At 60.0% G+C, this 60,948-nt stretch overlaps 2 protein-coding genes across 12 annotated transcripts; both read right to left on the reverse strand.

Annotated features, from left to right (window-relative positions):
* Positions 1–18,596: 18,596 nt before the first annotated feature.
* On the reverse strand, positions 18,597–47,114 carry JAG2 (jagged canonical Notch ligand 2). Of its 6 annotated transcripts, none has more exons than XR_012416191.1 (26): positions 46,705–46,866; positions 46,107–46,457; positions 34,697–34,754; positions 32,679–32,930; positions 32,503–32,563; positions 29,104–29,234; positions 28,881–29,000; positions 28,571–28,684; positions 28,228–28,341; positions 27,963–28,076; positions 27,837–27,883; positions 27,576–27,749; positions 25,788–25,938; positions 25,556–25,708; positions 25,364–25,477; positions 24,948–25,027; positions 24,753–24,866; positions 24,423–24,539; positions 24,170–24,197; positions 23,998–24,083; positions 23,241–23,354; positions 23,015–23,130; positions 22,384–22,626; positions 21,577–21,708; positions 20,350–20,506; positions 18,597–20,047 (listed from the first exon to the last, which is right to left on the reverse strand). XR_012416191.1 is itself a non-coding variant. In XM_045397673.3 (26 exons), the coding sequence occupies exons 1-26, from the start codon at positions 46,768–46,770 to the stop codon at positions 19,551–19,553; spliced, it is 3,738 nt and encodes a 1,245-aa protein (XP_045253608.2). In that variant the 5' UTR covers positions 46,771–47,114; the 3' UTR covers positions 18,597–19,550. The 6 variants fall into 6 exon arrangements, 2 of the variants coding, with proteins under 2 accessions (XP_045253608.2, XP_045253609.2); XR_012416190.1 differs by having other exon boundaries at positions 21,577–21,778; positions 24,948–25,061; XM_045397673.3 differs by having other exon boundaries at positions 24,948–25,061; positions 46,705–47,114.
* A 4,942-nt stretch (positions 47,115–52,056) lies between these two features.
* On the reverse strand, positions 52,057–60,470 carry NUDT14 (nudix hydrolase 14). Of its 6 annotated transcripts, none has more exons than XR_006699917.3 (6): positions 60,303–60,470; positions 56,950–56,993; positions 56,221–56,285; positions 55,792–56,029; positions 52,521–52,744; positions 52,057–52,377 (listed from the first exon to the last, which is right to left on the reverse strand). XR_006699917.3 is itself a non-coding variant. In XM_045397675.1 (6 exons), exons 1-6 carry the CDS (start codon positions 60,381–60,383, stop codon positions 52,137–52,139), a joined length of 957 nt encoding a protein of 318 aa, XP_045253610.1. In that variant the 5' UTR covers positions 60,384–60,470; the 3' UTR covers positions 52,057–52,136. The 6 variants fall into 6 exon arrangements, 3 of the variants coding, with proteins under 3 accessions (XP_045253610.1, XP_005562437.1, XP_073854491.1); XR_012416195.1 differs by lacking the exon at positions 52,521–52,744 and adding an exon at positions 54,983–55,233; XR_012416194.1 differs by having other exon boundaries at positions 52,521–55,270.
* Positions 60,471–60,948: the final 478 nt, after the last annotated feature.

The following is a 60,948-nucleotide window of genomic DNA, read 5'->3' on the forward strand; positions in this document are numbered from 1 at the left end:
AACCGCAGCTGAGCCAGAACCTCCCAAGCAACAGTAAGTGCCCAATTAACGTCTTCAGCCATGGAGGTGCACGGCTGTGACACAGCTCTGGCTAACTGATGCGCCACCCCAGCAGCCTATCGCAGCATTTCGTCGCAGACAGCTCCAGGTGGTAATCTGGATAAAGGTTCGCAGGGATGATACAGGCTATCACGTTCCATTTTCCGTTAGAATGAGGCCGTCACCACGTCCGAGCCTGGTCACATGAACCAAGCCCAGATTATCATACAGTCTGACTCTGCTTTTGCTCTTTGACTGCTGAAAACTTTCAGGTAAGCCCCTCCCCCGCAACCCTTTGCCCTGCATCTGAGCAAGCCAATAAGAAAGCCCGTGTTCAGGAAGTTCAACCCACGCAAACTCCAGCCCCGCCCCGGCTCCAGTAAACACCAAAGCAACGCACGCCGTCTTTGCTCAGCCCTTCGGGACCAGGTTGTGACTGCCCTGCCTCCTCAGAAAGTTCATTATCTGAGCAACACAACTTCCCATACGCTCTAGGGGTGTGATCCTTCTTCCGTGTCAACATCTGGACCCCTGCGTGAAGCAACCGCAGAATGCAAGTCGGGGTTCTCCACAGAGCACAGATTGGGGTCTTTCTCTTGGATGCACTCCTGATGCTCAGTGTGGATCAGCAGACAGGAAACAGAAACCACTCTGTGCATTTTTAATACAGAGAACCTGTACAGAATACAACGGGATGGAGGTGTTGCCCAAAGATCCTGACCCGTGGGAAGTAGCTACAACGCCTGTAGGAGCCTGAGCTAGACATCCTGCCTGCTGCACAGCCATGACCAGGGATGGGCCTTGGTGGCCTCCACCCTGCAAAACCTCCATCATCTGAGCCTGAGTTCCTTTGCCACGATGTCACTTTGAGACAGCTGCTGCTGCTGCCAAGGTCAAAAGCAGAGTGGTCCTTCCTAGCCCCTGCATTCTAACCCCACACAAGTGCCTCCAAGTACAGAACCCCATGGAAATCCATTTGGCAGTGGGTCTGGAGAATGTAGTTTTCAGACGTCTAGCCCCAGTGCTGTGGAGGAGAGTGAGAAGAGCTGGTAAGGGCTGAGTAGCCAGAAACAAAATCTGCTATAAATCCTACAGCCACACAGGCAGAAAAATCAACTTACCACAAGGAAAGAAAAAACAGCTGACCCCAAGCTTCTCCACAGCAATATGCAATGCTGAAGGACAGCAGTGATCAAAGCATTTTATACCACTCTTTTCAAACATGTCAGAATCCAGGTGTTAGGGCACCTGTGAGTTCCTATTTCTCACACACACACCTGGAAACTGGGCATGGTGGTGCACACCTGTGGTCCCAGCTACTCAGGAGGCTGAGGCAGGAGGATCACTTGAGCCCAGGAGTTCACAGCTGCAGTGAGCCATGATCATGCCACTGTACTGCAGCCTGGGTGACAGAGCAAAACCCCATCTCTAAAAAAAAAAAAAAAAAAAAAAAAAATTGGTATTGAAATGTAAGAGCAATATTGAAGTGAAGCGGGTGTAAGAAATCCTGAATTGCCCCAGTGTCCTACACACACCCTTAGGCACAAGCAGAACAGGGACAAGAAAAGGAATTTTTTGTTTTGTTTTGAGACGAAGTTTTGCTCTTGTTGCCCAGGCTGGAGCACAATGGCATGATCTCGGCCCACTGCAACCTCTGCTGCATGGTTCAAGCGATTCTCCTGCCTCAGCCTTATGAGTAGCTGGGATTACAGGCAACCCCCACCATGCCTGGCTAATTTTTGTATTTTTAGTAGAGACAGGGTTTCACTGTGTTGACTAGGCTGGTCTTGAATTTTCGACCTCAGATAATCCACCTGCCTTGGCCTCCCAACGTGCTGGGATTACAGGCGTGAGCCACCACTCCCAGCCAAAAAGGGAACTTTTATCAAGGGTATTTTGACATGGATATTCATCCATTCATGCATGCAGTATCTGCTGGGTGTCTGCGACATACCAGGTCACACCTGGGGACAGGACAGGGGAAACCCAGTCTAAGTCTCTGCCCTACTGGACCTTGGCTTCTGGGGGCAAACAGACAGTAAACAGCTCCAGCAGTGAGAGGCACCGTGGGGCCGTGACTCACAGAGACGCTTCCGGACCAGAGAGGGTGCTGGACGACAGGCAGAGGCTTTAAGATGCAAGGGAGGGACAAGTGCACACGCCTGGGAGGCCAGCATGGGAGGCCGCCCAAGGAGCCAGGGCAGGGTGGAGGGTGGGGGGCTGGACCGTGGGGCGACCTTTAAGGACTTGAGCTTTTTCTCTGAATAAGGTGGAAAGCCACTGGAGGGTTCTGCTATTTCCAGAGGAGAGGAAGAAGGATGAGGAAGGTGAGATCTCCCTGCCCCTCTAGCTGCTCAGGTTAGGATGCACTTGGTCAGGAAAGGCCACTGTGAGGACGACCCCTCTGTTTCCCATGCTCTGGACCCTGAGGGGCTGCTTGGCCTGGGGAACCGGGGGATTCTTATGCTGAGAAAATTGGTGCTGAGCATCAGCTGCACTTAAATAATTTGGTTGAACTACACGAAATTGCTGATAGGTGGCTGTTTTGACTAAAAAGAGGCAATTTCATACCATTCAATGAAGTAGGATGAAAGGCCACCGGCTGCGGAGGTTAGGTGGGCGAGCAGAATGTGATGGACTGGGCCTGGCCGGCAAAGACTGACAGGAGGGCGAGAACCAGGTAGGGAAAGTCGCCTCCTGGTCCCTCACTATGGAGCTGCTTGACTCTGCCCAAAGTCCGTTAGTTCAATGCCCCCAGCCGCTCATATTTAGACAACAGCACAAAAAGTGTCCTTTAAAATGACACTCCATGCTATACGGACAGGAACTCACACAGAGCCCTCTTTTCATTTGCTGACACTCAGATAAATCGCCCATAGGATGCCTGGAAAAGCCGTGAGGATGACGCTTGTCGGTCAGAGCCAGGTGCAGGACCGGGAACCATTTCACAGACAACCCCATGGCTCTGCCCCAGATCCCACAGCCTGCCAGCTGGGTGGGGAAGACAGGAATGCCCCCGCTGTAGTAGAAGTCAGCAGCTCTTTTGGGAAGTAGTTTGGCAGCACTCATCCAAAATGCTTCATTGTCCTGCAACCCGGCAATTTCATGTCTAGGAATGGAAATAGCAAGCTGGCTTGGATGACTCAGTCGATGTCTCCATCATTAGCAGAGCTCATGTCAGTTTTCTAAAAGACAGAAGCCAGAACAAGTAAGGGAATTTAGCAAGGTTGTGGGATATAAGAGCATTAAACAAAAATCAACCGTATTTTTTTTTTTTTTTGAGACGGAGTTTCGCTCTTGTCATGCAGGCTGGAGTGTGCAATGGAACGATTTCAGCTCACTATAACCTCCGCCTCCCAGGTTCAAGGGATTCTCCTGCCTCAGCCTCCCAAGTAGCTGGGATTACAGGTGCCTGCCATCACGTCCGGATAATTTTTGTATTTTTAGTAGAGACAGGGGTTTCACCATGTTGGCCAGGCTGGTCTTGAACTCCTGACCTCAGGTCCATCTGCCTCAGTCTCCCAAACTGCTGGGATTATAGGCATGAGCCACCACGCCCAGCTAAATCAATTGTATTTTTATGTATTTACAAGAAACAATTGGAAATTGAGAAATTTTAAAACACCACCCACAAAGGCATCACCTAGTATGAAATACTAAGAATAAATTTGGCAAAAGAGATGTCAGGTGTATAAACTGAAAACTACGAATCATGAACTGCACACCTAAAGATGGTTTGGATGGTACATTTTATAGTGTGTGATTTTACCACAATAAAAATTAAATAGAATAAAAGGTCAGAAAACAAAACAAAAATCCCAAAATATTAACTGTGGTTGTTTCTGAGTAGTGGGATGATGGATTTTTCCCCCTTAGTTTCTGTATTTTTGTCCTTTTCAAATCCTCTCTAATGCACAAGTGTTACTTTTGCAAAACAAAGTAGCAAATGTAAGAAGCTTTCTACTTGCAGTATAATTTCTCAAAGCCCTGACTCTTCCACAATGTGTAGCTCTCCAGAAAGATGCTTTGAAGACAAAGCAGGACAGAGTGCACGGCCCCCACATCTCTTGCCTGAGTCATTACATTCCTTCAAAAATAAATGACCCCTGCCAGGCTCAGTGGAGGCCCATGTGGGATGATCATCTGAGGCCAAGAGTTTGAGACCAGCCTGGGCAACATGGCAAGACCCTGTCTCTATTTTTATTTTTATTTTTGAGACAGAGTCTAGCTCTGTCACCCAGGCTGGAGTGCAGTGGCAGGATCTTGGCTCACTGCAACCTCCGCAGTTGAGGTTCAAGCGATTCTCCTGCCTCAGTCTCCTGAGTAGCTGGGATTACAGGCATGCGCCATCACGCCCAGCTAATTTTTATATTTTTAGTAGAGATGGGGTTTCATCATGTTGGCCAGGATGATCTCCAACTCCTGACCTCAAGTGATCCACCTGCTGCAGCCTCCCAAAGTGCTGGGATTACAGGCATGAGCCACCGTGCTTGGCCTTAAAATTTTTTTTAAGTAGCTGGGCATGGTGGCGCATGTCTAGCTGCTTGGGAGGCTGAGGCAGGAGCTCCTCACTTGAGCTTAGGAGTTTGAGGTTACACTGTGAGCTATGATCAGACAACCCTGAACAGTCGGCTCTGAGTCCCTTCCTGGTGGCCATGATTGCTGATTAAATTTTTAAAAATCAGTCACTGCACTCCAGCCTGGATGACAGAGCAAGACCCTGACTCAAAAAAAAAAAAAAAAAAAAAAAAAAAAAGTATTGGCCGGGCACCGTGTCTCATGCCTATAATTCCTGCACTTTGGGAGGCCGAGGTGGGTGGATCACGAGGTCAGGAGTTCAAGACCAGCCTGGCCAAGATGGTGAAACCCCGTCTCTACTAAAAATACAAAAAAATTAGCCGGGCGTGGTGGCACGCACCTGTAATCCCAGCTACTCCGGAGGCTGAGGCAGAGAATTGCTTAAACCTGGAGGGGCAGAGGTTGCAGTGAGCTGAGATCGCGCCACTGCCCTCCAGCCTGGGCGACAGAGCGAGACTCTGTCTCAAAAAAAAAAAAAAAAAAAATTATTGCCTTTTCCTACACATAAGATAACATGTGATGGGGTTCTTGATGATGCCTCTGTCATCTATAAGCAGATGTACGCTACCACCGAACCTCGATGTGACTCTGCTTCAGTGTCACATCCGAGCACGTTGATGTGCTCTTGCACATATTAACCCCCACTCCGTACACAAGCAGTGAGCTGAAACACTGTGTTGGAGGAGCCTGACAGAGCCGCTCCCAGGCTGTTGGCCTTAATCTGCAGTCCTCTGTCAGACTTCAGAATAAAACTAACTTTAGTTATTTGAAAGCTTGATTTTTTCTCCTTTGGTCAACAGTCATGACTACCATGAGGGAACTCCAAGCCCAACTGCCCAGAGTTGTCTGAAACATCACCAGGACCCGGTGCCTTGGTACCGGCCTGGGCCCTTTGAGTCCCTCTGGCTCCCCAGTGGTTACAGACAACTGAGTGAGTCTCTCGTCCCACACGGCTGGTGGTCTTGAGATTTATTCACACGCAGTTGCTATGACTCCTTGATGAAGGGGTAAGTTATTCCTGGCGACTTTTATTTCTTGAGAAGGGGATTTCTCCTCGCTGAAAGATACTAGGAAGAAATGATCGTGTGAGGTGTCTGATTGGCTGGGTTGTGGCAGTGCTCTCTCTCCCTTTCCGTTTGACTCTGTAAGCGAGGCTCAGCAGGACAGAAGCTATGAAAATCTATGAGAGTTTGACCTGAGTCAACTCCAAAGACCAGGAATATTTGCTCCTTCCAACTAGATTCTGATTTGGCATCCCTCGGTGATTAGAGGGCTCACGGAAGTGTTGGAGATGCAATCCTTTCAACACACAGAGGTCCCACAGGAAATTCCTTGTCACAAGCAATGGACAATTGGCTCTTCTGGGGACACACACATGAGGGTTGGTCACACAGTACTCTGAGGCCCCATAAGTTTTTAGATAGCCAGAGGGAGAAACAGAGACAATGATTTAACACTGAAATGACCAAACATTGGATTTTCAAACATTAAGACATGCCAGGTTTTCTGGGACTACAGTCAGCTACATATTATTACCCATTCTTGTCCACATGTTTAAACTGATGGACAAATAACATCAAGAAAACTTCAGAGTTCGAGCAACCAATCTGCAACTACAGAGTTAACATGTAGAGTCTTCTAAGTTCTCTCTCTTTTTTTCTTTTCTTTCTGACTATATTGAATCTGCTGACTTTTCTTTTTTTTTTTTTTTTTTTTTGAGACAGAATCTCGTTCAGTTGCCCAGGCTGGAGTGCAGTGGTGCGATCTTGGCTCACTGCAAGTTCTGCCTCCCGGATTCATGCCATTCTCCTGCCTCAGCCTCCTGAGCAGCTGAGACTACAGGCACCCGCCACCACGCCCAGCTAATTTTTTCTATTTTTTTAGTAGAGACCAGGTTTCACCATGTTAGCCAGGATGGTCTCAATCTCCTGACCTTGTGATCTGTCCGCCTCAGCCTCCCAAAGTGCTGGAATTACAGGCATGAGCCACTGCGTCCAGCCTGAATCTGCTGAATTTTCTAGTGCTTTCTAGATAAAACTCATTGTTTATGATATTACTAGTTCAAGATTACTTGGAGATTTTGTTTTTCTTACAGAATTCAGCCAGTTCTAACTAAAATGTATACACTGAATTTTTAACCCTAAACTCATGTAAAACTTAAAAAAAAAAAAAAAGGTAAAAAGGGTTTTAAAAATCTAAGCAAATAAAGTTTAGCCATGTGAACATGTCCCAGTGTTCCAGAAATGTAACTTGGGGCCAGGCATGGTGGCTCACACCTGTAATCCCAGCGCTTTGGAAGGCCAAGGTGGGCAGATCACTTGAGGTAAGGAGTTCGAGACCAGCCTGACCAACATAATGAAACCCCATCTCTACTAAAAATACAAATTATAGCTGGGCTGGTGGTGGATGTCTGTAATCCCAGCTACTCAGGAGGCTGAGAACCAAGATTCGCTTGAACCTGGGAGGTGGAGGTTGCAACAAGCCAAGATTATGCCACTGCACTCCAGCCTGGGCAACAAGAGTGAGATTCTGCCTCAAAAAAAAAAAAAAAAAAAAAAAATGTAACTTGGATCCAAACATCTTTTATAAACCAGTGAGTTTCTTATTAGTATCTCATGACTAAAATTCTAAAATGAAAGCTGTAAGACATTTGTGTGTGTGTATGTGTGTTTGATGTGTTTACAAATATGTATGTTTATGTTATATGTTGTGTCTACATGGTACCAAATGACTTATAAATAAGTGCTCATAAATTAGTAAGCCCAAATATTTTTGAAGTTCATCTAACTTAAGTAAATCTCTAAGAAATAAGATGACTTTGAAATTAGTGGTAAAATAAGAAATAGAAATGTCTTCAGAATTGTCAGCATACATTTGCCTGGGTTGAGTGGTCAGACAGGTTTATATGAGCTGATAAATATTTTAAGGTGTCAGGGTTTAGCATGAAGACTATAAAACTGTAAACCCAGCCAGAAACAGAATGACCTTTGTGTAATTTTTTTATAAGAAAAATTATTTCATTTTGTTGGTTTAATAAAAAGAGCTAAATCTTCTGAGTTATCAGAAAAATAGCCATATATATTTAACTTTAATATTCTTACTTAGGTGAACACCTAATATTCACAGGCTGTAAAAATGGTTAGCAGGAAAATAACTTAAAAATGATGATTCACTTTGTCTAATATCTCAGTTTTTATAATTAATCTAGGCAAAGACCTTATCTTGAAGGTCTAGAAAAGCAATTTACTAAATAAGTAAATGTCAATGGGATAAATGCCTATAAATAAACTTTTCATGTTTGAAATCTTAAATTAAATGTCTCCATTTCCAACTAAGAAAAATTATGTTACATGTTTCTACAAATTATAATATGAGCCGGGCCTGGTGACTCATGCCTGAAATCTCAGTACTTTGGGAGGCTGAGGCAGGCAGATCATCCAAGGTCAGGAGTTCAATACCAGCCTGGTTAACATGGCAAAACCCCATCACTACAAAAATGCAAAAATTAGCCGGGTGTAGTGGCATGCACCTGTAGTCCCAGCTACTTGGGAGGCTGAAGTGAGAGAATCACTTGAATCTGGGAGAAGGAGGTTGCATTGAGCTGAGATCATGCCATTGCACTCCAGCCTGGGTGATAGAGCAAGACTCCATCTCAAAAAAATTATAATATGGTTCTCATCAATAAAATTCTAATATGTGACAGATAATTCAAGATTTCTGGCTTCCTAGGTTTTCACTAAATTTAAGTTTATTTACTAAGAGTTAAAAATTGTGTTTTTAATTTAAAAATTATTTAAAAGGCATAAAAATGTGTTCTTTATTGAGAAAAAAAAAATTTTGTCTAGTTTTCAGTTTTTTTAAAAATATGAAACAAAATTAAAAGAAGCCAGCAAGTAGGAGGGAGAGATGTAAAGAAGCTTATGGATATAAAGTTGTATTTTTGGTAAGAAAAGTTTAAAAAAGAGAGAGAGAATAATTTTGTATGAGAAAGAATCTTGTATGGTGAAGTTTTTGTCCTAAAGTAAAATGACTGATTATAGGACAAAGCAAAAAGTCCAAGCATAACTTAAATGGCCTGTGTAAGTTGTGATAAATTTCATGAAAAGAAAATTTTATAAAAGGAATTTTGTATGTGATTAAGTTAGCTATAATTTTAAATAATTATTTATAAGAATCTTTCTAAGGTTTGAGTTTGATATTAAAAATACACTACTATGGCTGGGCGTGGTGGCTCATGCCTGTAATCCCAGCACTTTGGGAGGCTGAGGCGGGTGGATCATGAGGTCAGGAGATCAAGACCATCCTAGTTAACAACATGAAACCCCATCTCTACTAAAAATACAAAAAATTAGCCAGGTGTGGTGGCAAGCGCCTGTAGTCCCAGAACTTTGGGAGGCCAAGGCGGGCGGATCACGAGGTCAGGAGATTGAGACCATCCTAGTTAACAATGTGAAACCCTGTCTCTACTAAAAGTACAAAAAATTAGCCAGGTGTGTGGCAGGTGCCTGTAATCCCAGCACTTTGGGAGGCCGAGGCGGGTGGATCACGAGGTCAGGAGATTGAGACCATCCTAGTTAACAATGTGAAACCCCATCTCTACTAAAAATACAAAAAATTAGCCGGGCGTGGTGGCAAGCACCTGTAGTCCCAGCTACTCGGAAGGCTGAGACAGGAGAATGGCGTGAACCCAGAAGGCAGAGCTTGCGGTGAGCCAAGATCGCGCCACTGCACTCCAGCCTGAGTGATAGAGCGAGACTCCATCTCAAAAAAAAAAAAAAAAAAAATACACTACTACAAAACTAAAAATTGGTTCCCTATATTAGAACAAAGTTTTCTTAAAGTCTTGATTTGCTCTTAATAAAATTATAAGAGGTTTGGATTCTTATCTGTTTCTTTTTTTAAACTTCTCAAATTTACATCTCAGAAGTTCAACTTTTGCCATGTAATGTGCAGTCATTATATCATTGCCTTCTGTTCCCTCTCCCCTTGAAAAGGCATATCTTTTTGTTTGGCTGGGATTGTAACTCTCTCTTTCAATCTTTTCATCAACTCCTGTTCTAGCTTTGCTGTTGTGGTCTGATGCTTAAATGTTTATCTTCACAGTTTAGAAAAGCAATGTTTTCCTCCAGTATAATTTTATTCTGTGCTGTTGGCTTTTCTTTTTGTTTCCTTTCTTTTTCAGACAGGGTCTCACTTTGTCACCAGGCTGGAGTGCAGCGGCTTGATCACATTTGGCTTTCCTTTCTTTTTCTTTTTTTTTTTTTTTTTTTTTGAGACAAAGTCTTATTCTGTTGCCCAGGCTGGAGTGCAGTGGCCGGATCTCAGCTCACTGCAAGCTCCACCTCCTGGGTTTACGCCATTCTCCTGCCTCAGCCTCCCAAGTAGCTGGGACTACAGGTGCCCGCCACTTCGCCTGGCTAGTTTTTTGTATTTTTTAGTAGAGACGAGGTTTCACCGTGTTAGCCAGGATGGTCTCGATCTCCTGACCTCGTGATCCGCCCGCCTCGGCCTCCCAGAGTGCTGGGATTACAGGCTTGAGCCACTGCGCCTGGCCTCTTTTTCTTTGTCTGTGTGTATGTGTGTGCAGACAGGGTCTTGCTATATTGATCAGACTGGTTTCAAACTCCTGGCCTCAAGGGATCCTCCTACCTTAGCTTCCCAAAGTGTTAGAATTACAGCGTGAGCCACTGTGCCTGGTTGGCTTTTCTTAACATGTCTGAATTGTTCAATGTAACCAGGATACTTCCCATGCCGTTACTAAGAGTCATGTATTCCCCCGTTCAAGGTACTAGTGTTCTTGTTTACACTCCCCTATAATGTAGTGTACACTCATTACCCTGGACACACTCTCCTGTGTCTGATTAAGTACAAACACCCTTTCTTAATGAAGTTTGATTTCCAGGTTACCTAAACCTAGAAATCAACCTAGAAGCCACCTATTGCTTCCCATAAGGAGAAGCAATCAGACATTACAAGAGGTTTTTCTTTACCTTTTTAGTAACTGGCCTAAAACACACACACACAAGAGTTTACATTTTGTCAAGGTAATTCCTGTGCTGTCTTTATTAGTTTTTTGATAACTTAGAAGAACTGAGCTTTGAAAAGGTTAAGGCTTTTACATCCATGTAACTTTTGTATTGCCTTTGAGGTCTTTTAATTATCACTCTGGTTAAACAAATAACTATTATTTTTCAATGACTTGCGATTCTGTTTTGATCAAGTGCTTTAAACCTTTTGACATTTCTTACGGGTTTCTCCAGGACCAAAATCCTAAATTAAGCCTTTTTGAATTACATGATTAGACTTATTTGGTAAACTGTATGGAAACATTGTCAAATGGTAAGTGATGCTAGACCTTCTTTCAATTACATTTATGGGTATATTATTGCTATAAATGTTCCAAAATTATATAAATTTAAAAAAAAACAAATATCAGTCATAACTTTGTTGTATTAAAACCTGTTCTAAACCTATGTTTACAAGGATATGTTATTAATGTGAGTATTTTAAAGATTGCATAAAATTTATAAAAGCCTGATAGCCCTTATGTGACACTGTCAGTCATGGTTCTTATTGTTATCTTAAAATGCTACAGGTAACAAAAATAGCTACATTTCCTTGTACTGTGGGAATTTTATCAAATTTTAACCAAGACTAGTCTAAGTTTTGTCATTCAAAGTTATTGTTCTAAATTCTTCTCTGCAAACATTTACAATCAGCTCAGTCCAAAATTTCTTTTCCTAAAAAATACTCTAATAAGTATGGCTACAGAACAAGGGGAAAAATAGTACAATTAATATAAAAATAGGTCATCTCAAAAAATTAAAAAAAGAACACAGATCATCTCAACATCATTAATCATTAGAGAAATGCAAATCAAAACCACAGTGAGATACCACCTCCCACCCAATAGGATGGCTGTTATTAAAACAGAACGAAACAAAACAAAACATAACAAGTTAAGGCTGTGGATAAGTTGGAATCTTTGTGTGCTGCTGGTGGGAACGTTGTCTTGGAAAGAGGGATGGCAGTTTCTCAAAAAATTAAAAGCAGAATGACCCCAGAGTGGATCCCACAGTTTTGCTTCTGGGTGTACTCCCAGCAAAACCAAAAGGAGGGTCTCAAAGGGATGTTTGCACAGTCATGCTCACAGCAGCATTAGACACAGTAGCCAGGGGCCATCAACAGATGACTGAATAAGCAAAGTGTGGTCTGCGCATCCCAGGAACTATGATTCTGCCTTAAAAAGGAAGGAAATTTGCCATATGCAACAGCGTGGATGAACCTTGAGAACATGAAGTCAAGCAAAATAAGCCAAGCACAGAAAGACAAACACTGCTTGACTCCACTTACACGAGGCATCCAAAGTAGTCAAACTCATAGAGACAGGCAGTAGAATGGTGGACACAAAGGGGTGTGTGGAGAAGGGAATGGGGAGTTGGTGTTTAATGGGGACAGAGTTTCAGATTTGCAAGATGAAAAACTTCTGGAGACCCAGTGTGATCAGCAATGTGAATGGACTTAGCGCTGTGGAATTACACACTTAACAATGGTTAAGAGAGATATTTTATGTGTATTTACCACAACTGACATTTTGTTAGGCCAGGCGCAGTGGCTTATGCCTGTAATTCCAACACTTTGGGAGGCCAAGGTAGGAGAATCACTTGAGGCCAGGAGTTCAAGACCAGCCTGGGCAACATAGCAAGACCCCCATCTGTACAAAAAATTAAAAATCAGCCAGGTGTGGTGGCGCACACCTGTGGTCTCAGCTAGTTGGGAGGTTGAGGCTGGGGCAGGAGGATCCCTTGAGCCCAGGAGGTAGAGGCTGCAGTGAGCCATGATCACACCACTGCACTCCAGCCTGGGCAAGAGTGAGACCTTGTCTCAAAAAAAAAAAAAAGAAGAAAAGAAAAGAAAGAAATTTTTAAAGGTAAACCATGATGATTGCACAATTGACTGTACTTAATGCCACTAAACTGTACACGTAAGGATGTTTAAAATGAGGCTGGAGGCAGCGGTTCACTCCGATAATTCCAGAACTTTGGGAGGCTTCAGGACAGGAATTCGAGACCAGCCTGGGCAACATAGGGAGAACTCATCTCTACAAAAAAGTTTTTAAAAAATTAGCTGGGCCTGATGGTGCGTGCCTGTAGTCCCAGCTACTCCAGAGACTGAGGTGGGAGGATCCCTTGATCTCAGGAGGATGAGGCTGAAGTGGGCTATGATCGTGCCACTGCCCTCAAGCCTGGGTGACAGAGTGAGACCTTGTCTCAAAACAAAACAAAACAAAACAAAACAGAACAAAAAAAAAAACAAGCACAGATCATATCATACGGTGGCTTGTTTCTGAATTCCTCCTTTCCAGCTATCTGCCGCAGTGTGCTTGCTCCATGAACCTGCGCACTGCCCTGCGAGGCCCCGCAGCCAGGTGGCCTCCCCAGTGGCCTCTCCCGTGGTGGCCTTGTCTGGTGCCTGGTCCATGCCACACGTGGCTGTGCAGTTGCAGCCCTCCTAGGCCTGGGACCCTCGCGGCTGGCGCTGTAGGTTGCTGCACCGAAGGGCACCTGCATTGGAAACTAGTGGCTTTGCCAGGCGCCTTCCCAAGGGACTGGTGCAGGTGCCTTCCTTCTGTAGGGTCTGCACACCCGCCCCCAGCCCGCCGACCACAGCCGGGCAGGGGGCCTCGTTCTGCGGGGCTCGCTGCTGTAGCTCACCACACAGTCCATTCTCTTTCCCCGTTGGCGGGGTGTCTGCCTGTGGCTTCGGAAGGTTTCCTTTTCCCCAGGCCTTGCTGTGGCACCAGGTTCCCAGCCTGAAGCCGGTGGGCCCCTCGGTCTGCGGGCTGGGGTCTCCACTTAGCTCAGAGAAATGCACTCTTTCATGTGATGTTCTCACCTCCGTCCGTCCCTCCCTCTCCCTCTGCAGCTCCTGGGACTCAGAGGCTGTGCCCCGAGTTTCCTTTCCCCGTCTCCGGCTCCAGGCCTCGTGTGAGTCTCGGCACCAGCTCCCCGCCGCCCCGTTCTTCTGCTTTGCTGCCCGATTGCTCATTGGGACCTCAGGGCTCTAAGCTCCGGAAAGCCATTTTGTGCCGCACTTTGATCACGTCAAATGAGCATCTTTGATGATGAGGCGCCTGGCCCCTCCTCTGCGGCTCCGCGCTGTGCGTCCAGGCAGGGCCTATCTCTGGCTACCGAGCCCCTCAGGGCTGTTGCGGTCTGGCGGGGTGGCGGGGCGGTCCTGGAGTCCAGAGGCCTGCAGGAGTGGAAGGAAAGGCAGGGGCGGGACGGGGTGCTGAGTGGGGGGACTGGATCCAGCTGTGGAAATGGCAACATGTGGGATGAGGGCTGAGGGGCCCGGGGGTGATCCTGGCCACCGTGGGGAAGGCTGTCTTCAGGACCCTGGGCTGCCCAGCCCTGCCCGGTGAGAGGCCTCCTGCCTGAGTGGACGCGTCCCATGGCCTGGGCGCTCTCCCAGGACCTGTCTCCTGCCCACGGTTGATGAGTGTGTCCTTGCCAGCCCTTGGGGTCAGACCCCCTTCCCCTTGGGCCACCCCAAACCTGTGATGCACAAGGAAGCCACCTGGCCAATCCACCAGAGCAAGGACACTGCAGCCCCGGAGGCCTCTCAGCAGCCTTTTCCAGCCTCCTCCGTGCTTCTAGAATCCTCCTTACAGTTTGGGCTTCCTTCCTCCACAGAAGGTTTTCAAGCAGACACTTCCTGGTTCCCAGATCAACAGCAGGATAACAATATTGCAGCTGAACAGGTGACCCCACAGGCCACACCTTCTAGCCTAGAGTGAGCTTCCTAGGGCCCCTGCCTCTGCCCCTACAGATGCTCCACAGCGCCTCTCTACCCAGAGGAGAAGCCCCTGGTGCCGCCCAGCTGCCACCCCAGCCCCCTGGCCCAGAGCCGCACTGACACCACTGTCCCCAGCAAGCCCTCCCGTGGCTCCGTGCCTCCTGCTGGCTGCCCTCCTCTCAGAATGCCACCCCAAGACTCAAATCCTAGCCCCTGAATCCACCAGGGCTGGGGAGCCATGAAGAATGTCACAGGGCAGGTCCCTTCCTCCCGGGCCTCAGTTTCCCCTTTTGTATAAAGGTCTTCAAGCCCTGGCATCCAGATGCTCTCCATCTGAGACCTAACAGGTCCCTGTTGACCTCAGGGGCTCCTTGGAAGACCCTGGGTCTGATGGGGAAGGGGTGAGCCCTGCTGGGTCTTGGGACAGTTGGAGTTGGGCCTGTGGCCGCCATGAGGCCCATACCAGCTGGCTGCTGCTGCCTGGCCTGCAGGGGTTAATGGGTCTGGCCACCGCAGGGACCAGGCTCCTGTGTGGAACCTCCTCTCTGCACCCTGGGGCCCGGTTTCTTCGGAGACGCAGCAGTCAGAGCTGTTGCCAAGCAGAACCAGCAGGCGCAGTCCCGGCAGCCGAACACCAAGGACGCAGCAGGCGGCCCTGGCAGCAGTGGGTGCGGGAGGTGCTGCTTCACCACCTGAGAGGGGCTCTGCACCCACAGCAGGCCCCTGCCATGACTTGGTCCCAGGCTGGGTCAGATGGCGCAGTCAGGACGCACCTCTCGAGCCAGGCTAGGCAGGGCCGACTCATTGCTCCCTGCTCTGACGGTGTGGGAATGAGAAGAAGTGGGAGAGGATGGCCCAGGGAGGCGGGAGTCTCGAAGGCATGTGCGCATGGGGCCCCGCACACACCATCTAGCCTGCAGGTTGGCCTCTGTGCACAGGTCGCTCTGCCTGGAAAGTGGTGGCAGGGATGGTGGTGTGGCTCCCTGTATCCTCTGCCTGAGTGAGCGCCTGCTGCCCAGGGCCTCCTCAGCCAGGCACCCTCCTGGGGCCGCAGTGGCCACCTCAGAGTTCCCTCTGCATCCAGACCCTTCCCATCCGAGCCACACAGCCAACAGCCATGTAGCCTCTGGGTCCAGCTGGGAGCAGCTCCAAAGTGTGGGGAACAGGCCCTGTGCCCAGCCCATCCCCACTGTCCCTGGCACATGCCTCAGAGCCTGGTGTCCCCCAAGCTCACTGCCCACCAGGCTTGGGGAGGCCCAGGTGCTCATTTTGGTGACATGTGCCCCAGTGACAGAGGAGCTCTCCCTCCGCACAGCGGGTCAGAACCCCAGACTTGTCAACAGGAAGAGCAAAAAGAGTGGAGGCAGCGGGAGACTCGCCGTCGGGGGTCCCCGCTTCATGGCAGGGCAGGACACAACGGGCTCCAGGAACTCGGCAGCCAGGATGGGTGGCAGGGCACGCCTGCGTGTCCTGAGGGGCAAACAGGAGTGGCACAGGTCCCAAGCCCAGCGGCCAGAGCGGGGGTGGCCGCCAGGGTTCCTGCAGCCAGGGGCCCCAGGAGCCTGGCACCAGCCTGGGGGTGCCAGAGAGCCTGCCTTCCTTCGCTAGATTTGCAGACCACACAGCACCCTCTCTGGAGGCAGCCACTCCTCCACCCACCCACAAGGGAACAAGGCTTTGGTGGTAGCAGGATGGACCCTGGGGCCTACCCCTCACTTGTGGACCCTGGCCTTTGCATAGTGGACTCTGTGAGGCAGGTGAGTGGCATTCAGGAGGCGTGGAGGTGGCCTAGGGTCCGAAGGAGGGGACTGCCAGGCTCACCCCAGGGGGTTGGGCCAGAACCCAGCCTGGCTTATGACCACACCATGAGGGTGGTAGCACTGAGATGAAGAAGAGCCCCATCATCCACCCTGGCATGGCGTGAGACAGCGAGCAGTAAGCCTGCTGGCCGGGCCTGGACCTCTTAGTGCTGCCATCCACATGGGCTGGCTATGGCCAGGCACCAGCCAGGCCTGAAAAGGTGCAAGGTCACCTAAGTGGTGGTTTATGACTGAGTATCAGGTGGAGGGAGGCCATGAACTCCCAATGGGCTCAGGACACTGGACAACAAGCTTGGGGTTGGGGTGGCAGGCCTGCCCACCATGGACAAATGCAGGCAACGGCAGAGGCTCTCAGCTCAACCCATGCACACTTGGTGCATGCTGACCCGAGTGCCACCCCTCCAACAGCCGCACACCCTTACACAGGCACGGAGGCCAGTCTACGTCCTGTGAGACTCCAAGCCAGATGCATCTCCCCGAGGTTACAGGGGCTTCCCCAGAATTGGGGGAACACATTGGCACAGCCAGGGAGGTGCAGGTCTGTGGGACACTTCCTGCAGAAGTAACTAGGCAACCCAGCCCCACCCATGACACCTGCTATACCTGCCGCACCTACTCACTGCTCACTCCATGCCTGATGGGCTCCTATGGGTCTCAGGACAGCCCCTGCCAGGCCCTTGCCTGGGGCCCCCTCCTCAGCTGCTGATGCTATTTTCTATCTCTTGTCCTGGCGGGTAGCCTGGATCATTTCTTCTCACCTATCTTCTAGTTCACAAATTCTCTCTTTAGCAGTGTCTAAGAGTGGCTGCCAAACTACTTCTGGAGTGTTTAGTTTGAAGATTGTATTTTTTTTTTTTCATTTCCAGAAGTTCTACTTGGTGCTAGGTTGAAGTTTGTTTGGCCTATCAGCTTTTCCAAGCTGTCTTTGAGCACAGCAAGCTTTTTACAATCCATGTCTGAGAATTCCAGTATACTCAGATGCCTCTGCACGCATTTCAATCATGGTGCCAGGTTCCCCTGTGTGCTTGATTTGATTGTGGTCTACTCACTGACCTTGAAAAATAATTCATGAGGCATACAGAGGTCTATGACAAAGGTGATTTGCATTTGGTTCCACCAGGAACCTAGGGAACTGCAGGTTAGGTAAACGCCGTTTAAAAGGAAACTCAAAGCCTGCCGTCTTTTTGGCCAACCTGGTGGTGGGAACATGGGCTTCATGTCCACACGAGTCATGGTGTACATGACTCCTCAGGGGCTGGCCTTCTGCCTGAACTGCCTGGCCAACTCCTTGGGGCCAAGGCAGGAGGTGGGTTTAACCCCTGCCCCCACCCTGAGGGCACAAGCCTTGGGCTTGTGAGCAGCCGATGGCAAGCAGGATCTCCTACCAGCTCCTCTGTGTGTCCCTGCAGACCTGGCTCAATACGGTGGAGGAGCTCATGGGAGGACTCCAGCTGGAGAGAGAGAGACCGCCCCTGGAGTGCACACCGTAGCTCATTTGCACAGCTTCTTGGAGTCCACAGCAGCAGTGCTCACTGGAGTCCCTAGCAGCAGTGCTCAACAGACATCCAGAGTAACTTCTGCAGCAACCAGCAGGTCTTAAGGAATTACCAGGTCAAAATTTTTATTCATTCATTCATTTATTCATTTGTTCTGCCTGTGCAAGGCAGCCTCACTCCCAGGCTGTCAGCAGGACTTTTTTCTTTTTTGTACAGATCTGGTTCTTGGCTTTGCTCCTTGACTCAGTTGACCTCCTGCCCCTCACAGCAGGTTAAAGACTTGCACGTCACTGACAGACGGCTCGGAGTCAGCCTTGGAGTCGGCCTTCCATGCCCAGCCCTGAGGCCACCATGCCATGTTCCAGTTGGCTCAAGCAGTGAGAGGCAAAACCAGCTCCAGGGCCAGGTGGAAGGGCTGCTTCTCTCCTGCCTCCAGCCTCTCAAATGCTGACCTTGCCTCTGAATGAACAAGCAAAACAAAGGAATAAATGAATGAATAAAAATTTTGAACTGTTAATTCCTTAAGACCTTGATAGGTATTCGTGGGTAAGCAATTTTATACTATTTTATAAAACTGTTTTCAGCTGTTTGTAGTCAGGGTCAGGTGCCAGGCACCTAGACACCCCCCTCCCCATTCCCAGGAAGGTTTTGGCCAAACCTGCATCCACCAACTTGGCAATGCGTTCGAGGCCCTGGCAGGCCCTGACTTAGCAGGACCGTCTCACCCTCCACAGCCACCACAGCCATGTGGGCCAACACCCAGCACGTGCCCCCTGCCTCACGCCTCTCTGCCGGCACGGTTCTCTCCCAGTCTGACTCTAAATGCAAAAGGAACAGCACCCAAAGAACAAGGGAGGCCGGAATGTTGACGTTATTAAATCAAATATACAGAGTGCTTCCTTTAATATGTACACATTTACAAAAATGCACTTTCACGAGGAGGGGCGGCCGGGGCCGGCAGGTGGGCAGTGCCTGGTGCCACGGCACGCGTGGACAGTTGCGAGGGGTCTGTGTGAAGGCACTTGTCGCAAGCTTCGATACTGCCGCCGTCCCAGGAGGGGAGAACTGCGCAGCAGGAAGGGCACTTCTGAAAGCACAGTGGAGAGATCGCTGGAGCGGGCGTTCTGGGCAGGAGGAAGCACAGACGGCAGGCGGGGCGGACTGGCCAGCAAGCGCGAGGTCGACCTGCCGGCCTCAGGCCACGCCGATGACCTCAGGCCCCACTAACAACCACAGGTGCGCCAACAGCCACGGGCCGTGCCGGCGGCCGGGGCCGCATCAATAACCAGGGTCCCACCGACCACCGTAGGTCCCACCGACAGCCACGGGTCCCACTGACAGCCACGAGTCCCACCGACAGCCACAGGCCACACCATCAGCCACGGGTCCCACCGACAGCCATGGGCCACACCAACACAGCCATGGGTCTCACCGGCACTTTGGCCTGGAGCCACAGAGAAACCCGAGTGAGGAATAAAAGGAAGATTCTGTAAACAGTGCACAACCTCTGGTAACAAACGCTACGATTTGGTGAGGACGCAGACACCCTTTGCTCTCTCCTGCCGCACAGCGAGTGCCACGCACGGAAACTTTACAAAAATAGCAACTATCCGAGAATACGCCATTGTTTTCGGCCTGACAGTTACTGAATAATTTATACAAGGTTAAAGAAACGTAGAAAATAAACATTTGTTTTTTGTTTTTGGTGGTTTTTTTACACAAAATAAAGAAACTATGCACATGGCCTTGGCCTCCAGGTCCGGCAGACGGCATGGCTCCCACCGAGGGCCCTGGGTCCCGGCCCAGCTGGCGGCCGCCCCTACTCCTTGCCAGTGTAGCGGGCCTCATTGATGCTCCTGACCGCGCGGTTGTCCACTTTGGGGCCCGAGGCCCAGCGGGCCGGCCTCCCCGGCGAGCGGCCAGGATCTTTGGTGAATTTGTGCGAGAGGAACTTCTCCGCCTCCAGGGAGTCCTCCTCACCGCGGCCTAGATCCTCGTCCTCCTCGTCCTCCCTGACGCCCGTGTGGCCGGCCGGCCCGGGCAGCGCCTCGTCTGCCCTGCGCGGCGGCGGCGTGAAGTTCTTGCACTGGTAGAGCACGTCCTTGTGGCCCCCGCCGCCCCACGGGCCGCCCCCCGGCCGTTCGATGGGGTTGCGGATGGGGTTGAGCGGGGCCCACTGGTTGTTGGTGCTCTCCTCCCGCGGCAGCCGGCTCCTCTCCCGCTCTTTCCTGCGCTTGCGTGTCCACCACACGCACAGGACCACGCACGCCAGCCACAGCACGCTGAAGGCACCACACAGCACGGGCACCAGCAGACCTGGGGACCGGGGAGAAGAGCCGGTAGGCACTGAGGCCTGGGTGCCTGCAGGGCACTAGCCACACACATCCAGGCCTGGGAGGGCCCTGCTGGCCAGGCGGCCAGGCCCCACCCTCTGGTTCCTGGCTTGTGGGAGGGTCCCAGGACGGGGGCTGGGAAGGTCGGGTTGTGGGGCTGGGCGGCTGGGGCAGCAGGTGCCAGGGACTTCTGTGTTCCTGGTGGCTGGCAGGATCGGCCGGCTCTGTGCCAATGCCTGAGTTGCCCACCTGGCACCTTCCCAGGGGCCCACCTCCCGTGCTTACCTGTGGAAGAGCTGCCCATAACGACTGTCTCCACCTTCACCTCGGTGACAGCCAGGAGCAGTGAGCCGTTCCCCCGCTGGGTGATGGCGGCCACGATGGCATGGGCCGCGCCCTGGATCAAGCTGCTGTCAGGCAGGTCCCTCGCAGGGCTGAAGGACTGCGGCAAAGAAAGGCGTTGGGGGGATGGCCCGAGAGCCCCAGGCTCCCAGAAGCCTGCCCCCAATACTGAGGCTCTGGCCACGCTGGAGCATGGTGGGCACACAGGAGAGCCCGGGGTCCTGCAGTGGGGGCCTCACCACCAGGCAGTAGTGGCGGGGGGAAGTGGAGGGGTGGAGGGTGGCCCCGTCCGGGCACACAGGAGAGCCTGGAGTCCTGCGGTGGGGACCTTACCACCAGGCAGTGGGTCGGTGGGGGGTGTGGCTCCATTCACTGACGCCTGCTCCGAGATGGCCATCCCTTCTCGTCAGCTCCCAGCCCTCACCCCCACCTATGGGCCACGCCCCAAGGGCACCACAAACCTAGTGCCTTCACGAGGCCACAGCAACCTGGGGCTGTGCCCCTGCCTCCACCACGTCCCTGATGGCACCATGCCCGTGCTGGCATACTTCTTACATCTTCCCCCTGCCCCTACTGCCCTTCCATCACCCAGCAGCACCCACCCGTGTCCCCCACCCCATCTGCAGCCTCAGGGCACCAAAACACTGCACATCCCTCCTGTGCCTGGCCATGGCCTCCACCTGCTATGCTGTGCCATAGCCACACCCACTGCTCTGCACACACTCATCATGTTCCAGAACATCCCCACCCCAGTCTCACCCGACCCCCTTGGTATCCACTCACATCTGACACCCCCCAAGGCCAGGGCAGGTGCCAGTCCCAAAGCAGGCCTCCCAGGGCAGACTGAGCCCGCGGACTCTCCTGCTGCCCGTGACGTGGGGACACAGAGGCAAAGACAGAGCAGGGGACCAGGCGAGGATGCAGCTGCAGGGGAAGCGGGCTCCACACCACAGCCCTGCATGTCCTCAGTGCTGGCCAGGCCCAGGGAGTAGTTCTATGAGCCTGCAGCATGGGCAGTGAGGGGCCGCAGCCCCAGCCTGGGGAGACATGCCTGCCTGCAGTCCCTCCGCACCATGACTAGCCTCGCCAGAGCCTCTGCCCAGCACAGCCAGGACCTGCATAGGACTGGACCCAGGGCCCACCCAGGTGCTGCTCCCCACTGCCACTCACCACGGCCACCTCCACTGCACTGGCCCCGGAGGACGCCCGGTCGCAGAGCAACACCAGCAGGCGGTCCCGTGCCACAGCCCTCGTAGCTGGCAGGGAGCGGATCCCGGAGCAAATGGCGCCCACCGTGGTGCCCTGGGCAGAGACAGGCAGTGCATGGGCAGGGCAGGGCCGTGAACCTGACAGCTACGTCCCTGGACTGGCACTGTGGGTACACGTGGGACACATCCTGTAGCCCGCCCAGGAGAGCAGAGCAGGGATGCCCAGGGTCTAGTGGGGGGAGCTTCCCACCCGGCTGTGCCCTATACCAGGAGGCAGGAGTGACGGTGCCCACTCGCCTGCCCTCATGGCAGAGCCAGCTCCACCTGCAGGGCAGTGGGGGGAGGAGAGGCAGGGGCGGGGTACAGTGGGTCTCCTCTAGTTCTGAGCCCCTCCTGGGAGACGGGGGCCCAGCTCCAAGCACACAGCAGACAAAGCTGGGTCCTTGGCTAGGGCAAAACTGCCCACAGCACTGCAGCCCAAGAGCTGGGTGGGGTGAGGCAGCCATGGCGCCATCAGTCCAGGCCCTCAGGACAGCTGGACAAACAGGCACCCCCAGCTGGCTGCTCTCCCAGCCTCCTCTGCCACCCACACCCAGCACCAGGCCCAATGCCCCTCTCATCTCACCCCACAGGGCCACTCTCTGTGACCAAGAGTGACTCTGCTCAGCCAGCCAGGGCCTCCCTGCCCCACGGGGCTAGGCTTTGGCCATGCCACAAGCAGATGCCGGCGTGTGGCCTCTGCAAGCTCAGATGCCACCAGGCCCCTCACCTGGGGCACATGGTCACGGTTGAAACGCAAGGTGAGGCGGGCGCAGTTATTGTCCAGGTGGCCGGAGCGCGGCAGGCAGGGGGTGCTCGGTGGCTCTTCTGTGCCGCACTCCCCCCAGGCCTCACAGGGTGGTCGCAGACACTGGCCTGGGGCCTTCTCCAGGCACCTTTGCCCCGGCGGGCACTGGGCGCTCAGGGCCTCGGGCTGGCCGGCCAGCAGACAAGGCTTCCACCCGCACCACACCTGGGCAGTTACGCACAGGAGGGTCAGATGCAGGCACACAGATGAGGACCCACAGGCGGGCACAGGCCCCATGCCAGGGAGGGACACCGCCCAGGTCTGTGAGTCCCAGCCCACCCCCCACCCAGGGCTCCCAGGGAGGCAGGCCAAGCTCAACACCAGAAAGGGCAGGCGGAGCAAGGCAGGACCCAGACCAGGCCTCAGTTTTCCCAACTGCACACTGAAGCATGGGGCCTGGCTGAGCTCCCTCCTCCCTGGGTGTCCCTCAAGTGGCGGCAGACAGCTCTCAGCCCATCCTGACCCCAGCACCCGCCTCCTGATCTCACAGAGTGGTCAGGGTCAGCGTGCACCAGCCTCGGGCAGGGCAGGGAGGCTCACAGGCAGCCCGCACCTTGCTGCAGTCACGGCGGCCATCCAGGCAGCGGCAGCTGTTGCAGTCTTCCACCCAGGAGCTTCCGTGCGGGAACGGAGTGCCCCGGGACCAGCAGGACCTCCCGAACCCAATCACTGTGGGGAGAAGGGGCTCAAGGGTCAGCAGTGTGCATTTGGCCCTCGGGGCTGGGTCTCACCCATGGCCCCCAACCCGCCCCAGGCCAGGGCAATCACACGGGGCCTACCTTCCTGGCACCGGGGGCCGGCTCGGCCAGGGGGGCAGCTACAGCGATACCCGTTGATCTCATCCACACACGTGGCCCCGTAGGCGCAGGGCGAGGACTGGCATTCGTCAATGTCTGCGGGGAGAGCGGCTGCTGCTGAGCACGGTGAACGGCCGCCGCAGGGCCGGCATGGCCTAGGGCAGCGGGGAGCCAGTGGCACGCGGGCGCAAGCCCCAGGCCGATGAGAAGCAGCCCCTAGGCCAGCACAGAGGCCTCGCCAGCCCTGCAGGTCCCACCTGCCCCAGCACCCAAGCTGCCACCTGCCCGAGGCCTTCCTGAGCCCAGCCTGACCCTGGCCCAATAGCACCCTCCTCCATCTGCTTCTGCAGTGGGCCTGTCCCATCCTGGGTTAGCCCCAGCTGCTGCGTTGGACCAGCCAAGGGGTGCTGGACAGATACCTGGGCCGACACCCAGGGACAACAGCCCTGCGGCCACAGAGGAGCCCATGTCAAGCTGCATGCTCCAACACCCACAGCTCCCTTGGCTTCGGTCTGGTCCCCCGGGCTGGCACCCCCCCCAGTCACTTGGCAGGGTACACCGCAGGAACCCCACAGGGCACAGTCATGTGGGGAAACTGAGGCTCAGAGAGAGGCAGGAAGTGGCTGTGGCCATACTGCCCTTCAAGGGATGTGGACGTTGATGTCCCCAGACTCCTGACACCTCGGCTGGGCTGGAAGGGCTCCCGGGCTGGGGCTGTCTGTCATCCCAGGCCACTCACTGATGCGGCAGTCAGGTCCCGCGAAGCCAGCCGCACACTCGCAGCGGAACCAGTTGACGCCGTCAACACAGATGCCACCGTTGTAGCTGCAGAGCAGAGGGCGGGCATCAGGCGGCCCCCGCGATATGCCAAGTCCCACCCACCCCTGCTGCGGCCCCCGGGTGCCACTCACCAAGGCAGAGGGTTGCAGTCGTTGGTATCTGGTTTGGGAGAAGAAGGAGAAGGCAGGGGATCAGTACCCACCCCCAAGCGTGCCAGGCACGGTCCAGGCTGGCTCGGCGTGATCGGGCTGTGGGGCTGGGGAGGGCATCAAGGAGGGTGCCTTTTGCTGGGGGCAGGGGCAGCCAGGGGAGGGGCTGGCAGAAGGGGATGGGGGGAGAGTCGGGGACAGGGATGTGGTCTGTGGATGTCCCTCCCGTGCTCACTGTGAGTGCAAGTGCGGCCCTCCCAGCCGTCCCGGCAGATGCAGGAGAAGGAGGCGCCGCTGCCCACGCAGGTGCCCCCGTTCACACAGGGGTTGGGCAGGCAGCTGCTGTTCTTGGCTGCAAGGAGAGGAGGAGGAGGGAGCTTCTCACCTGGCCCTGCGCAGGCCCTGGGTCTCCATACCACGCCCCCAACCCAGACAGGGCAGACAGACCCAGGGGCGAGGGGCAGGTGTGGCCCTCAAAAAAGACCCCTCCGCCCATCACGCCCAAGGGAGCGGCGCCGGGGAGGGCCCATGCCCAGCGGTCACAGGGGCGTCGGGGGCTCCTCACCAACGGTGCAGGTGCTGCCCTTCCAGCCGGGGGGGCAGGCGCAGCGGAAGGTGTCCCCGCTGTCGTAGCAGGTCCCGCCGTTGCTGCAGGTGTATGTGTCGCACTGGAACTCGCCTGTGGGCACATGGGCCGCTCAGCAGGCGGGCCCCAGACCGCCAGGGCCAGGGTCGGCGGCCGGGGCCTGCGGGCACTCACGTGAGTGGCAGGTCTTGCCCTTCCAGCCGTCGTCGCACGCGCAGTAGAAGTCGTTGACCAGGTCGTAGCAGCGGCCGCGGCTGTGGCAGGGATCGGGAAGGCAGTCGTTGGGATCTGGGGGCGAGGACGCCGGTCAGCAGGCGGGGGGTCACCGGCGCTCAGGGGGGCTTCCCGGGGGAGGAAGCCCTGGAGCTGGGCCAAGGGAGGACAGAGAGGGGCAGGGAAGGAGCGTCGTGGCGGGGAGCCGACCCCAGGTATGGGGGAGCCTGAGATTCCACCCCGTGGTGGCAGCACCCTCTGGCCAGGCCCTTCCGGGTACTGGGCCTGCGGCACCCAGACAGTAGCCCACCTCGGGGTGATGAGGGGCCCACAGGGGTGGAGGCACAGGCCACGTGGGCGGGCGCTGGAACACTCACTGGTGTCGCAGAGCTCGCCCTCCCAGCCGCTGGGGCAGAAGCAGCGGAAGGCGTCCACCTCGTCGATGCACGTGCCCCCATTGCGGCAGGGCTGGCCCAGGCAGTCGTCAATGTCTGCAGAAGCAAGCGGGGTGAGCCAGGGCCTCAGGCCAGCCCAGCCCCACCGCCAGCCCGCTGTTCACAGCCACTCACTCTCATGGCAGTAGGTGCCAGTAAAGCCACTGTCACAGACGCAGGAAAAGTTGCCCCCTGGCTGGCTGACGCAGCGTCCATGGGGGCCACACACACCAGAGGCTGCTGCGCCAGGCGCCCCAGGCCCTGCATCCGACCCGCAGCCGTCGATCACTATGGCAGGCAGTACGGTCAGGAGTCAGGCCCGCCCCTGCCCACCATCTCCCCCACCACCCCACGCCGCCCCCAGCACCTCTGCAGGCCCCGCCAGGGCACGTCTCGCGTGGCACGGAGCAGTTCTTGCCACCAAAGTCATCAGGGCAGGCGCAGTAATAGTCACCCTCTAGGTTATAGCAGCGAGCGCCATTCCGGCAGGGGCTCGGCTCACAAAGGTCGACATCCACCTGCAGGGTAGGGGGTGCCTGTGAGAGCCCAGGCCAGGCCTCTGTCCACATGAAGGTAGATCCCTGGGAACCCCCAGGCCCCTCTGCCCTGGGCCTGGCAGTGCCAGCCAGAGTCCAAGACCCCTGCCCACCTGAGACTGCCCAGGCCTTGTCAGCTGAACGTAGCTACCTGTGGGCCCCCACCCCACCTCCACTGCAGCCCAGCTTCCTCAGCATCCCTCGGGAGGGATGTGGCCTTGGCCCCTGCTGCTGGCAGGAAGGACAGCTCCTGAGCACCTCACACACTGCCTGGCCACCCTCAGAGCCAAGACTGAGGGTCTTTTCCAGGGCCAGCCACTGCCATGCTTACAGGTTCTGAGGTCAGACCCCTGCCCTGGGCTCCAAGAAGCCCTCTGGACAGGAGGCCCATCCCCTGCACCAGAGGCCCACCCTCTGCACCAAGACCAGGGCAGGATCGAGGGCGGCCGAGGTGGTAGGGAGGTGGGTGGGGGGAGGCAGGGAAAAAAGAGAGGTAAGGGGTGGGGGTGGTAGGGTAGGGGGTGGTAGGGAGGCAGGCAACAGGGAGGCAGGGGTGGGGGAGGTGGGGAAGGGGTGGTAGGGAGGCAGGTAACGGGGAGGCAGGGGTGGAGGAGGTGGGGAAGGGGTGGTAGGGAGGCAGGTAACAGGGAGGCAGGGTTGGGGGAGGTGGGGAAGGGGTGGTAGGGAGGCAGGTAATGGGGAGGCAGGTAACGGGGAGGCAGGGTTGGGGGAGGTGGGGAAGGAGTGGTAGGGAGGCAGGTAACAGGGAGGCAGGGGTGGGGGAGGTGGGGAAGGGGTGGTAGGGAGGCAGGTAACGGGGAGGCAGGGGTGGGGGAGGTGGGGAAGGGGTGGTAGGGAGGCAGGTAACGGGGAGGCAGGGGTGGGGGAGGTGGGGAAGGGGTGGTAGGGAGGCAGGTAATGGGGAGGCAGGGGTGGGGGAGGTGGGGAAGGGGTGGTAGGGAGGCAGGTAACGGGGAGGCAGGGTTGGGGGAGGTGGGGAAGGGGTGCTAGGGAGGCAGGTAACGGGGAGGCAGGAGTGGGAGAGGTAGGGAAGGGGTGCTAGGGAGGCAGGTAACGGGGAGGCAGGGGTGGGGGAGGTGGGGAAGGGGTGCTAGGGAGGCAGGTTATTTTAGAGGCACGGGGAAAGGGGAGGTTGGGGGAGGGGGTCCAGCACCAAAAGATGGTCAGAGGGAGGCGAGAGCATCAGCCCCGAGAGAGACGCCCACTCCAACCCAGGACTCACCCATGACAGGTGTATGCCCGTCCACCATCAGGCACCCACCCTGCTCCACATACTCTGCCCGCCAGAGCCCCTTGCCCTCCAGTCCCAAGGGAGTGCACAGTTGGACAGATGGGCCTGGGCAGGCAGCAGCCCGGGGGTTCCTAGCCCAGGCCACCAGGAGACCCATCACAAGCGAGGGCCACAAGGGGCCAAGCCTGGTGACCTGTGACAGCCCCGCTTGCCCACCCAGCACCCAGGGGAGGGCTGAGCCTGGGACGCCGTGGGGACAACTCCCCCTGTGGCACCCCCGGGTCACTCAGGCCCCATGGTCGGGGACGAGGCCTGCCCTACAGCTCCTAGAGCAGCAGGTGGGGCAGGGTGGCCAGGCAGACCTCACCTCACATAGAGGCCCGGAGAAGCCCTGGGGGCAGTGGCAGCGGAAGCCGTCGGCCAGGTCCTCGCAGAGGCCGCCGCTGTGGCAGGGGCTGCTGGCACACTCGTCTCGTTCCAGCTCGCAGTGCCGGCCTCCGAAGCCCCGTGGGCACACGCACTGGTACCCATTCACCAGGTCCTGGGCGGGCCAGCCAGGTGAGCCTCCCGCAGGTGCCCCGACGGCCCCGCAGCACCCACGCCACACCCCCTCCCGGCCCCGCCTCACCTTGCAGGTGCCCCCGTGCTGACACTGCCCGCGACAGTCGTTGACGTCTGGGGGCAGAGGAGCAGGGTCAGAGGCGGGGTCCCATGTGCCTCGGCCCACCCGCCGGCGCCCACCCGCCATACTGACTGATGTGGCAGTTGATGCCCTTCCAGCCCGGGATGCAATCACAGTAATAGCCGCCAATCAGGTTTTTGCAAGAAAAAGCGTTAAGGCACGGCTTCCCTTCACACTCATTGGCGTCTGTGAAAGAGACAAGGGGGAGCCGTGGGGCTCGGGCCCTGCCTGCCCTGCAGCACCGGCACCTGGCGCCCGCAGCCCAGCAGCTCCAGCAGCAGCCCCAGCAGCCCGCATGCGTGGCCCATGTTCTTGTGCACACACTCGGAACTCTTACCCAGCTGGCAGGTAGCCCCCACCCACTGCTCGGGGCAGATGCACTCGAAGCCGTCCACCTGGTCCACACAGGTGCCACCGGCCGCACACGGGTTCGAGGCACACTCATCGATGTCTGCAGAGGATGGAGAAAGGTGGGGCCCTGGCAGTGTGAGCCGTGGGGATAAGGTCCCCATGGGCAGGTGGGGCCACAAGCCTGGGTCTTCCTGCCACTTGTCCTCGCCAAGCCAGCCACAGCCACACGTGTGGACTTGACCACTGCACCCCATCCCCGGCGAGTTGCCCCACTCCCAGACCCCTACTGATGCCAGGCGGGAGTCCCCCACTCATGTGCAGACACTTACCAAGGGCACAGGTGGGCCCGCTCCAGCCCGACGGGCAGTGGCATTCGAAGCCAGATGGCACCTCATGGCAAGAGCCCCCGTTGGCACATGGGTTGGAGGTGCAGGCATGCTCAGCTGCAGAACCACAGGGAGAGGCAGAGCTGGCAGCGAGGCCCCAGCTTGCCACAGGCACGCCTCCCCAAGCCCACAGGTTCCGAAGCTGGGGGTCAGGGGCCCACCACACAAGAGGCCAGAGGGATGGAGCCTGACCAGCTCCCAAGGGAACCAGTCCCTGCCTGGCCAGAACTTGGGCAGCAGGCCCCCTACGTACCCTTCTCACAGTTCCTGCCCGAGTAGCCATCGGGGCAGGTGCAGCGGTACTGGTCGGGCTCAGCGTTGATGCACGTGCCTCCGTTGGTGCACGGGTGGTGGCTGCCACAGTAGTTCAGGTCTGGGGGCAGGGGTGGGATGCTCAGGGGAAAAGCAGGCCCCCCGCTCCCCGACACCCCACCCTTCGATGGTAGAGCATCAGGCCCGCCACCCCCCACCACTACCTTTGTCGCAGAGCAGGCCGCCCCAGTTGGTCTCACAGTTGCACTGCCAGGGCTCCACGCAGCTGCCGTGCACGCAGCCGGGGTATGGGACACACTCATCGCAGAACCTCCCTTGCCAGCCGTAGCTGCACCTGGGGGAAGGCGGAGGGGCGCAAGACCCAGTGAGCTGTGGCACCTGAAAGGGTGGCAGAGGAGCCAGGCACAGTCACCCAAGCCACACCCAGGACTGGCGCCTCAGGCCTTTGAACTGGAGCAGCCCGAGCCGGGCAGGGGTTGCGGCCCCGCAGGCCAGCCCCACTGTCACGGGCATTCCCGGCCTCTGGCTGCCGGCGGTCAGTCCCAGCTGTCCCGTCACTCCTCCCTGAGCTATTTTGGGACTCACTCGTGAGCTGGGCCCCGAGAGCAGGCGCCAGGAAAGGAAGGCCCTGCCGGGACCCCGGGGATGAGAACGCCGGCTCGGACTCACCACGTGCTGCAAGGGCTGGGTGGCACCAGGGGCTGGGCAGGCCGGTGGGCAGCAGGGGAGCACTCCTGGCCCTGCCTCGGCCATGTGGCCCTGGGCACAGCACATACCCTCACCCCCACCTCAAAGATAGTCATTTCGCTCACTCCCAGTCAAGTCCCACAAGGTACCCATCTCATAGATGGGGCTACTGAGGCCCACAGGCTAGCCTGGGCTGGCCCTGCTCAGGGCAGTTCCTGACCCTGCAGGAGCTCCACCTGCACCCTGGAAACGAGAGGCCTCGTGGCCCCCCGGCCACAACCCCCAGGCCTCGCCCTGCTCCAGGCTATCGGCCAACGTCCCGTCTTGGGAATCCTCCAGAAGAGGGCAGGTGGCCAGGGAGAACTTGGCCTGACTCAAGGGTGCCTCCGTCAGGGGAGAGAGCCTGCAATGACGACACCCCAAGGCCCAGCGGGCTGCCATCCAGGCCCTGCCGGGACTCCCGGGGGGCCCTTCCTAGAACTCTCTGGTCCTGCAGGATGGGAATGTCGTCCAGGCCACGTCACTTCCACACCGGCACCCGCAACACTTTATTTTTGTAAAAGGAAAGAACCACGGCCCTTCCTGAGCTGCCCTCAAGCCACACAGCCAGCACCGAAGGCCTATCAGCCCAGTTCAGCTGCCACAAATGGGGAAACTGAGGCTGGGGAGAACGTGTCTCCGGCATCCAGCCCAGCATGGTATCCAGCCCAGCATGCACAGTGGCCCATGCGGGTGGCCTCGAGTCCCGCCTGGAATTCCTCCTCCATGGACATAGAGACCCAGGCTCAGGGTGGGGCTGTGACACACCTTGGGTCATCCGCCAGGGAGCGCCACAGCCGGGCTCAGAGCCCAGACCTTGTGGGTCCCAAGGGCGTGCTCTCGACCCTGGGCGGGGCAGCCCACGCCAGGCCCCCACCTCCTGGTTTCCCCAGCCAGCAGCCCCAGGGCCCTGGAGAGGCGGCGGCAGGAAGGCATGGCCATCTCCGCAGCATCCGGTGGGGGGGGGCGTCCTGCACTGGAACCTGAGCCGAGGCTGTCAGCAACAGCTGGGCCTCCCCCACAGGGCCAGCAAGAGGGGCAGGTGGGGCTCACCTACTGCCCCCACCCACCAGGCCCCCCGGACTCCGTCTCCTCATCTTCCTGCGGGGAAAGGGCAGGGATGGCCAGCTTCCCTACCGCCTTCCTCCAGCCTTGGTGGGACATTGCGGCTGCCAGCCAGCAGCCATCCAGGGAGGGTGGCACTGCCATCCAGGTTGTGTGATGCACGCTGGGCCAGGCGAGGGTGAGCAGGGCCGACTCCCGTGGGCCTACATCTACATCTGCCCAGACCAGGCCCACTCTGTTGCACTTTCTGAGACTCAACCTGCCGGGAATCCCTGCGTGTGCAAGTGACCAGGTGGGCGACCCCAGCCCTCCTTGCCTCCCTGCTCTGGGACCAGCCAGGAAAGCTCCTCACAGCCCTCCAGGCCACTCAGCCGTGGGGCCTGTGGAAAGGTCACCCACCTCCCCACCTTGGCTCCCAACTCAGCTGGTTCCCAAACCCCCACTCCTCTCCGCAACGCCATGCTGTGTGATCCTGGGGAAATCACTCAGCCTCACTGTGCCCCACGGTCCTCGTCCCATGGAGGCAAACCTACTCCTCAGAGGGAGGTTCCGGGACCCCTGAAATCCAAGGCTGGCTGGAGGGTGGTACTCACCTCCACCTACTTGTGCCCCTCTCGGGCTCCCCAGCTTGCTCACACACACTAAGCACCACGGCTCGAAGCCCACGCCCACCCCAGACCCTGGGCTCCAGCCCCTCTGGTTCCCCCCCGCGACTTCTCTGCTCCACTCTAGGGCAAAGCTGCCAGTCCCCCGGCTGGATCCCCCCACGCCCTGGTCCGGGTCCAGAGGCCTCCACTGTCTGGACTTGGTTGCAGGACCCCAGCCACTCCCTCGTGGAGGCCCTTGCTGGCTCCTCATCCATCTGCCCTGACCTGCGGCAGCTGGGACTTGCTTCTTGGCCTCTCTCCTCTCCGTCTTTCCCCCTTCGCTGTCTGGGCTTTCAACACTGCCTGAATGCCACAGGCCCCCCACAGACCCCGCGGGGCTGAGGCCAGGCCTCTCCCACGAGCTTTCTGGGTATCTCCGGGGACAGGGCGGGCATCGCCTCTCCACATCCACCTAACCTCTGCCCTGCCTGCTCCTCTGCGGCAGTCCTCCTTCAGTCACGATGGCTCCACTACGCGGCGGCTTTGGGTTCTTCCTGACCCCAGACTCTTCCTCCTTGATTAAATCCATCCACAAACCCCTGGGCTCAAACCCAGGATGCCTGCGGGACCCGTGCCCCTCTCCCCCTTCCGCTGGCCCCTCCCCCCGAACCCCCACATGCCCCACAGCAGCCTCCTCCTCACAGCCTGCCTCTCACAGCCTCCCATCTGGTGCTTCTCCACTCAACAGCTACCACAGCCTTCCCACCCACCTTGCCCAGCTACAAACCTGCCAGCAGCCCCTTCCTCTCTCCCTGGTCCTGCAGGCCTCATCTCCCACCACCGGTCTGCTCTGCCACCCCTCGCCTGCTGGTCTCACTTGTCGGCCGCTTGCCGCCTACCCCCTCCACATGGACAGGGTTACTGTGTCCTCTGCCCGTGCCCCCTCTTCGGGTGGTCTGCAGCCTCCAGGTCTCTGCCGCTTGGTGATATGACTGTCCATCCAGCCTCACCATCCTCACAGGGCTGCCGCCATCAGACATACCCCACGCTCAGACACGCACCTACTGCACCAAGGAGCGTCCCGAGCACACGGCCCGGCTCTCACAGGCTGCGCGCGCGACCTCCAGCCAGCGCCGGGTGACTCCCGAGAGCAAGGCCGAGTGTGCCAGCGAGGATGTGAGGGCAAAGGGTGCAAGGGCAAAGGCGGGCCGGCGGCACACTCACCTGCACTCCCCAGGCACGGTGCATCCCCCGTGGAGCAAATTACACCCTTGTTTACACACAGCTGCGAACAGAGAGGAGCGAGGGGCACCGCTGCAGCCAGCCTGGCGGCAAAGCGCGTGCCCAGGGCCCTGCCCGAGGCCCTCCCTGCCCTCCACGTGGCCCGGCAGCCTCCTCACCTTCCTTGCACTCCTTCCCCATCCAGCCATCCATGCAGGCCTTGTTGCCATACTGGTCGCAGGTGTAGTGGCCAAAAAAGTCGTTGCGGGGCCGGCAGAACTTGTTGCAGGTGGCGCTGTAGTAGTTCTCGTCACAGCGCACACGGATCTGCAGCTCCAGGTGCGCCACGTGGCCGCTGAAGTGCAGGCTCTTCCAGCGGTCCTCCGGGTTGATCATGCCGGCATGCGACACCCGCTCGATCAGCAGCTCCTCTTGGGGAGGCGGCACAGTCAGCACAGGCCAGAGACACCAGCCCAGCCAGGTGGCCTCCAGGAACAACGGGGACGGGGCAGAAGTCTGCGGCCGCCGCAAGGCCGGGGCACAGCAGGCGGCAGCAGCACTCCGAGGGCAGGGCCCCTGGCCAGACTGCTACAGAAAGCTCAGGGCCCCGAGAGGCCTATCCCTCCCGCCACCAAGCCTGCGCTCCTGCTCCCACCCTAAACGCAGAGGGCTGGGGGGCCCAGCCAGGGGCGGGGGGTCCTGCAGGGAGGGCTGCCGAGACCACGGGCTCCACAGAGAAGGCATGACTGCTGCCAGGGGGCGAGTCCCGTATCCCACACCTGTGCCCACCCACCCACAGCCCTGCTCCAACACCTGTACACAGCTGGGTACCGTGTCCAGCCCTCGCCAGCACAGGCATGGCGCTCAGTTGCCTTCCCCTCTCCTGTGCTGTGACTTGCTCCCAGAAGTGCCAAACACCGCTACCGTCCCCACCTTAAAACAACCCTCCCCTCAGGCCCCCAAGACAGGCACAGGTCCTGAGACCTGCCAGCTAAGCCTCACTTTAAGTAAGACAATGGGAGACCAGGGGCCAGGAGCACCGCAGCTGCTGGTGCTGGTATGCAAAGTCTGTGATGCCGGTCCCTGCGCTTCGGCACAGGCTCGATGTTTTCCACAATAAAGGATGAACAGGTCCTCCAGACCCCAGCTCTCCCGCCTCGTGGGCCAAGGCCTGGGAGGACACTGAGCTGGCCCACTCCCCAAGGGGCCTCCCGGCCGCCCCAGCCTCTCCAGGCCCACGTCATCAAGAGCCCTGACGACCTTGCTTGGGCCTCAGCCCGACTGTCCCCCTGCCACCCCCTCAGAGAACACCACTGCCTTGAGTCGCTGGGGTCCCCACAGCTGCTGCTCCCCACCTGGCACCCCTGCCGCCATCCCTGCCCTGTAAACAGCCCCTCCACTCTGCTGGCAGCCAGGATGCCCTGGCCCTGCTCTCTCACCACCTCCAACCCATTGGCCAACCCCATGTCTCCACTTCTGAGAGCAGCCAGAGTCTCCCTCATGCCCTCAGACTGCCCCTGGTCCAGGTCACCCTGACACGCCCAGATTCATGGCGCAGCTCCTCCTCGGTCTCCGTCCTGGCCCCACAGCCCACCCTCCATAAGGCAGCCAGAGCTTGCCAGACAGAGCCCGTGTCTTCTCAGTGGTGTGCCAGCCCCCATGATCTGAGCCTGGCCCCGGCGGCCCCTCCTGCACAGCAAGCGCGCTCCTGCCTGAGCCTTCACATGAGCAGCTCCCTCGGCCTGCGGGTACTTCTGCATCCACCCACGGAAGTCATCCCCCCATTACCCCTGTGGGGCCCTGCAGAGCCCCTGCCCAGGTCAGCCAGCTAGCAGGTGGGCCTCAGGGAGAGGGCCCCCAAGGCTCCATGCTCCAGTACAGACAGGTAGAGGGGGCCACAAAGCCAGAGAGACACTCAACGGTGTCCCCTCCACTAAGTCACTGACATGGGCCCCAAAAGAGCACACCCAATAGGAGAACAACATAGGCAAAGCTAGGACTGGGGAAGAGAGTGCATGCACAGCTCTGCAAATCCCAAACGTGGCAGAGCTTCCTGGCAGCCAGAGCAAAAAGGGAAACAGCACACATGATCCTCAGAGTAAATAAAGGCTTTGTCCCAAGCAGGCAGAGAACATGGGCCCTGCCACAGGTGCCCTGAAGCTGAGAGGCGCTGCCACCTGGCCCAGGGCTCACTCACCATTCGGGGTGGTATCGTTGTCCCAGTCCCAGGCCTCCACGATGAGGGTGAAGGAGCGCTGCAGATATGGAGAGGCAGGTCAGATGCCTGAGGCCACACCTGCCTGCTTTATTCAGGGTGGGACAGGGCCCAGGGCTCCAACCTACCCCCGGGTCTGCCAGGCTCTGGCCTTTCCTCCCCAGCCAGGGACCCCCTCCTAGAGTCCTCACAGGACCCACCACCCTCCTCATCCTCAGGCCACATCCTCTGCAGACCCCAAAATAACCCAGCTCAAGGGAGGGAGACTGCCCCTCCAGGACATGTGGGCTCAGGGGCCTGGGCTCCCTACCGCTGGGGTGCCAGAGGCCCAGCCTGCCCTGAGCTGGCTCAAGTCAGCATGGAGCACAGGAAGAGCGACCAGGGGGAGAGGTGGGCAAGGGGCAGCCTGGCTGGAGTGGCCACAGACTAGGGCCCCACAGGTAGCCGGGACCTGAGCGTTTCCGGTGGGACACCCCTTGGCGCCTCACTGGGGGTGACCACGCGAGAGAACGTGGGGCCCCATCGCCACGCCGGCAGCCTCTACCAGGTGCACGGGGTGGCCAAGTACAGGGCACCAGCCAGAGTCCCTAACAGGCCCGAGCTCAGGTCCTGCAGGTACATAGCACACAGGCAAAGCCACGCCCGCCTCCGCCCCCACACCCGCCTCCGCCCCCACGCCCGCCTCCGCCCCCACACAGGACACGTGGCAGGAGAAGCCCCGTGGTACAGTTGGGGAAACTGAGGCCAAGAGGTCCTGGGACTGCCCAGCACAGCCTCAGACCATGGCCACTACTCCCCCTCTGCCCCCGGGCCACCTGGCCCTTGTACCCCAGCCATGGTGACAGGCGATGCTGTCAGCCAAGCAGAGAGGCCACAGGGCTGGCCCCCTGCTCCACCTAGTGCAGTCCACGGAGACTGTCACTCACAGGCATGCGCAGAGAGGTGCGACCCCCAGGACATGCCCTGTACTGCCCAGCACTGGGTACCCACATGCCACAGCCTCTCAGCCCTCACTGCCCAGGAATCCCACAGCTCCACCCCTGGTGTGCCCGTGGCCCCTGAGCCCAGCCCTGGCTCCATCTGGGTAGGGCCCACAGGAGGGGGCTGGGGCTGAGCCACCTCCAGGCCTGCTGGCTTCCCACCCCAGGGGATGCTGCACTGGGCAGTGTCCGGGCAGGCCAGGCTTGTCCATCCCTCAGCGCCCCTTATCCACCCAGCCCCAAAGCCTGGCTATGCTGGGGAAAGCCATACTTCCCCAGCAAGGCCCAACCCCATGCCTGCCAGCCCCTCCCTGGTCACCACCCCACCCCTGCCCCGGTGCCTTGGCCCCATCCAGCTAAGGACAGGCCTGGCCTCCCAAGATGTCTCAGAAGAGTGCACTCCACGTCCAGCCCTCCCCTAACCAACCTGCTGCCGGCCACACCCAGCCCAGCCTCCAGGACCCCCACCTAGTCCCCCGCCCCACACCTCCGACTGTCCCTCAAATATGGACACCTAGGGCCCAACACAGCAGCCAACCTGGGCCTCACTCACAGCTGTGCAACCCTGGCCTCCCTTCCGGAGCCCCTGCCTGCAGAACACCCAGGGATGGCCTGAGGAGCCTCACCCAGCTGGGAGCACAGGATGGAAGTGGGGGGCCATTCCCAACACGCTCCTAGAACCCTCCCTAGCCACGTCAAGCTGTCACCAGGCCCTCAATCCCACCTCTTAAGTCTCCCTTAAACCTGTTTTCCCACATCCGCCATGGTGCCGTCAGGCCACGGGGCCCAGTCCCCGCCCATCTCCGAGGCTATCAGGGTCTGCAAACCTCTGCCTACAGGCACCAGACGATCCCCAGAGCTCTGTCCGCATGCCTCCCAAGGCTCCATCCACACCCCCACACAGAGCTCCACCTCACCCCCGCTGAGCTCAGTCCACACCCCCCAGAGCTCAGTCCACACCCCCAATAACTCAATCCACATCCCCCAACAGGCTCCATCCACACTCCCCAACAGGGCTCCGTCCACACCCCCAATAACTCAATCCACACCCCCCAACAGGCTCCGTCCATACCTCCCCAGAGCTCCGTCCACACCCCACAAAGACCTCCGTCCACACTACCCCCAGGGCTCTGTACACTCCATCCACACGCCGCCAAGAGCTCCATCCATATTCCCCGCAAGGCTCCATCCATACCCCCACCGGACTCTGTCCACCCCACCCCCAGCGCTCTGTCTACAACCCCCACCAGGGCTCTGTCTACACCCCGCAAGAGCTTTGTCCACAAATCGCCCCCATCAGCTCCAGCCACACCCCACGAAGAGCTCCATCCACACCCTCCAGGGCTCCATCCACACCCCCAACCCCCAGAGCTCTGTCCACACCCTCCCAGCTCACAGCACCCTTGGGGCTCCTGAGGCTCCCGCCCATCCCCACCCACCCATCCCAGCCTATCCGCCCATCTGCCAGGAGCACCATCCTTGCAGCTGCACCTGGCCAAGCCCTTCCCCACCCCTGGTGACAGCTGGAGCAACCAGCCGCTTCCCAGGCATCGGGCATTTGGTTCCTTCTTTCCTTCATTCATTCACATTAAGTGTGCAGCAGGCATGCCTCTGCCACCAAGGATGACAACCTATGGCCAGCGGGGCTCGGGGAAAGCAGCAGGGGGCAGGGGCTGTTATTCTTTTTTTTTTTTTTTTTTTTTTGAGACAGAGTCTCACTCTGTCGGCCAGGCTGGAGTGCCGTGGCCGGATCTCAGCTCACTGCAAGCTCCGCCTCCCGGGTTTATGCCATTCTCCTGCCTCGGCCTCCCGAGTAGCTGGTACTACAGGCGTCCACCACCTCGCCCAGCTAGTTTTTTGTATTTTTAGTAGAGATGGGGTTTCACCGTATTAGCCAGGATGGTCTCGATCTCCTGACCTCGTGATCCGCCCGTCTCGGCCTCCCAAAGTGCTGGGATTACAGACTTGAGCCACCGCACCCGGCCAGGCTGTTGTTCTAATAAGGCCAAGCCAATGGATCACGGTGGCTCACCCCTATAATCCTTTAAGAGGCCAAGGCAGGCAGATCACCTGAGGTCAGGAGTTCGAGACTAGTCTGGTCAACATAGTGAATCCCCATCTCTACTAAAAATACAAAAATTAGCCAGCCATGGTAGCAGGAGTCTGTAATCCCAGCTACTCGGGAGGCTGAGGCAGGAGAATCACTTGAACTCAGGAGGCAGAGGTTGCAGCGAGCCGAGATCGCACCATTGCACTCCAGGGCAACCAGGGTGAAACTCCGTCTCAAAAAAAAAAAAAAAAAAAAAAAAAAAAAAGCCAGGCCAGGCTTTGAAGGGGTGGTGTTGGGATTGAGGCTGCAGGGCATGAGGAAGCGAAGGAGCTGCATTGCAGAGCCCACAAGGAAGCCCAGGGGCTGAGAACGCAGAGCCCACGGGGACAGTGGGGTCATACCATAGATCCAGACCCCAGCACGGACTTCCTTCCTGAGGCTAAGCGAAGTGGATGACTGTCGGGGGTCTGAGTGAGGACTTTGGGGGTCTGAGTGAGGACTGTTGGGGGTCTGAGTGAGGACTTTGGGGGTCTGAGTGAGGACTGTCGGGGGTTTGAGTGAGGTCTGTCGGGGGTCTGAGGAATGTTGGGGGTCTGAGTGAGGTCTGTTGTTGGGGGCCTGAGTGAGGACTATTGGGGGTCTGAGAAAGGACTGTTGTTGGGGTCTGAGTATGGACTGTCGGGGGTCTGAATGAGGTCTGTTGTTGGGGGTCTGAGTGAGGTCTGTTTGGGGTCTGAGTAAGGACTGTCGGGGGTCTAGAGTGAGGTCTGTTGTTGGGGGTCTGAGTGAGGTCTGTTGTTGGGGGTCTGAGTGATGACTGTTGGATGTCTGAGTGAGGACTGTTGGGAGTCTGAGTGGGGTCTGTTGAGGGTCTGAGTAAGGACTGTTGTTGGGGGTCTGAGTGAGGTCTGTTGGGGGTCTGAGGACTGTTGGGGGTCTGAGTGAGGTCTGTTGTTGGGGGACTGAGGACTGCTGGGGGTCTGAGTGAGGACTGTTGTTGGGGGTCTGAGTGAGGTCTGTCATTGGGGGTCTGAGTGAGGATTGTTGTTGGGGGACTGAGGACTGCTGGGGGTCTGAGTGAGGACTGTTGTTGGGGGTCTGAGTGAGGACTATTGGGGGTCTGAGTGAGGTCTGTCATTAGGGGTCTGAGTGAGGACTGTTGTTGGGAGTCTGAGTGAGGTCTGTTGGGGGTCTGAGTAAGGACTGTTGTTGGGGGTCTGAGTGAGGACTGTTGGGAGTCTGAGTGAGGACTGTTGTTGGGGGTCTGAGTGAGGACTGTTGGGGGTCTGAGTGAGGTCTGTTGGGGGTCTGAGTGAGAACTGTTGTTGGGGGTCTGAGTGAGGTCTGTTGGGGGTCTGAGGACTGTTGGGGGTCTGAGTGAGGACTGTTGGGGGTCTGAGTGAGGTCTGTTGGGGGTCTGAGTGAGGTCTGTTGGGGGTCTGAGTGAGGTCTGTTGGGGGTCTGAGTGAGGACTGCTGAGGGTCTGAGTGAGGTCTGTTGTTGGGGGTCTGAGTGAGGTCTATTGGGGGTCCGAGTGAGGACTGCTGGGGGTTTGAGTGAGGTCTGTTGTTGGGGGTCTGAGTGAGGTCTATTGGGGGTCTGAGTGAGGACTGCTGGGGGTCTGAGTGAGGACTGTTGTTGGGGATCTGAGTGAGGACTGTTGGGGTTCTGAGTGAGGACTGTCGGGGGTCTGAGTGAGGACTGTTGTTGGGGATCTGAGTGAGGACTGTTGTTGGGGATCTGAGTGAGGACTGTTGTTGGGGTTCTGAGTGAGAACTGTCGGGGGTCTGAGGTCTGTCGGGGGTCTAAGTGAGGTCTGTTGTTGGGGTCTGGGTGAGGACTGGGACCCACCAGGCTTTAACAGTCACTCTAGCCGCTGGACAGGAACCAGCAGGGCCAGGAAGCAGCAATAGTGAGGTGAGAGGATGGGGCCAGCATGGGTCTGAGAGCAGCTCCGGCCACGGGGCAGGCAGAGGAAAGCCAGGCCTCCCGGTCTCCCGGTACAGCCACACCTGAGCTTCAGGGCCAGCAGGGAGCTCCTCTCAACTCCCAGGAAACCTCACGCCAGCCACTCAGGTAAGATTACTGCCACCTTTGCCTGAGCCCAAGGCTCCGGTTACCTGCTCCCGCAGGGACGTGCGCCTGCCCGCCCGCCGAGAGGGCCTCGCCGCCCGCCAGCTGGGGTCCCTACACCTGGATGGCAGGAAGTCATCCAGAGTGAACCTGAGCCGGCTGACAGGGCGGTACCTGCCTCACCCCACCTGCCAGCCCTCCCAGCTCCTCTTCTTCCCCAGGGGCCAGCCTCCAGGACTCATTTGCCTTCTCTGTGAATAGCAACCTCTCACCCCCATCCTTCCAGGACTCAGTTGCCTCCTCTGGGAATAGCAACCTCTCACCCCTGTCCTTCCTGCCTGGCAGGCCATGGTCTGGGACAGGGTTTTGTCAACACCAAACCCCTAGAACACAGGAGGGACAATAGGGCCTGGGTTGGGTTGGGGGTGAGGGGCATGTTGCCCTTCTAGGAATGGGGCTGGGACATGTGGGGATGTGGGCCTGGTGCTGGCAGGGGCAATAGGGGCTGGGTGGACTGGGGATCTGGGGACAGGTCAGAGACCCATCACCTGCCCAGGTTCCCCAGCAAGCAGGGAGAGGAACCAAGGCCCTCCCTCGAGGCCAGCCTAGCGGAGCTATGCCCCTGCCCAGCCTCTGGAGACCAAGAGGGAAGGGCCTCATCCCTGCAGGCCCACCTAAGCCTCTCCCTGCAAGCCTGGCCTGACCCACCCCCACCGCACAAGCAGACCCCCAGCCCAACTTCATCTCCCACCATCTGATTGCCTCCTCCCCAGCCCAAACCCTCAAGGCTAAGTCTAAACCCCTCCTCCTGTCCCCAGGCAGGGGCAACAGCAGTGGCACAAGTCAGAGGACAGGCAGACAAGGCAATAGATGTTCCACCCCAGGCCAGGGCACCTCAAAGCCCAGAGTATCCCACAGCCCAGGGCACTGCATGGCCCAGCATACTCCAAGACCCAGGGTACTCCAGGTCCAGGGTACCCCAAGACCCAGGACACCCAGGTCCAGGGCATCCCAAAGCCCAGGGTACCCCAGAGCCCCAAAGCACTGCATGGCCCAATATACCCCAAGACCCAGAGTACCCCAGGTCCAGGGTACCCCAAAGTCCAGGGTATCCTAGGTCCAGGGCCCCCAAAGCCCAGGGTACCCCAGAGCCCAAAGCACTGCATGGCCCAGCACACCCCAAGGTCCAGGGCACCTTAAAGCCCAGGACGCCTCAGGCCCAGAGCACCCAAAGCACAGAGTACCCCACAGCCCAGGGCACCCTAGATCCAGTACACCCCACAGCCTTGTGTACCCCATGGCCCAGCACACCCCCAGTCCAGGGCACCCCAAAACTCAGGGCACTCCAGGTCCAGGGCACCCCCAGCCCAGGGCACTGCATGGCCCAGCACACCTCATGGCCCAGGGTACTCCAAAGCCCAGGCACCCTAAGTCCAGTGTACCCCCGCCCAGTGTACCCCCAATCTACAGCATCCCAAAACTCAGGCCACCCAGGTCTAGGGCACCCCAAAGCCCAGGGCACTCCAGGTCCAGGGCCCTGCACGGTCTGGGCCAACACAGCCTCCTAGATCTGCTCCTCCCCAACGCCCCGACTTGGTTTCTTCCCCTCGGCCTCACATCAGTCTCCCGCCCCCCACAGAGCACCGGGCTTGGTGCAGGCGCCAGGAGCTCCAAGCACAGATACATTTCCTGAAACCTGAGCTTCTGAGAGGCCCAGGCCTCTGCCACCATTGTCACCCGAGGGAGGGAAGAGGGGGTGGGGGCAAACACCATCCCCAGGGCTCTGGGCCCCAGGGCCACAGCAGGAGGAGCAGACCAAAGCCCACCTCACGCAGGAACCCAGACACCCATGCTCCACACCAGAGACCAGCCAGGGCCTTGCCTGGGTGCACCTCCCCATCCCCAGCACACCCCCTCTAGGTCCCAGGCCCCCCACTGTGAAGATAGTGGCAGCCGGGGCCTGCTAGCACCTGCCACAAAGCACAGGGTACAACTGATGCCAGCCACACCCCGCTCAGGCCTGGGATGTGGGGATAGGAACCCCGCTCAGGCCTGAGGTCTGGGGACAGGGACTCGGCTCAGGCCTGGGGTCTGGGGACAGGGACTCCGCTCAGGCCTGGGATGTGGGGATAGGAACCCTGCTCAGGCCTGAGGTCTGGGGACAGGGACTCTGCTCAGGCCTGTGGTCTCAGGACAGTGACCCCGCTCAGGCCTGGGGTCTGGGGACAGGGACCCCATTCAGTCCTGGGGCTGGGGACAGGGACCTCACTCAGGCCTCTAGCCTGAGGATAGGGACCCCACTCAGGCCTAGGGTCTAGAGACAGGGACCCTGCTCAGGCCTGGAGTATGGGGACAGGCACCCCGCTCAGGCCTGGGGTCTGGGGATAGGGACCCTGGCTGGGACCTGGGGTCTGGGGACAGGGACCCTGCTCAGGCCTAGGTCTGGGGACAGGGACCCTGGCTGGAGCCTGCGATTGCAGATTCTTGTCTTCCCATCCCCACCCCACCACCAGCAGCTCAGACCGGAGCCGGGCTCCATAAGCGCCCCCTCATTGGCCTAGCTTGCTTCTCTCATAAAGACACCACGGAGCAGCCCAGGAGGGCCCCTGAGAGCCACAGTCCCCTCCCACCCAGGCCTGCTGCCTGCTCCCCGACCCGCACCCCCCACCCCACCCCCGCCTTCCTATCATGCTGCAGCTTTGACCCTTCAGTCCACCCTCAGGGACCAGGGACCAACCCCCAGCCCACTCTCCAAACCTTCCAAGCCAAGGGCAGTCCTCCCTGGCTCCTACGGTCCCCATGTTGCCTGGGCACTGAAAGCCCCACCCTGCCCCCATACCAAAGCTTTGAACAAGACCCCCAGTGTACAAGGCGGACATGCTCTGAGTTCCCCCCAGGGCTCTGGGCCCCAGGGCCACGGCAGGGGGAGCAGACTGATGCCCACCCAACACAGGAACCCAGACACCCATGGCCCACACCAGACCGGCCAGCTCTCCTGGTCCCTACTGGGAAGGTGTGGGAAGGTGTCTCCGTGGGCAGACAGGATCCCCTGAAGGTGGGGGGGAGGCCAGGGCCCTGTCAGCCCCAGCCCCAAGCTCAGAAAAAACAGGAAGCAGCGTGGGGCTGAACCTCACGCCTGCCTCGAGCAGCTTAGGTGGCCCCAGGCACAGACCTCAGCCTGGCCCACCTTGAGCCCCAGTCGGGCTGGACACAGGGGGCAGGCTCTGTAAGAGCCTTCCTCCCTAGGGCGAAGAGAGGAGAGGAGAGGGAAGGCTGGGAAGGGGAGGTACTGGACAGTTCTGGGAGCCAGGCTGGGGGCACAAGCAGAGCCTGAGCTGGGAGCCCAGCAGCCCTATCTGACTTCATGAGACCCGCAATGAAAAAGCACCACCGCGCCCGTTTCACAGGAGAGAAAAGCTCAGCCCCAGCACCTTCTGATGGCCCAGGACCTCAGGCCTCCTGAGCTGACAGATACAGGGTCAGCCACAGGCCCACCTCCTATATCTGCAGGGCCCTCACCCATCCCGTTCTCCTCACAAGCCCAGATCTGTCACGGGGACCATGCTCCACCCACGCCACCCCGCACAGCTGCCCTGGAGCCCAGCACGCACATGCCGGGATAGAACAGGAGAGACCCTCGCTGGCAGGCAGGCTCCTGGGCTCCTGGCTCCACAGATGGGCCAGCCAGGCAGGCACGGCTTCCAGCTGCACCTCTGAGGGCGGGGCCCTGGCTGCCCAGGTCACAGCCAACTGCCACCACCCTGCTCCTCCCTCAGCCAGCAGGTGCCCCCTACCACCTACCTGCCTGCCACCTACCAGGCCCCAGAGCAAAGCTCCCCGTTGCCCCCACCACGACACTACTCCTCTCCAAACCTCCATCACCACCTGCCACGCCTACAGAGCACCCGGGGTGCGTGCACACACGAAACCGGGAGAACGTGGCCTTACCCTGCCAGCTACAAGTCAGGCACCAGGACCAACCCAGGCTGATACCGGCCTCCTGGGGACGTCTGGGGGTGGAGCCAGGAGAGGAGGGGCAGCCAGGCAGCCTGCTGGCACGTGGTCCACCACCTCTCCACATCTAAGACCCCGGGCCCACCCACCAAGGGAAGCTGAGCCTGAGACCAGCACAGATTCATGAGTTGTAGACAGCACACAGACCCCGGCCAAGAAGCCAGGCCAGGGGGCAGAGGGCCATCCAGCCAGGCCTGGGTCACCAGCAGAGACCACAAGGCGGGAGAATCACTCAGGGGGTAGGGGGCAGAGGGAGTGAATGCAGAGCCCAGATTCCCCAACTCCTCTTCCACAAGGCCCTCTCATACCCTTTACTCCACAGAGCCCAAGAGTCCTGCGGGCCTGGGCAGGATGCCACCCTAGCCTCCAGGCTGAAACCCCTCAAGCCCCAAGGAGCCTGAACTTCCTGTCACAGCCAAGTACACCTCAGATCACCGCACAGAGCAGGACCTCAGCAAGTCAGGGCAGTGTGGCCACGGGCTGCTGCCGCCCGAGTGCAAATACCAGGGTGCTGGCATCACGGCACAGCTCTCGCCTGGCAGCCAGGCCAGGAGAACAAGGCTGCCCCCAAACACGCAGCTATGCCTCTGCCCCGGCCCCCAACCCAGAGACAGGCCGCCTGCCCCCTCCTGGGGCATTCGAGGAACCGGCTGGAAGCAAGAGGCAGGGAGGTGAGCTGGCCCCGAAACCCAGTGCCCGGACTCCAAGGAAGGCAAGGGCCTGCCCAGTCCCATCCCACACCTGACCGGCTGGCCAGCGGGGCGCAGAGCCAGGGCGGACACGCGATAGCCCGCCACATTCCTCCAAGACCTCCCTGCCCCCACACCCACTGCTGCCAACTCGAGCAGAAAACACATCCTCAGGTAGCGATGTGGGGCCACGCTGGCTCAGGCCCAGGTGCAGATGACAGGCTGCGGGCCCTGCTCAGACCTGCCTGCCGCGCCGCCGTGGGGGCGAGGGGCTGGGCTTCTCACAACTGCCTGGGCCCTCCCATGCCTGCCCCTGCCTTTTCCATCAGGGGGACACTTCCCCACTCTGAGGCCCCTCGGGTCAAGGGATACCCAGCGGGGTGCTCAGGGGTTGAGGACATGGCCAAAGGGGACTGTGGCCAGCTCAGGAAGGGGTGAGGATAGGGGCAGCAGGCAAGGCCGCCAGCCAGGGCTTCAAAGGTACAGCACAGGACTGGGAGCCAGACACGGCAGGCCCAACTGGCATGACCTTGGCAGGGCTTGCCCTCAACTCACAATCTCTTTGGGGCCCAGGATACCAGGTGGGCACACTCCTGTGTCTCCTGCTGGCTGGAGCCACTTCCTGGCTCCCAGATCCATCTACTCCCTGATCACAAGTCTGCATGGTTTTCTCATTCCAGCACCCACCCAGTTCCAGTCCCCCAGCACAGTGACCAAGCAGGGAAGGACCTCTGGGCAACAGGGCAAGGCCCTGCTCCAGGGAATGAGGTAAGGCGCCCAAGGCCTGGGCCTGCCCACCTACCACTACCCGCCCACCAGCCCACTGGGATGAGTACCTGTTTCCCAGTGACACTGGACCCCTACCACCCTTCCTCCCAGCATGCCCAGGCCAGGGCCCCTGCCTGACTGGCTACCTGCCAGGAGAGACCAGAGAGCCCAACTCAGTTTCTGCTCCTCCAAAGAGTAACAAAACCAAAAAAATTCACAAACAGGGCAGTGCCACAGAAGATCACAGGATCCCACTATCTCTGCTTCTGAAGGATCTTGGGCCGGCATCGGGGGCTTTCGCCGACATAGGCGTTAGGCGTTAGGCTCTCCCGGGCCTAGGTCCCACGGCGCCCGCCCGTGCCCCCCAGGCATCCAGGAAACTGCAGGGCAGGCGCAGGCTGGCCACGGGCCCGGGGCAGCTCCGTCAGGGCCTGCCCTAGACCAGCCCCAGCACGCGCTGCGCACATGCCTCCGCGGCCTGCCCGGGACCTGGGCGCCTCGCCTTGCCTCCCCACCCAGACAGACACGCGCAGGGCGACGCAGGCACACGCCGCAGACCGCCGCGCACGCGGGACGCCGCCGCCCCGCCCCCGCCGCGACCCCGCTCCCGGTGGCCCCGTGGCCCCGGCGCGCCCACGTGGCCAGGCGCGGACCGAGCCCCCAGAGCACGCGCCCCCTGCCGGCCCCGCCCCGCCTCGCCTAGGCGCGCGCGGCTCGCACGCAGACCCAGCCGCAGGTGCTGGGAGGCCGCGGAGCGCGAGGGGCCGGGGCGCGGAGGGAGAGGGAAGGGCTGGAGAACGGAGGTGGAGCACACGTACCGGCCAGGCGAACTGGAAGGGGATGATGACGAGGCCCGGGTCCTGGTCGCCACCAGCCCGGGCCCGCGCCCGCGCTCGGTCCCCCGCAGCGCCCGCCGGCGGCAGGTAGAAGGAGTTGCCGCCCAGCACGGGCGTGGCGCCGTGGCCGTAGCTGCAAGGCCCCGTGGGCGTCACCTTGGCCTGGTACTCCTTAAGGCACACGCGCACGTACGTGTCGCACTCGTCGTGGCCGCAGCCCCCCGCGCGCGTTGTCCGGCCGTCGCCGTCACAGCAGGCGCCGCTCAGCAGCTCCCCGTTCACGTTCCGCAGCGCGCTCAGCTGCAGCTCGAAATAGCCCATGGGCCGCGCCGCCTAAAAATAAGGCAGCGGGAGAGCGGAGGGAGGCGCGGGCCGGGGTCGGCGGGCCGGGTGCCACGGGTGGGGGAACAGGCCCCGCCGCCCCGCCCCCACCCAGCCGCGCCCGCTCGGAGCCCCCGCGGCCGCGCGCAGCCTCGAGGGCTTCCGAACCGCGGCGGCCCCAGGCAGTGCCCGCCCGGCCCCGAGGGGTGGCCCGGTGTGCCCCGTCCGCGACCCCCGCCGCCCCCGCCGCCCCGCTCACCTGCACCCAAAGAGCCAGCAGCAGCACCAGCCGCCGGGGCAGGCGCCCCCGGCCCTGGGCCCGCATTGCCACCGCGACCCGCCCGCCCGGCCCCGCCGCCGCCGCCCGCGCCCGGCTCCCAGCCGCCGCGCCGGCCTCCTAGCGCCCGCCCGCCCTCCGAGCGCCCGCAGAGGCAGCGGCAGCGGCAGAGGCGGCGGCGGCGCGGGCGGGGTCGAGCGCAGCGCCGCGGCGCGCGGGTCTGGGCGGCGGGCGTGCAGGGGCGGCGGCAGCTCTGGCTCGCTGGCGGCCGCGCTCCGGCTGCCCGGTCCGACTCCCACCCGGCGGCGACGGAGGCGACGGTGAAGGCAGCGGGTCCCGGCCTCGGCTCTGCGCGCCCGCGCTCCCGGCACCGCAGCCAACAAGTTCGGAACGAGACTGACAGCTCGCTCGCCCATTCGTCACCCGCGCACCTGCATATGCATGAGGGGGCGGGGCCGCGCCGCGGGGTGGGGCCGGGGGGGTCCGGGGGCGCCCCAGGCTTTAAAGGCGGCGGAGGGCGTCGCCTGCCAGCGCCCCGGCCTGGCGCGCGCCTTCCAGGGCGCCCGGGCGGCGGGGGCACGGGGCCTTGGGGTCAGTGCGGGCCGCTGGGGCCTCGCTCACACCTCCGCGTGAGTCGGCGAGGCGGGCGCCGGCGCCGCAAAGCGGCCTCCCTTCCTCCGCCTGGGCTCCCGCCGGGTGTCAGAAACCGGGGGTCGGGCGCCCCGAGGTTGCCGTGTGGTCCCCTCTCATCAGTGCGCCACCGCCGCGCTCCTCGCAGTCCCAGAGGAGATGCCGCCTCCTGCTGTGATCAGGGCTCGGCCCCCACGCGGGGTGGCGCGGCCCTGGGGCCAGAGCCGTGCCCAGCCCCTACTGCGCGCCCCCCACCTCCTCCGGGAATCTCCCCGGCTCCGCTCCGCTCCTGCCGCCTCCACGCCGGCTGCAGGGGGCGCTGCGCCCCTCCGACACCCCTGCCTTCCCCTCTGCGAGGCGCGCCGGTCATGCAGCCAGTCAACAAATGCTCCAGGGTGCAGACTGCTCAGCTCGGCGCTGGCTTCGGGTCGCCAGGCCATGCCCTCAGGAAGTGCTCAGGCCACATTCCCCGTTTCCCGCCTCTCGCCCCCCAAGCTCAGCCTGAAGGCTACCCCAAGAGAGGCCTCCCCCTGCTGCCCTGGTCACCAGGCTTCCACATCCTATCCTCTGCAGTCACTTCCTTGCCCTCTCCCTGGGTGACCTCGAGGCTCCGCCACAGGGTCAATACCAAGGGCACCTTGCCTCTCCTCCACTGAGCGCGGTCCTTTCCAAGGCTAGGGGTCACCTTGGTGGTTAAAGATCCCCACATGGACCAGAGGGGTCCTCAACCCATCCCGGTGATAACCGAGCTGCCTTCTCTCCCCCTAGCTCCTCTGGCAAATCTGTCCTGTGCCCGGAGCTGGGTGACAGTGTAGCCCCCCAGCCTGGAGCAAGTCACTGCCACCATGGGGCTGGGGCTGAGGGCTGAAAGAAGAGAGCTTTGGAGGCACAGGGCCTGTGAACACCCCATACGCAGGGTCTGCCTGTCTCATCCCTATTTAGCAGCCCCTCCAGGATCCAGGCCACAGGCTCAGCTGAAGGTCCCTAAAGGGGTGGGTCAGAGCGCCCCCATGCCCGCCTCAGCTGGCTCTGCTTACTCAGAATGCCCACCCCAAACCTAGTAGCGGGTAGGCTTCGTGGGGATTAAGACACAAGCCAGGATGAGGCCTGCACAGAGACCCCCACCAAATAAGAGAATCCAAGCTGTGTTCAGAGCCTTCCAGTTGCCGCCTTCCGGTATGTGGGCAGTGATTACCGCCTACGGGGGGAGGGGCTCCCTGTGGAGATGCCACCCCTCCTGTGCTTTGGCCTGGGGGCAGGTACTCAGGTCCTCGAGAGAAGGAAACCCCAGGACAGAGGAGCCCCCTGCCCGGCTCCAGAGGTCCAGGGCTCCATCCCCACCTATGCCCACTGCCCCACTATGGTGGGGGAGGGGGTGCTGGGTGCCTCTGCTGGGCACTTGGCTAAGTGGTGAACAAGGGAGACTCCATCCCTGCACACCCTCAGGAGCTCCCGGCCCAGGAGTGGACAGAGGACTTAAACAAGTAATGCAGAATCTGGCATAGGGGACCGCCAGAGGGTGGACGGGCACAGGTCAGCCAGGCCAGGAGCTGAGAACAGCATGTGTCAAGGCCCTGGAGCCACAGGAGCGGGACCCTGGTAAGGGTCCTGACTACAACCCAAGGCCAGTGGTGACGTGAGAGTCCTCCCGCTAAGACCCAACAGGGGTCACCAAAGCAACTGAGCTGAGTGGGCTGCAGTGACCTACATTTTCACAAAGACCCCTGGTTGTGGGGAGGGGACAAGCACAGGGGTGAGGTCAAGGACTGCCATGGTGCAGGTGAGGGGAGGGGATGGTGCTGGGCTGAGGTGGGGGAATTCCAGCGTAGGAGGGAACCCAGGGAACAGCCCCTCCAGGTTCCCCTCCCTGGTCCAGCTCCCAGCTTCCTGCTTTTGGCCAGCTGTGGGAGGAAAGGATTGAAGAGGCTGGCCACGCAGCGGCTAGTGGCCCTGCGGCTGAACTTTGAGGGCTTGTGTGGGGCCTATTCCCGCAGCATCTGCATTTCAGCCAAGGCGCCCCCAGCTCAGAGCTGTCTCAGCGCGGAGGCCCCAGTGAGGGATGCGCACTCATCTCAAGATTCAAGCTCAACCCGGCAGGGGCCGCAACCTGCCTGGAGCGCTGCCCACTGGCCTGCCCAGCCTCAGGGTAGACAGCCCAGCCCATCCTGCCAAGCAGGGGGATGGCAACCCCACTGCCTCCCTCCAGGTCCTTTGGAGTGAGACCTGCCTGGGTATCCGTGGCCCAGGGCGGGTGGGTGAGCATCAGGGCAGTACCAAGGGGTCAGTCCCTGCCCTCCTGCCCAGGGTGGCTCCCTCTCATTGTCTCCTTCTGGTAGCCACTACCTGAACCTCATGATGTCCACGAGAGGACCCAGGTCAGGAAGGTGGCCGCACCCGCCCTTGGGGAGGAGGGGGACATAGGAGGCATCGGAGAGGGGGTCCCTTTCCTGCAGGAATTTCTGCAGCCCTTGAGCCAGAAATGCCAGGCAGCTGGATCCTGGTTTGAGTTCCCAGAAGGCAGCAGTGGGAACTCTTGCCCCTTATACAGATTTGACAAAAAGCATTTGCTCCCTGGCGCTGCACCTTGCTGGGTGAGGGGCTGAGGCTCCAGCGGGGACCAGGGCTCCAGCCCCAACCCTCACCAGACCAAGCTCTCCAGTCTCTTCTAGAAAGGGACCTTGTCATTGTCCTGCGGCCCGCTGGACCACAGCACCCTCCAGCCTCCCAGAGCCACCCATCCCCCAGCCTGGAGGGCTCCCACTCTGAGGGGCTTGGCTGTGCTCTGAGGGGCTGGGGTGTGCTCTGAAGCGGGCAGTGCCCAGTTTGTGTGCAGAGGGCAAGGGTGCAGCCCCTCAGCCTGGCCAGGGGCTCTGGGCCCATAGGGCACTCCTGGGGACCAGGCTGGGGACAGGCTGCCAGGGGTTTGGACAGAGCCGGTGAGGTTCTGGAGTAAGCTGTGCTTCCGCCGGGTCCTGCAGTGCTAAATATAGCAGACAGGGAGGGGAGTTTCCGGTTACAACCCCCTCTCCAGTGCTGGGAAATCAATGCCAGCTCCATTAGGCCCGGCAGCGCTGCCTGCTGACCCACCCCATCAGGCTGCGGAGCAGAGTGAGGGGCTGGACTGCACCCAGGTCCGGGTGCCCTGTCACCTGTCCCCTCGGTGCTTTGGGAGCCAGACCCACCTGGTGCCTGCGAGAGGTCCCTCTGAGGCAGTGGGCAGCCTCTGCCGGTCAGCCCGGAGGGCCCGCTGCACTCTCATGGGGTCACCAGGCAGGCTGCTGGTAAGGGGAGCACAGCAGGGCTGCTGTGGGTCAGGCAGAGCTCCTGTCCTGTGAACATCCTGCTGCGGCCTCATCTGGGTAGAGGGAAGCTGAGGCTGGCCAAGACCCACGCACCCATACGTGACAGCCTCTCCCAGGCACACACCTCATACCAGACAGCCCCTCTGCGGCAGCCCTGTCGCTGGCCTTGCTGATGCCCACAGGGTTCCACCTGTGCCACAGTCAGCATTTGCATACAGGTGGCACTGCTTTTGTGGGCCCCTGAGGCACAGCCTCCTCAGGACAGCCTCCAATGCCAGGCTGCCTGGCACTATGCTGGATGACAACAGGGGGTCAGTCCCTACCTCCCCACCCAGGGTGCCCCCCTGCAGGGTACTGAGGCTCCCTTCACCTCACAGTCCCCTTCTCCACCTTCCTGGGAGCCAGAGCCTGGACCTAATGATGTCCAGGAGAGGATCCTGCCCAAGACTGATGGCCCAGCAGTGCCCTCAAATGCCCACAACCAGTGCCAACACAGCCATTTAGCTGTGGAGCCCTTCCTGTGCACCTGTGGCCCAGGAAGCAGACCAGGCCAGTGGGGTTCCTGCCCCACAAGCATTGTGGGCACCTGGGAAGCAGCTCTGAGCCGCACGCACCTCCCACAGCCCCACCCTCAGGACATGTCAGAAGGCAAGGCCAGGGCATACAGGCCAGAGATGCTCAGGGGCCAGTAGAGCCTGGTGCTGGGCAGCCCAGGCTGAGGCTGTGCTCCGGGACCAGGATCGGGTTAGCACCAGGAACCTGGCCCATGTCAAGGAGAACACTGGCCCTGTGTCCCCACCCTGTGTGCCACCCCCTCCTCTGGGGGCCTGCAGACATTTCTGCATACCCCACAGGCCGAGGAAGGTCCCCCTGGAAAACTTCCAAGGTCGGGGGTGCATGGACAGCTACTGGGGCCCCCGACACAGGGCAGCTTTGGCTCCAGGCTCCCGTGGAGTGGCTCTAGCCCAGCTCGTCAGGGTGGGGACCGCTCACTTGCCCCAGGAGCAGGCAGCGCACTTTCCCTGCAGTGAGCAGCCTGCAGTGCTGCCTGCCCCATCCTGACACCCGAGGACTGGCTCAGCCACCACTCCTGTGAGTACAGCTCACGCTGCAGCCCCGTGACCAGCAGGCCCACCTCCAGGCCTGCCATGCCACCCTCCATGAGTCCCAGACCCCACCCCTCCTAGTTCCAAGAGAAGGCACAGCCTGGCCCTGCCCATGGCATCCCCAGGCCTGTCCTCAGCCCCACAGCAGCCACTTGCATGGCCTGCCACCAGTTGCTCCTGCTACAGGAGAGCTCGCCATGTCCCGAGGGCCATCTCAGGTCAGGGTCACTGCTCCCCGCCCCTTCCCCAGTCCTCTCCAAGGCCCTGGTCACAGCTCAGAACCAGCAGGCAGAGGCTGGAGCTATGTAAGCCTTTATTGGGTCTGCAGAATGTAGGGTAAGTGGCCAAGACTGGCCTCTGTCTAGAACCCTGGATCTCACTGGAGATCCAGGTTGGGGGCCACCTGGCTGAGGAACCACGAGACACCAAAGATGACGCCGAGGGTCTTCGGGATGTCCGGGTCGTCTGCAAAGGCCTGGGCGCCTTCCAGCGGCAGGTGCACCACCTCAATGAGCTCACCTTCCTCTGCCAGGCCCCCACCTGGACCACTACGCTGGGCGTCTGTCACCTCTGTGTAGAACATGGTCTGTCTGGAGCCAGTCAGTCCCACTCCAGACCTACGGGTTGAGACAGGGTCTGCTGAGTCGCCCTGCTGGCCCCCTGGCCCTTCTACCACCCTCCGACTCACCCTCTCTACTCTGCTCCCTCCAGCCCTCCAGTAGGCAGGACTGTGGGATGCCCTCTCCCACCGGATGCCCACCTGGTGTGCACGCCTGTGGCCCCTCCACCAGCAGGGCATCCCTTCCCTGATCAGGTTGTACTCGCCAGGTGGGGAGGGTGTTGTAGATGTGATTAAGGACCCTAAGCAGTGACTTGAGCTCATCAAAAGGGAGAGCATCCTAGGCAGGCATGGCCCAATCAGGAAGCCCTCCAGAGAGTGTTTCAATGCCAGAGAGGGAGAAATTCGGACCTGTCCTGCTGGCCCTGAAGAGGAAGCAACCGCCATGCTGGGAGGGGCCAACAGCCAGCAGAGAGGTGGGACCCAGTTGCCAGCCACCAGGACATGAATTCTGCCATAACCATGTGGGCCAAGGATACCCCATGCCCCCATGAGATTGCAGATCCGGCTGACAACCTGCCTGCCACCTGTCAAGGCTGAGCAGAGGACCCCAGCCCTGTATGCAGCCCCCAACCACAGACACCCTGAGGCTGTTCCCGGTGTTGTCTGGAGCCCCTCAGTCTGTGGCCGGCTGCAGAGGCCCATGCCAGACCCCAGCCCATACCTGGGGACAGAGGCTGGCTGGGAAGCAGGGACAAACCCAGCAAGCTGGGAATGGCCTTCCCACAAGGGTTCCCCACCAGGAACCCACAGGACACAAGTTTCAAACTAGGGACAGCATGCACTGACCCCCCCGCAGCATGGCAGAGTGGGGTGGGGTGGCAGCGAGGTCCCCAGGATCAGGCCCAGTGGCCCAGGCTGGGGAGGGGTGAGACGGAGCCCCCTCCCTCAGTGGGCAGTGGCCAGAAGGGGGCTGCTGGCAGCCAGGAGGGGTCAGGCACCAAGGAAGGGTGCCTGGACTGGCGTGTGTGGAGGGAGACCACAGGCTGGGAGGACAGGATGGCAGAGGGACCAGGCTGCATTCTGGAACAGGACGGGGAAAGCAAGGTGTGGATCTGGGGAGAAACAGGACTGAGGGGCATCTGGGAAGATGACCAGGGGGTGGGGGAGCCCTGGCTCGCCCCAGGAGGGGCTGTCGGGTACCATGAACCAAGGCCAGCCGGAGGCCTGCAGGGTGGAGGCTGCCCTCTGAGATGGGCCCAACATGCATGGGCAGGGAACAGAACTGGGGGCTTCCATGCCCCACCCCCAAGGCCTCCCCATCCCAGACTGACCTTACCCAGCTGCTTCCTTGCCCTCTAGCCCCTCACCTCCCGCAGACCCCTTCCTGATGGCCCATTTCCGGTGGCGGCCACAGCTGCACCTCTGGGGGAAGTGGCGGGTCTGGGGTTTCCAGCCCCGGTTTCCGCTGGCTTGTGAAGGAGACAGGCCCGGCCCTTGGCCCGGGCTGAGAGGAACCTACCAGCCAGGCTGGGCAATGCCTCCCCCACCCCAGGGCACGTTCCAACTTCACTCCATCACGCCCCAAGCTGACTGCCTCCCCGGGCCTTGTCCTTTGCAGCGGCAGGTAAGAGGCCTGGCTCACCTCCAGAATCAGACACAGGAGCCACGGGCCCTGCCACAGGGTGGGCGAACTTTGCTGTCAGTCCAGCCCCCCATCAGGCCCTCAAAGACAGACGCCCTGACCCCTAGTCGGCCGCATCTCCAGTCCTGCGTCCCTGAAGCCACAGCCTGCTCTTCACAATGCAAGTCTAAGCAGGATGCCCACTTCCCAGAGCCCTCCTTGGCTCCCCAGCACCCTCGCAATCAGGCCGTGACCCTCCTTGGCTCCCCAGCACCCTCGCAATCAGGCCGTGACCCTCCTTGGCTCCCCAGCACCCTCGCAATCAGGCCGTGACCCTCCTTGGCTCCCCAGCACCCTCGCAATCAGGCCGTGACCCTCCTTGGCTCCCCAGCACCCTCACAATCAGGCTGTGGCCCAGAGCTTGTGCCAGTAGAACCACCGCGGCCAGGGCTGCTTGACCACTTGCCCTGAGAGCCTATGCCGTGCAGCCCCTCTGCCCGGATTCTGCCCAGGCCCACCTCCTCCAGGGGGACCAAGGGGACTCCAACCCCTCCCATGCCTCCCAGCTGTGCTCAGTACCACGGGCCAGGGAGGTGGGGGCGCAGTGGGCGTGGCGGGGCGCAGTGGGCGTGGCCGGCCGCGGGGTGTGCACCTGCAGAAAACGAAGGCCCATCCTTCACACCCAAGTCCACCCTTCGGCATGGAAATTCTGTTTTGCTGAGACGGAGTTTCACTCTCGTTGCCCAGGCTAGGGTGCGATGGCCCAATCTCGGCTCACCGCAACCTCCGCCTCTGGGTTCAAGCGATTCTCCTGCCTCAGCCTCCTAAGTAGCTGGAATTATAGGCTCCTGCCAGCACACCTGGCTAATTTTGTATTTTTAGCAGAGACAGGGTTTCTCCATGTTGGTCAGGCTGGTCTCGAACTCCTGACCTCAGGTGATCCGCCTGCCTTGGCCTCCGAAAGTGCTGGGATTACAGGAGTGAGCCACCGTGCCTGGCCCAGCGTGGAAATGCTGCCTTTAACTTGGAGTCCACCTACCCAGGCAGGAACGCACCCAGGTGAAGTCCTTGAGGCTGCTGAGGCGGGAGGGCCGCAGGTTCAACCCTGAGTGGCCCATGTGCCGGGCTGATAGGCTCAGAGACTTCTGGTGCTTCTCCCAGTGGAGTGGGCCCTAGCCTCTGGAGGAGGTTGTGGAGGCTGGTGCTCAGCTGGTGGGGCTGGGGGGACTCTGTGACACCCTCCTCCTTCCCCAAGACCTCAGCTGGAGTCAGGAGCCCATCGTAGTGTCCCTGGGGAAGTGGATGGGCTTCATCCCAACATCTTGTCCTGGGAAGGCAACCCCAGCTGGCAGGCCTTATGGGGCAGGAATTGGCGCCTCGACTTTGGTGGGGTCATGTCCCAAAGCACAGGCTCCAGGCCGTGCCTCTTCCCCAGGAGAGCTGGAGCCACCCCTTCTCCAGCCCAGGACACAGCTTCTCCCTCATTCCTGAGCCACCCTCTGAGAACAGAGCTGTGACTCACCCCCACCCCCAGCACCCGGTCTTAATCCTACAGGAAGTAGAGGCACCTGTCAGCAGCAGCTGCCACCCGGCCTGCCCCACACGGCTGGGGGCCGCGGGCTGGAGGCATGGGGCTGAGACGCTCCAGAGAGCCCCAAGAGCCCAGGTTCCGGCCTGGCTTAGGATCTAAGGCGCGCTCTGTCCAACCCTCCCCTAATCCCATGTTGAAAAACAAGGAGAAATCCATCCTGCTTGCACACTCCCAGGGACGGGGCCCTCACCCTCTCCCAGAAAGCCTCTCCCGTCTCCTGAGCCACACCATAGACCTGAGGGCCTGGTCCCACTCACCAGTATGTGGCGACCCGGCGCAGATCAGACGGGGCCAAGTGGTAGCCACACTCCTCCCAAGCCTCCTTGCAAGCCACTTCCTCCAGCGAGAGCCCAGGCTGGTCCACAAGGCCGGCACACAGCTCAACTGTCACCCCCGCTGAGCCGGGCAGGGCTGGCTGCAGCTCCCGGGGCCTGTCCTGGTCTACAGCTGCTAGGGACCCTGGGAAGTGGCGCTCCACCTCGCCCGCATACACAGCTGCGTGGGAGGAAGCCAGACTATGCTCACAGCCACGTGGTGGCCACCTCCAAGTCACCCGTGCAGCCAGGCCCCCTCACAGGGCCTCAGCTTCCCCTGGAGCCCCCTCCCACATCTATATTCAGACCCTCAGGACCACAGAGACCTGAAGGTGACCCTGCAGATCCCCTTCCCACCCCAGCTGGCCTCACCTGGCCGGAACTGCTTCACCAACACCAGGCTCCTCCGAGAAGAGTTGAATAAGAGAACGGTCACGCTGTGTACGGTGGGAGGGGCTCAGCACATAAGCACTCCACTGGCCCTGCTTGGGGCCCTGCCTCCCACCTTTCTGTTCCCAGCATGGCCATCCCACCTCCTTGCCAGCAGCCCAGGGAGGTCAGGCCCCTTGCTCAGATAGGATGGCTGAGGCCCAGGCAGGACAAGAGCTTTCCAGGGTCACAGTCCGGCCAGGACCCAGACCTGCTGTATTCCAGCTGGCAGGATGGGAGGCAGGGGGCAGGGAAGGACACACGGGCAGCTGAGTAGGTCAGGGTGCTAGCAGCTGCGGCCGGGTGACTGACAGGACATTTGGCCCTCACTGACCAGCTGCCCACCAGCCACACTCCTCGACCCACGTCGCCATCCAGCCCAGACCCTGGATGCTAGGGGCAAAGGCTCCAGGATGACCTCTCCCTGCCCTGAGAGGACTTGCCCACCATCACGGTCCTGGTGGCCTGAGCTAAGACCTGACTCAGCCCCCAGGCCTCAGGCTGACCCCTCTGGGACAGGAAACCCAGAGGCCGGACAGAGAGAAGGGACTTTTGGAGCCCCGCAGGGAACAGAAACGTCAGAGAGGAGAGGGCCCCTTCCCCCTGGGCCCAGTGTTCCCATGGACATCAGTCTGGGGCTTCCCCAGTGGCCGGGCTGGGCCAGGCTCTCACCTGTCATGCGTCTTCATGAAGTCCCAGGACTTCTGGGCACCGTTCTAGAAGAGGCAGATCAGCGGTTACAATGTGCCAGGATGGGCAGAGGTGCTTGGGGAACCAAGGAGGCCACAGACCCGCCGCACCCACTCCAAACCAGGGAGATCGGCTCATGGCCTGGGCCCACAGGACCCAGGAGCTGCAGCTCCCGTGGGCAGAGGAGCAAGCAGCCTGGGAGGGGCAGGGAGGTCGAGGACAGCCTAATACCCTAGGAGTGAGGCAGAAGACCAGGGCAAAAGGCAGGGAAGGTATCCAGGCACCCCATGAAACACTGCCCAGCACAGACCGGGCACAAGGGGCTGCAGAGAGACGCACACTGTCACCAAGTATAGGAAGGCTCATGGAGGCTCAGGGAGGCTCAGGGAGGCAGGCAGGACCCCTCACAGCAGGGCAGGGAGGGCCCCAGGCAGAGGAGACCAGGTTTTCCTGCTGAAGCTTCCTTGGGCCACTGAACAGGGGGAGACGGGAGGGCAGGAGGGGCCAGCACCAGGAGTGGATGGGGCAGGGTGGCGCCCCAGCCAGGTAGGAGATGGCACTGCAGGACTCTGTGACTGTTGTGATGGTGACCGGGCTGGGCCCCGCCTCCCACCCTCCCATCCCCAGTTTCTGGCCGTGGCTCTCCCACACACCCTGTGGTCCTGTTCTCCTGTGGCCACCCTCCACCTTCCCCCTCCACACGCTGGGCACGCCGCCCTGGCAGGCCCCTGCACCCTGGGTGGGCAGGTGTGTGGGCTGGGCCTGCTGGGGGAGGCTGGAACTGACGGATTCTGAGATGCACTCCCATCCTGGGGGCTGGGCCTGGGGTCCCACGGGGTCCCATCTCCGGCGAGCTCAGCCCATCTGCCACTCCGAGGCCCAGGTGAGCTGCTCACCCCACCCTGGGGGCTCCGCCCAGGCTGTGAAATGGACAGAGCCTGAGTGGCAGAGACACAGGAAGTGCAGCCAGGACTGCAGAAGAGGGAAGAAGCCTTCCTGAGGACTTCCTGGAAGAGGTGACGGAAGTGAGGGAAGGGATTCTGGGCAGGCAGAGGCACAGAGGCCCTCAGCTTGGCTGGCAGGCAAAGGCGTCCTGGGAGGAGAGTGCCCATTTCCAAGGGAAGGGAGGGCCAGTGTCCCGCGCAGGTCAGGATGCCCAAGAGGCCGTGGGGTACCACTCCCGGGAGGCGAGCCCAGGCCTGCCTGACATCCAGCCACCCCAGAGCCAGCCACCCAGCCAGGGCAGGCTTCAGGGAAGCCCCCCGCCCACAGCCTGCCATGTGCCTGCTATGCCCATGCCCCCTCCCCACCACTGCTTCCCCCTGAGTAACATCACCCCATGCAGGTCTCAAGGACCCTCTCAGCTCAAGGTCAAAAGTGTGTCAGACCCTTAGGTCCAGCCAGGTCAAGGTGCAGGAAGGTTCAGGGAGGCCACTGAGGCCTGGGAAAGAGGGGCAGGTCTGGGTGCAAACAAAGCCCCATCACCTCAGAGCCATGGGGGTCCCCCGCCTTTGGTCTGCCTGACATCACAGGCCTCCCCTGGCTGGATGCAGCAAAACGCTGAGGGCTGCAGCTGTCCCTGGGTGGCGGCCAAGGTCCAACCCAATGTCCCTTGGCCCTGAGAAGACGCCGCCCGGCCTGAGCCTGCATCCGTGTCCACCACAGCCACGGCCCACACCAGCTCAGCTCTGGTTACCAGAGCCCCTCAGCAGAGCTGTGCCAGTGGGCTGCACGCTGAGGCTGCGAGGGCTGCCCTGAGCGCTTCACTGGAAGTGAGGGAGAGAGTGCTGCCACCAGGGCCACAGAGGGCACCTGCCTGGGCTGCCCTGTACCTGCTGCCTGAGGCCCAGCCCTGTGGGGACTGTGCAGCCACAAGCAGGCATCCCATGTGGCCATCAGGGAAAAGGGCAGTGACCCCATGCCCCCACCTGCTGTACCTCGACTGATCCCAGCTGCCCCCCGCCAGCACCACCAGCTTAGCTTTGCCTTGGGGAGAGCCAACAGGACTCCCGCCACAGGGAAAGTGAGGGGCACAGGGCCTCTCTCAGGCTGGGGGCTAAGAGGGCTTCACAAGGATGGTGAGGGGCAGCATCCTGGATGTGATGGGGGGGACAGGATGCCCCCTGAGGGAGGCACGCAAGCAGAGGGGCACGGCGACCTGGACCACCTGACCTGATGAGAGAGGCTGGGGGCGCTGGACTGACTGTGGCCAGGAAGGTAGTCTTTGCCTAAATGGCATGCAGGAGCTCTGGCAGAGGGGAGATCTGCTGGGGGCAGGCAGGCATGCAAGCAAAAGGTGGGGCCCAAACCGGACAGGGCTGGGCTTAGAGGAAGACAGGCTGGGACTCAGTGATCCACTGGATGTGGGAAGAGGATGGCAGTAGCTCCTTCACCCAACACATATGCCTCATGCCTGTAATCCCCATGCTTTCAGAGGCCAAGAGTTCGAGGCCAGGAGTTCAAGACCAGCTTGGGCAGCAGTGAGACCTCGTCTCTACAAAAAAATTTAAAAATCAGCCGGGTGTGGTGGTGTGCACCTGTGGTCCCAGCTACCGGGGCAGGGGCTGAGGCAGGAGGATCGCTTGAGCCCAGGAGGTTGAGGCTACAGTGAGCTGTGATCATGCCACTGCACTCCAGCCTGGGAAACAGAGCAAGACCCTGTCTCAAAAACAAAACAAAACAAAATATTCCTTGTGAACCTACCATGTGCCTGGTGCCAAGTGAGGCAACACAGCCCCTCGTGTCGGGGCCTGGCATGGGAGAATGTGACACCCTAGGAGGTGGGGAAGGCTGAGCTTAGGCAGATGGAGACTCCAAGGAGGTGCCCTCCCTGGAAAAAACCCCAAGGAGGAAGCCCACTTTGAGACTCGCTCAAATTCTCACTCAGCTCCTTCTCCTACCTCCCTGCTTCCACCCTCTGCACTCCTTGCTCCTTCCTCCTCGGCCCAGCTATCTCCTCCTTCAAGTTGCAGCATGAAAGCCACCATTTCCAGGAAGCCTTCCCTGATCCCCAGGGCAACCAAGGAGTCCCACTGTCAAAAGGGTCGGATTCCGGGGACGGGAAGGATAGGGCCCAGCAATGCTTCCTTGAAAGGATGAGTGGTGTCCCCTCAGATGTCCCTCCTGCGGCCCCTCCCCGGCCTGGGGGCTCACTGGGTCGGGGAACCCGCGATCCGGCGGGCGGAGAAGGGGCCGACCCGGAGCTCGGCGGGAGTCGGGGGCGGGGCTCCGGGGCGGGGCCCGCAGCGCAGAAGGCGGTGGGCGGGACGCGGGTCGTGGGCTGGGCCGCCGGCGGGGACGCGGGGGACGCGGAGGGCGCGGGGACGCGGGCTCACCTGGCGGTAATGCAGCGTGAGCGGCCGCAGGTAGGGTGAGGCGGCGCAGCGGCCCACGGACGCTCCCTCGATGCGGTCCATGGCGGCGCCAGGACAGGCGGGGGTCCCGACCGCAGTGGGGACCAACCCGGGGCAGCGCCCTGGCAGGACGGGAGCTTTCGGGCGGGCGCGTGACGGCGGCTCTGAGCATGCTCCGTGGGTGCGCGGGGCGGGGCGGGGCGGGGCGGGGCGGCCGAGGTGGGCGGGGCTCGCAGGTGCCACCTGTCGGGTGCTGCGCGCCTGGGGGCGCCGGTCTCCGCGGTGCCAGGGGAGCCGCGCAGGCACGTGGGCGTCGCGCAGAGGAAGGACTGGCTGGGTCGACCCCGGCCGCCGGGCGGGGCCAGCCGGACCGGGGTACAGTGCTTGGGTGGGACTCAGGACCTCTTGGCTGGGGGAGGGAGGGCCTGGAGGTGGTTGGAGCCAAGAGCCTGCCCGTTTGGGGTACCTCTGGGGATGAACCACAACCCTGAGATTAAGTTACTCCAGGGGTCCGCGGGCGGGGCCGGGGGCGGAGCAGCGCCCCAGGGAGGGAGGGACTGGGCCCAGGAAGAGAGTCACGGGAGGCCAGAGAGAGGGCCCTGGAAAGAAGCCAGGGGAGAGGAGAGTG

This window comes from Macaca fascicularis, chromosome 7, assembly GCF_037993035.2.
Source record: "Macaca fascicularis isolate 582-1 chromosome 7, T2T-MFA8v1.1".
In the NCBI taxonomy this organism is placed as follows: domain Eukaryota; kingdom Metazoa; phylum Chordata; class Mammalia; order Primates; family Cercopithecidae; genus Macaca; species Macaca fascicularis.

Coding starts and splice junctions, on each gene's coding strand:
- JAG2 (XM_045397673.3), bottom strand. CDS start 46,770: ATGCGGGCCCAGGGCCGGGGGCGCCTGCCCCGGCGGCTGGTGCTGCTG. Junction 29,001..29,103: donor CGGCCTGCTCTGCGACAAAG/GTAGTGGTGGGG, acceptor CCCTGCCCCCAG/ACCTGAACTACTGTGGCAGC. Junction 28,685..28,880: donor GGGCAGGAACTGTGAGAAGG/GTACGTAGGGGG, acceptor GTGGTTCTGCAG/CTGAGCATGCCTGCACCTCC.
- NUDT14 (XM_045397675.1), bottom strand. CDS start 60,383: ATGGACCGCATCGAGGGAGCGTCCGTGGGCCGCTGCGCCGCCTCACCC. Junction 56,994..60,302: donor TCACGCTGCATTACCGCCAG/GTGAGCCCGCGT, acceptor TGCCTCTTCTAG/AACGGTGCCCAGAAGTCCTG. Junction 56,030..56,220: donor GGTGAAGCAGTTCCGGCCAG/GTGAGGCCAGCT, acceptor CCTCCCACGCAG/CTGTGTATGCGGGCGAGGTG.